The 72,089-nt window shown below is 39.5% G+C and overlaps 2 protein-coding genes across 6 annotated transcripts in view; both read left to right on the top strand.

Annotated features, from left to right (window-relative positions):
• LOC104590732 (putative LRR receptor-like serine/threonine-protein kinase At1g07650) overlaps positions 1 to 15,119 on the top strand; it is a 17,357-nt gene extending 2,238 nt beyond the window's left edge. The window contains exons 2-24 of the mRNA XM_088900413.1: positions 3,661 to 3,814; positions 4,442 to 4,513; positions 4,606 to 4,674; positions 4,758 to 4,829; positions 4,916 to 4,987; positions 5,145 to 5,216; positions 5,327 to 5,398; positions 5,493 to 5,564; positions 5,679 to 5,753; positions 5,873 to 5,944; positions 7,502 to 7,573; positions 7,704 to 7,769; positions 7,952 to 8,017; positions 8,125 to 8,160; positions 8,322 to 8,365; positions 9,320 to 9,720; positions 9,795 to 9,993; positions 12,709 to 12,852; positions 13,364 to 13,482; positions 13,604 to 13,814; positions 13,922 to 14,159; positions 14,461 to 14,611; positions 14,727 to 15,119. Coding sequence (XP_088756539.1) covers positions 3,661 to 3,814; positions 4,442 to 4,513; positions 4,606 to 4,674; positions 4,758 to 4,829; positions 4,916 to 4,987; positions 5,145 to 5,216; positions 5,327 to 5,398; positions 5,493 to 5,564; positions 5,679 to 5,753; positions 5,873 to 5,944; positions 7,502 to 7,573; positions 7,704 to 7,769; positions 7,952 to 8,017; positions 8,125 to 8,160; positions 8,322 to 8,365; positions 9,320 to 9,720; positions 9,795 to 9,993; positions 12,709 to 12,852; positions 13,364 to 13,482; positions 13,604 to 13,814; positions 13,922 to 14,159; positions 14,461 to 14,611; positions 14,727 to 15,119 — 2,942 coding nt within the window. The remainder of the gene's footprint in view (positions 1 to 3,660; positions 3,815 to 4,441; positions 4,514 to 4,605; positions 4,675 to 4,757; positions 4,830 to 4,915; positions 4,988 to 5,144; positions 5,217 to 5,326; positions 5,399 to 5,492; positions 5,565 to 5,678; positions 5,754 to 5,872; positions 5,945 to 7,501; positions 7,574 to 7,703; positions 7,770 to 7,951; positions 8,018 to 8,124; positions 8,161 to 8,321; positions 8,366 to 9,319; positions 9,721 to 9,794; positions 9,994 to 12,708; positions 12,853 to 13,363; positions 13,483 to 13,603; positions 13,815 to 13,921; positions 14,160 to 14,460; positions 14,612 to 14,726) is intronic.
• A 22,425-nt stretch (positions 15,120 to 37,544) lies between these two features.
• Positions 37,545 to 67,037, top strand: LOC109114230 (putative leucine-rich repeat receptor-like serine/threonine-protein kinase At3g14840). Of its 5 annotated transcripts, XM_088901904.1 has the most exons (26): positions 37,557 to 37,639; positions 37,725 to 38,164; positions 39,451 to 39,598; positions 46,688 to 46,759; positions 46,859 to 46,927; positions 47,011 to 47,082; positions 47,169 to 47,240; positions 47,386 to 47,457; positions 47,880 to 47,960; positions 48,055 to 48,126; positions 48,237 to 48,308; positions 48,425 to 48,496; positions 49,589 to 49,663; positions 49,798 to 49,866; positions 50,040 to 50,105; positions 50,205 to 50,243; positions 50,410 to 50,453; positions 62,804 to 62,965; positions 63,128 to 63,195; positions 63,274 to 63,472; positions 64,104 to 64,247; positions 64,697 to 64,815; positions 64,942 to 65,152; positions 65,275 to 65,512; positions 66,156 to 66,306; positions 66,421 to 67,036. In XM_088901904.1, the coding sequence occupies exons 2-26, from the start codon at positions 38,053 to 38,055 to the stop codon at positions 66,811 to 66,813; spliced, it is 2,892 nt and encodes a 963-aa protein (XP_088758030.1). In that variant the 5' UTR covers positions 37,557 to 37,639; positions 37,725 to 38,052; the 3' UTR covers positions 66,814 to 67,036. The 5 variants fall into 5 exon arrangements, 4 of the variants coding, with proteins under 4 accessions (XP_088758027.1, XP_088758029.1, XP_088758030.1 ...); XM_088901901.1 differs by having other exon boundaries at positions 37,556 to 37,639; positions 62,804 to 63,195; positions 66,421 to 67,037; XM_088901902.1 differs by having other exon boundaries at positions 47,889 to 47,960; positions 62,804 to 63,195; positions 66,421 to 67,035.
• Positions 67,038 to 72,089: the final 5,052 nt, after the last annotated feature.

The raw sequence follows: 72,089 nt of genomic DNA, 5'->3' as shown, positions 1-72,089 counted from the left end.
CTAGCCCTATGGTTTGACAAAAATGTTAGTATGTGCTGTGGACATTGGGGAAAAGGTGGCTGGTTTTGGTCCCCTTTGTGGGTTTGATGAAATAGTTACAAGTCTATACTTATAACCTGTATTATTATTACGTACTTATTTGCAAAATAAAAGATAAAAGAAGAAAGAAAATAACTGAACCAAGATTCAATTAAAGAATCTAATACCCACTACCTAGAACCAGCACTTGGAATCAGTTTGAACACTGCCTAGAAGAAAACCCCGAAATTGTGGAACCAGAGATTTGCACAGGTAACAACTCTGAAGAACCAGATTTTTTATTTTATTTTTTTGTTCTTATTCACTGTCCAAAATTGTCTTGGAAGATTGAGCATTGCCCAACAACCAATAGTGGTTAGAAGAATCAGATTCCAAGACTGTAGAATACTTGAATTGAATGAATTTGGTTGTTCGTTTATTTGAACAGTTGAAGTTGAACTTTTGATTTATTAAAGAGTTTGACTATGATGCTAGAAAGACATGAATGGGGGACCTATATAATGAAGAAAAGTCCCAAATGGGACCTTCACATAAGCACATACCATGACCTGCCTAGTGTATGCAAGCACTTGCACAACTTCGATCACTTGCACCTCTTACCCATTGCCTAGACCATTTGCTTGGGCCTTCCCAAAGCCCAGCCCACCCTGCTTGCACTCGGCTACCTTCCTTGTGCCCTTTACCGAACCACCCACCTGGCCAACTCCCTGCCCAATTCACCTGCCTTGGCCTAGCCACCCTTTGGTAATTAACAAGTCAAAAATCATGGATATCCAATTTTTTTTTTTTTTTAAAAAAAAGGGGAAATATCTAGATCATTAAAAACAATAGAAAACGCGCAATAAATAATGTATTTTACTTAATCAAGTAGTCAATAACAATAAAAACACTCAATGAAAAACGGAAAGCCACTTAACATTTTGGTGAGTGCATAAAACAATTTTATTATTTTCAAGAAATCATCTTGAAATCAACAAATCAAAAAATATAAAGAAAATAAATATATAAACATAATAAAAAGTTAGAATTTAATTAGAAAATTCAAATTACAACTATTGAACTAATTTAATAAGCAACAAAACCACAAAATTTTGAATTACAAGCTAAGAAGGTGTTGAAAGCACAAGAAAAAATCTTGTATATTAGCTTTAGAATTTTAGTATTTAGAATTGTGTATTAAATTTTATTTTAATTATTAGCTTTTCTATATCTATTCTATCTATAACCATTAATAAAAATGAGCATGCTTCTTCTGACTTCTAATCTTCAACACTTTCTTCATAAGCTTTCTATGCTTCCAATAAGATAACTAAGGCTCGAGCATTCGGAAATGGTTCAGCATCTTATGTACCGGAAACAATGTAGTCATGCCACCAAAACCAACCATAGGTTGTCAAAATGATCTTTTACTCTATTCATCTCATTGGACATCTCAGGACACTGTAGAACCTGAAAAATTAGTCAATTCGTTCTACTTCATGTAAGCTTATGCAATGATCTTTTATACTGCACAATAAATAAATAAAAAAATGTATTTACTATTGTTGGATTCTAACACTTTTCAACCTTTCATTTTGAACTTATAAAGATGATGAACTTTTAAATAATAACAATAAAAAATGGAGAGCTATCATCTTAACTATATTGTGCTATTATATTTGGAACTAACTCTAAATTTGAGAACCTATAGAACTATGTGGTATTGACCCTAGCTATATATCTTATAATTGACATCAGTTATTGATTTGCCATTATCTAAGATAGTCTTTATATTCATGCTATCGTGTCTTGTCTTGAGAGAAAATGTAGATCAAATCAAAAGTTGAATTACAATAACGAACAATCTATTATCTTGCAATGGTAAGGGCTCCGCCTCGATTCCTTCTATGTCATTGGAATTACATATGAATTAGAGTTATCAATAAATGTAATTAATAAAGATTTCTCTGTACATATATATACTTAAATGACTTGATGTCTCTCATGCAGCTCAAAGTTGATGTTTTTATTTTACTTTCGTGCTTATGGCTCAGTTTAGAAAGAATACAAATACAAATATGTACACTACAAATACATACAAAAATACAATGTTTTGTACTCTACATACTTGTATTTGAACTCCTTTCATAGGCTCCGTTTGGAATGATTACAAATACAAATACGTACATTACAAAATATATACAAAACAATACAAAATATAAGGGTTTGCACTCTACACATTTGTATTTGTACTCCTTCCAAACTGAGCCTATAGTGTAAATGCATTACAAATTCTTTGTTTAAGTCCAACTGGTTGTTTAAGCACATCCATTTTTAATAGGGAGATAAAGCGTAACTAATTATTAATAAAGAACAAAGGTAACTTATTATCAACTTTATCATTATAAAACAGGGTATGTTTCTTTGTGTCTTCACCAGATCATAAATCTTATTAATGAACTCTCCAAAATTTTATTTATGTCTTAAAACATTTTTTTGAAAGGTAAACCAACAAACTATATTATATAAAATTCCAGAAAATTAACAAATGTCTCAAAACATTTGTAGTGCCTTTATTCCCCTTCAAGATTGTATTATAGTGTGGTAACAAATGTCTCAGGTAAACCAACTGGTTCACTTGATTCAATCCTCTTGTTTGAATTAATTTCTATATTCACTAACATAAATGTTCTATGTCAAACTTGTACAATGTTCAATTTTGAAAACTTTGCTTCCATATACTTTGAAATGCTGAATTTAGACATTATATCTTTGCCTTGACTTTACTATTTTTTCATATTTAAAAATGGCCAACAGACCCTGACCTTTTTTTTTCAATTCTATCCCTTATTTAATTTGTTATTTCAATCAATAAGATTGAGAATCTAACATTTGATACACATATTATGGACTTAGATTGCATGAAATTAGACAAATGTAGCATAAACTCCCACTAGTTTACTGTAAAAGAACCCATCGATCCCCAAAAGGCCAAAACATCCTCATTCTGCCTTATTAAATCCGCTGCGAGTTCGGCTCCGCCCATTCTAACAGACTTTACAGTCTTGCATTGGGTTTGGGAATATCTCCGAACTGTGCTTTATTTCATGGGGAGATATTCCCGATGCTAGGTTGTATGAGAGCGGGATCTGTTAATCGGATGCAACATTCCTACGGCCAAATCCGGAATAATCACCTTATTAGTAGAATCGGGTATTTGAGTTTTTTGGACCACTAGTTATCTCATTTCTGCATGATCAAGAAGGAACAAAATTCAAATTCATATCTTCCCTACCATCTACACAAAATTGGATAGCAGTTTTATACAGGGAGATCTTTAGCTGCATGTCCATTTTACAGCAACCAAACGGAACCTTAGACGCAACACGCACGTGGTGGAGTACTGACCACCCTTTTCACTGTCGTGCCAGACTGCCAGTAGTCGAGTCCCTTCTCCGTTGGTTTCCTTTCGCCGGAGGTCCTATGGTTCTTCCATTTTCGCTTTCTGGAGCTTCCTTATTAAATTATATATTCGATCGCCAGTCCTCACTAATTTTCACTTTTGGTTGTTAACAACTTAAAATTATCAGAAAAACACATCCGTGTTTTGATCTACTTATTATTAATTTCTATTTGATGCAGTGAAAGCACTGAAACTGATAGCGGCGAAGTTGAATAAGAAAAACTGGGACTTCAGCGTGGATCCCTGCAGCGGCAAATGGAACACAAGTAACGAGAAGGAAACCATGAACGCCGTCACCTGTTACTGCAACACCACCTGCCACGTTATCGCCATGTACGGCTCCCATCTCATTCTGTCTCTCATGGCATTCTGTCCAGATTATTAGTTAGCTACAAACAAACAAAGGCGTGTATAACGGCCGGGTTACAGAATTCGGTTCCGGCCGATCGATTTCATCTTCACACCAACCTCACAGAGTCACAGCACTTGCAATCGTGCATTAGAAACATCTTCCATAAATAAAAACACATATCAAATACGGAAGATATTCCCCACTTTCGAGAGGTGAGTGTGTGGTATGAAATCCGAAGTCAAGATTTCATCTTCCACTTTCGAGTGCTGCAACATACCGGCCGGTCTGGATATATATATCCCATCTACAAGAATCCTATTCACATCTACGAGTAGGGTTGTATGCGGATTGGTTCGGTTCGATTTTACATATACTTGTCAAACAAACTGAAACTGTCGAATTGACCATTATGCAAATCCAAACTGAGTTTTAGGTTCTGAGGTGCTTCTGGTTCTCGGTGGGTTTTAGGTTTTGAGGTGCTCCTTCTCAGTGAGCCCGGTTTTTATAGCTCTACCTTTATTGTGTGTGCTTGGCTCTGTTACGTTGTATGTGTGCGTGAAGGAATAGAGCTGTAGAAAGTCTAAATCAAAACCACTTATGGAGTGTAGATACATCAAATCTGAAGGTCTACAAGGAGTTCTCCCGCCGGAGTTGGCCCAGCTTCCCTACCTCCAAATAATGTAAGAGCTTCATCAGATGTCGCTTCGTTTTTTTTTTTAAAACATCTACTTATAGCGAACGTAACTGCAAACCTATTAATTTGTACGTACAGTGATCTCAGCCGCAACTACCTAAGCGGTACAATACCTCCAGAATGGGGTGCAATGAAATTGACGAACATGTAAGTAGAAAGTAGTCCATTTTTAGCCCCATCTGAAGCTGCTATTTTTCTGGTCCGAAATCCCTTAGAATTGTTATATGCAGTTCTTTGATGGCGAACCGTTTGACGGGTCCAATCCCGAAGGAATTTGGAAACATCACCACTCTTGTTGACCTGTAAGTTCTGGATTTTTGCTCTTTGGACTTCAATTTTTTGAATTCTTTAAAAGTATTAATCCATTAAAGTTGAAATTAATTTTCAGGACCCTCGAAGTCAATAATCTCTCTGGAAATATTCCTAATGAGCTTGGAAAACTGATCAACCTACGGAAACTGTAAGGCCTTTTTGATAATGTCTTCTGTATTGGGTTTTAAACTTCTATGATTTTCTCCCATTTCTGTATGTGTAAAGGATTTTACCATATCAAAAGGCTTTTAATTATTTGACTCTCTCTCTCTCTCTCTCTATATATATATACATGTGTTTTAAAGGGTACTTTCCTCAAATAATTTCACGGGGCCGTTTCCGGAGAGCCTCTCTAAGCTGGTCAGCTTGATGGACTTGTAAGTTTCTGTGGAATGGGGTTTCTCTGTTATGTTGTTTAAATCTGTAATTTCTTTTCTGGTGGTTATTATTCTTGTTTTTATTATTAACAAAGCCTCTGTCAATGCAGTCGGATAAGCGATAACAAGTTTACTGGAAGGATACCCAGTCTTATACAGAATTGGAAAAACCTTACAAGACTGTGAGAAATATTGATTTTGAATTTCGAGTGCCTTTCAGAAATAGAAATCTAGAGGGTTCTTAATGTCTGGCTTATTGTTTCACTTTAATGACAGAAATATGCAGGCAAGTGGTTTTGAAGGGCCTATTCCATCGGAGATTTCTCTTTTGGAAAAATTAACTGACCTGTGAGTAAAAAGCTAAGGCTTTTCTTTCATTCATACTCGATCTTATGGTAGTAGTTTTCTAGTAATTGAAACAATTATCCTGTGGTTCACTCATGGTGGAACTTTCATATACAGAAGGATCAGTGATATAAATGGACCAGAAGCACCTTTTCCATTATTGAGTAACATGAAAGGCAACATGACATATTTGTGAGTTATTGATTTGAATGGTCATACGTATTCATACATCTCTCATAATTTATAGAAGGCTTTATGTATTATATTTGGTGATTTGAATTGACATTAATCCGGCCGGTTCCTTACTGTAGGGTGTTAAGAAGTTGCAACATCACTGGAAGTTTACCTGAGTATCTTGGTGAAATGAAAGGGATTAATACCCTGTATCTCTCTCTCTCTCTCTCTCTCTCTCTCTCTCTCTCAGTGGCCACAACCACTCAATCTCTCAGTTGCATTTAAGGCTGGTGTGGAACAAATTGATTGATCCCACAGCTAGTAAAAAGGTTATAAAAATCAGATAATCCGATCTCATTATTAAGAAAAGTTAAATGGAAAATAAAACCATATATGGGAGCAACAGTTAGAAATTTGGAATAGCACAATGGACATAAAAATAGATTGGGGAGTCAAGTGATGAGCATTTCTTAGGGAAGTAAAACCATTGGTAATTTAGGCACTTTGTAAATGGGTAATAAATAAAAAGATAAAAAGATTAGAACCAAGGAGCATAAAATAAGGATGGCAATGGATTGTGTTCCCTATGTCCTGATCTCAACATGCCTGAATTATTTACTATTTCTAGGGATTCAATTTTGGCCAGGTTAGCCCGAATCTATCCCAAAATAGTCGGGTTGGGTTGGGCCAGGTTGTTGAATACCAGATTAAGGTTAGGATTGAAACGTATATGAACCCAATTTAACTTTTGGTTGGATTAGGGCTGTGGTCTTGACCAACCTGATCCATTCCAAACCTGATTTAACTTCATATTTGTATGTATAAATATTATGTAAATATATATATTTATATGACATATATTAATGAATGTAAGTATTTTATATGTCAAAATTTTACATTTAAATTCAAATGTTTTCTAAAACATGATAACAATGTTATTTTACCCTTAATATATTGCTAAAATTGAATTAACCCGAATCCTTGAGTCTAGGAAATGATAACATTTGGGAAAAGAAGTCGAGAAGTCGCACCATCCCGATCCAAATTTGGGTCAAGGGTTCAGCAGCTTGGATCTGGTTAGGGTTGACCTCAACCCAACTACACACCCCTACTTATTACAATAAATTATGTCCACAAATTTTTTGGTAATTTACAAACACCCTCTATATTATTCTCTTGAACTTTCACTTTGGAACAAATACACCCAAGCTGTTGAATCAAATTATAGAATGAATTGAGTTACCAAAACACCCACCTGAGCTTTTTCTTAATTTTCTTTTTCTTTTCCTTTTCTTTTAAACCCTAATTGACCCAAAAATACCCCTATTTTCTCCACATTAAACCAGCTTAAATAACAAGAATCATTTCATTGGCATAGAAAAATAAGTTTCTTAAAGTTCTTGTTAAATTTCACTGACATGAATGTCTACAATATAAAAATTATCTACTCTTATCAATAAACCAAGAAAAACCAAATGAAACCTTAAACTTCTATCTATCAAAATGAAGCCTCTACCATTTTATCTATATATTGAATCCAGCCAGAAATTTTCAAGGATTTAATAGAGAAACTGAGAGGACTTCGTCTCAAATGATGAAGTTCAGGAGGTATTTGTGGCTGACTCCATGAAAACGGGGTCTTAATAATTTACCCTATATATATATTTATCACCAGTATAAAATAAATGCATAATAAATATTAAACATACATGATGCATGGTACAAAGAATCTCCTTCATAATACTCAAATTCATCCTTCTTTGCAGAGACCTCAGCTTTAATAAGTTGACTGGGCAAATTCCGGAGAGCTTTAAAAGCTTAATAAATGTAAATTATCTGTAAGTAATTTCTCATTTCATGAGTCCAGCTTTCTTAATTCTTACAGAAGATTCTTAGATGCCACTCATGATGCAAGGTGGTGCAATAAACTGCAAACCACATAATCTCATTAATTTGGCTTATGTTTAGATTTCTAACTGGAAACTTGCTAAATGGTCATGTTCCTTCCTGGATGCTGGATAAAGGAAAAAACATGTAAGTTTCTCTTTCCAATTTCTTAATAGTAATAGTATCATATATACTTGATGCCCGTAAAAAAATAAATAAAATAAAATATCAGTCTTATAAAACTAAAGGCTATTAATAACTTACATAACACCATCTTTTTTAATCTTTCTCTCATGAAAATAATTGTTCTTTTCCACTTTGAAATGCAGAGATCTCTCTTTCAATAATTTTACATTGGATAGTCAAGGGGAAAGTAGTTATTGCCAACCGGATAAGTAAGAACACTTAGCTTCTATGTTATTTTGACGTTCTCTTACTGGAATTTCCAACTTTATGTGCTTAATTTGTTGCTAAGGTTTAGCTTTTTATACTGCTTCCTCAGGAATTTGTTTCGGAGCTATTTTTTGGGGAAAAACTCGTAAGTTTGAGCTTTTCTTTACTAGAGAATTAAATCATGGGTTTTAGAAAAACTGAAGAAATACCTGTGGATTGTCTTCATCGTGTAGCTTTTTATTAGCTAAAAAGAGTTCATGTAGAATATCATGACACTGAGTTATTTTTAACCTCATAATGATATAGAAGCGCAACTGTTCTATGCCACCAGGAACTTCCCTGTAAACGAGGTAAGTATACGCTATTGAAATTAGAATATATATTGATGCTTGTTTTTATTGGATCACAAATTTGTTATTTGATTTTAGTAAGCCCGTTCCCCCCAAAACCACCACCTTCTATAATAATAGCCTAATTTGCATCATCCATAATTAGGGTTGTGTTGGGTATCTTTATTGTTTCTACGAAAAATGCTTTGGATTGATCAATACAAATTGGCATACAACTATTTTTTGAGGATTTTTATAGTTGAAACAACATACCCTAAAAATGCAAGTATCGGAGGTTGTTTATAGAAATGTTAAATTGACGTTTCTTGTTCCAAGAGTTGAATTCTAATCATTCTAATTAATACCTCACTAGCTTTCATATGTAAGTGAATGACACACATATCTCTTACTAGTTTGTATAATCAACCCAAAACGTTTTAGGTAGAAAGAGCAATGGTACCAAACACAACCTAGATGTGTGTAAAGGATGAATTTGGCTACAATGACAAGTTAGCTATATATTCATGTAAGAATTAGCCAAAGTAAAATTTTAAAATTAATATGATGTTCTAAATGTTCTCATATCATAAGAAATGAAAAATACTTAATAATATTAATAAACCTCTCATAAATATTCGAAATGAAATTCATAAAGTTCAGGTGGTTCAAATCATTCATATACTACTTCATTTTAGGATACCTATCAAGTAGGGAACATTTACAATTTGACCCATTGTGCATGTTTAATTGGTAAATAATAAATCGTGCTTAGGACACAAATTTATTTTTAAGGGTAGCTAGATTGGCTTAAAAGAATGCTCCTATAGTCACAATCTTGAACTGCAACTAATCCATGCCCATGTGGGGAGATCTGAAGTGCAGTAAAATACAAAGCTAGATGTGGTTTTAATTTTGTGTTAACCTTGATTTTGGTTATATCCTATGATTACTAAAGTGTTGTTGCTTTTGTTCTAGATGGATACCAACTCCATATAAATTGTGGTGGAGGAGAAGAAACCATAGGGCATATTACATATGCAGCTGAAGTTCCAAATAAAGATGGTCCTTCAATTTCTTATCCAATGACTTCGTCAAGTAAAGATGTATGGGCACTTAGCAACACTGGTTACTTCATAGATGGTACTGAAAACATTAAAAATACCTTTACAGCAACAGATACATATAGCCTCTTAAACAACTCACAAGACTCTCTTCTGTACAAGTCAGCTCGTATTTCTCCGATCTCTCTCACATATTATGGTTATTGTATGAAGAATGGAAGTTACAAAGTCAAACTCCACTTCGCAGAAATCATGTTTACCAATGAAAGAAATTACAGCAGCCTTGTTAGGCGTGTATTTGATGTTTATATTCAGGTAGATGTTAATTAATCATTCAGTATAGAGATATATCATATATGGTAGGTCTGACTGTAATTATTTTACTACAGGGACAATTGGTACTGGAAGATTTCAATATAGCAGATAAAGCAGGTGGAGCAGGCAAGCCAATCATAGAAACCCTTGACCAGGTTAATGTAACAGATGGAACTTTGGAAATTCACTTCTATTGGGCTGGAAAAGGGACAACTTCAATTCCTTACAGAGGAGTTTATGGTCCCTTGGTATCAGCTATCTCCGTGGAGCCTAGTAAGTTGAATGCTTTTCCATGGCTTCCTCTTTTAATAGTGGTTTGCCTGAGTACTTTGATCTAGAGAGGAGATAGGAGACACATTCTATGCACTAAAAGTATGCTACAATTACTGACTGCTTTGACTTAAATGGTACCTATTCATCATCTTTATTTTTTTAATATCTTGTAGGCAATTTCTATAATCTACAATTCAAGGCCAACTCAAACAATAAACTAAATTAATTGTCGTCAGGAAAATGCTAACATAACAAGGGCTTGGCCATCACAAAGCTAATAAAACAATGCATGCCAGGTTTCTCCTTTTTTGCATTTTTCTTATTTTCTTTTGCTTTAAAAATATTAAAAATAATCATTGCCAATTTTAATTAGACAATCATATCATGTCACCAATAAAGATGTACACTATTATCAATATATTATACTATTAAAGAGAGAGAGAGAAAGAGGGAGAGTGGAACAGAATAAAGAACAAAAACAAAAAAACCCAACCCTAATATTAATAAAATATAAAATATTATTAAAATATAATTCACTTTCCCTTAACAAATCCCATTTATTAGTATTAATTATTAAATACAATAATATATACAATAAAATATTAATAACTAAAATAATAATAATAATATATTAATAAAATTTTGATAATAAAAAATATTAAAAATAAGAAAATAAACCATCTGCATTCCATTTAAAAATTAATTAAAATAATCAAATTAATAATGGCCCAATTATAAATGTCATAAGACTCCTACTTAAGGATGATCATTAATAACTTATTTTGACCCAACTAGACCTATATGGATGATATTTTCCTCATCCTCGTCAGGTACCTGGCTCCCCCAACTTTTGATGGGGTTGAGGATGCTTGGCAGGGACAAGAGGATTTACAAATAAAATAATTTTTTATTTATTTAAAAAAAGAGGGCACGAACAAGGGTTGATAGTGATACTGACCAAAGACAAGGAAGAGGATGGGGAGTGAATTCCCTGTCCCACCCAACTCTGATTATAGGGATTCTTATACCCAATAGGGGTCGAGGTTGGGGATAGGGAGGATTTGTTTCAAAGTCGGGGTTGAAAACAAAGAGTATGGTCCCTACCTCGAACCTACCCCATTGCCATTCCTATAGACCTACCCAATTGTAAACGAATTAGATTCATATTGGATCTGATTACATCTGCATCTACATTAGCATTCGATTATGAAATCTCTAGATTCGCATTTGCATCCAATTATTATGTAAGATTTTGGATCAAATTTGGATTTTGTATATAACCATCTTATTGTATTTAAGTTGACAAAAAATTTTAAAAAGTTTTAGGAAACTAATTATTTTTAAAGTATATATGTATAATAAATGTATATAAAAATAAAATATCAAATTTATCACTTACAAACTTTATATAATTATACATAATATCTATATGTATACCTAATTATACTACATGTATACATAAAATAATAATTTTTTATTGAACTAGGGTTTTAGTTGGATCGGATGGGGTTAAATCCGCATCTAATCTGATTAATAATCAAATGCAAGTTCTAACATCCAAATTTAGGATAATTAAATAATTTAGAGTCGAATCGGGTATTAGACTTTTAGAGTCCATTGATAGACCTAATGGACAGAGCCCAAGCTAAGAAACCCAAAACCCCTAGAAATTAACATAGGGAAACTTGTCCATATCTTGATCCTTGACAAATATTATTACACTTGGGGTGTGGGCTGGGTTACCAAGCAACCTTAAAAATTGCTAATACACTATAAAAATCTGGCTTGAGGTATTTTATATATTTATTTTTGTCCATTAGGCTACACAATGGAGGTATCCCATCCATCATAGCTCCTTTGGCCTCAACATTAATGGTTTTCATCTTGAAATAGTTAAATATCTAAAATTAATGCATACATGGGTTGTACTTAGTTTGGTTCAGTCAAATTATGAATGATACATTGCTCTTAGTGGTGTAACTTAGGGAGTTGGATCAAGTTGAGGATCAACCAAAACTCAACCTGAAGTCTTAAACCTCAAGCTTAGGCATAGGCTTGGATTAATTTAATTATGACTACAACCTAATTTCATATATTTTACTAATATTTATGTATTTTAAATATTTAAGTAATATTTATAAAACAAATTGTAACATTTAACATTAATAAAGTAAAATAAATAAAATAAAGCACTAGCATACCAAATTACTAAATTATTTTTATAACAAATCACTAAAATAAAGATTTATTATTTTAAACAAATATAGATTCCTTTGTTATAATAGTTATCAGTTTCTATTGTCTCACTTTCTCTTGACAAATCTCGTGCATCGCATAAGTGCCCACTAATAATTCATAAAAGGAGAAGTAATTCCCATCTGCATTTATTTGTACAAAAGCCAAATCAGTTTGGGTTTTATCCTTTCAAGTCTCCATAACAATCAAGACAGCAATAAAGTGAAAATTAAAGAAATGAACACTGGTTATGAAGGGAAGGTGATCTGTATTGATAGACATGATGACTGCTTGCCTATGGTTTGGATTTTTATTTCAAGTTAGCCAATAATTATGGTTCTTCTGACAATTGATTTATCAATTCCTATCAACACAACATTTATCAATATCATGCAACTTTCAAAAATTTGGTGATACTTATGAAACATTCATCTCTCAACAATCCGGTATGCATGAATCTGATATTGTTTATTCTTGCAGACTTCCCAATCCCTTCAGAAGGTGAAAAGGTATCGGCAAGTGTTGTTGCTGGAATTGTGATTTCAGTGTTAGCCTTTATCTTCTTGGTTTTGGGTATCCTTTGGTGGACAGGCTATCTAGGATGCAAAAACACAATAGACAAAGGTATGATTTAACCAATAATGAAATCGTAGCAAAATGGATTGAAAAGGTAATTAGTACTTTATTAGAAAAAAAAAACAATTAAGAAAAAAGTAACAAATGCTATTGTCATAAAACAATTAATAATGATTGTAGCAGCCTAACAGGAACTATTCAACTTTAGCTTTTGATATCCTACTGAAATTTCCTTTATCCATTTTAAATATTGCTTTTGTGCTTTTCAGAAATCTAATTGATTATATGTTGTAAATCCAATTTCTCCTTCAATAAAATATTATAATTTGTATACTACATATAAGACTTAATAACAATTTCAAAATTCAAAAATGCAAGGTCATTACGACTTAATTACTTTCTATTTACATTCTTCTTTTCTTTCATGCCTCCGGTGACATAATCTTGGATATCATGATTATGGATAATGCAATTTAATAGGGTCCTTTTGTTTTCCTTGGTAATAGCACCTTTTTTGTATTTGAGACACATCTCACATATAGTTTTGCTTTCTTAACAGATCTGAGAGGCTTGGATCTACAAACCGGATCCTTTACACTAAGGCAAATTAAAGCTGCAACAAACAATTTTCATGTGGCAAATAAGATTGGAGAGGGTGGTTTTGGGTCAGTTTATAAGGTATTCTACATAAGATGATATTGTCATAATCTATTACTCTCAATTTCATAAAAATCTACATGTCTCCTGTAAATGTTATGTAGAAGGAACTATACATTATTAGTTTATTATTCAAATGTAGGGACTCTTATCAGATGGGACTATAATAGCAGTAAAGCAACTTTCTTCCAAATCAAAGCAAGGGAATCGTGAATTTGTCAATGAGATAGGCATGATTTCTGCACTGCAACACCCTCATCTTGTAAAGCTTTACGGATGTTGTATTGAAGGAAATCAATTATTGCTGGTATATGAATACATGGAAAATAATAGTCTTGCTCGTGCCTTGTTTGGTAAGTTCGGCATTGTTTGCTTGACTTCATTCTTCTATTTCTTCTTCTTCTTCTTCATGGCACATACAGTAGATAACTCTGAATTTTGTAAATTTGATGATGTGAAGGCCCAGAAGAATACCAACTGAAACTCGATTGGCCAACTAGGTATAAGATCTGTGTTGGGATTGCAAGAGGTTTGACTTATCTTCATGAAGAGTCAAGATTGAAGATTGTTCATAGGGACATCAAAGCTACTAATGTACTTCTTGATAAGGATCTTAACCCAAAGATATCTGATTTTGGCTTGGCCAAGCTTGATGATGAGGAGAACACTCACATAAGCACTCGAGTTGCTGGAACTTTGTGAGTTATAACACTACACATTTTGTCTTCATCATTTATAGTTGTGAGTTCTTTTCATTATGTCTTAGTGAGAAAGGCAAGAAAAAAGGAAATGGAATCTTCCATCTTTGGGGCCCAAAAGGGTCTCTAAAGTTCTACATTTAAGTCTATAAATAGGTTAAAGTTGATCGATCCTAAACCCATTGTTTAGCCCTTCAAAAATATATCAAAAAAAGAGAAGTAATAACTGCTATAACTTCATGGGTTTATCTCACATTCTCACGTATAGATAATATGTTATTTGATAATCTTCACTTTATAGTGGATACATGGCACCGGAGTATGCAATGAGGGGCTACTTGACAGACAAAGCAGATGTTTACAGTTTCGGAGTTGTTGCCTTGGAAATTGTTAGTGGGAGGTCGAACACTAGTTTCAGGCCAAAGGGGGAACGTATTTATCTTCTTGATTGGGTAATTCAGACTTTCTTAATTGATAAAAAATATTTATCCTTCATTATACAAGTTTTTAATCAGATTAGTTACAGGCTTATGCTTTCTTGTTGTTTTTTCTTCAAATATTTGCTAGGCCCTTATTCTGAAAGAGAAGGGAAATTTGATGGATCTAGTGGATCCATGGTTGGGACTAGATTTCAGTAAGGAAGAGGTTATGGCCATGATTAATGTGGCTCTCTTGTGCACCAATGCATGTTCTCAATTGAGGCCACCCATGTCTGTTGTGGTGAGGATGCTTGAAGGCCGAGTCCCTGTTCAGGAGTTTGTCTCAGACCCAAGTCTCTTCAATGATGAAGAGAAGTACAAGGATTTGATGAATTATTTTCAACAGAACCAAGATTGTAGCATCAATGAGAGCCAGACCCAAAGAATGTTGAATGATGCACCTTGGACTGGGCCTTCAACTTCTGCCCATGACCTCTACCCAATCAATCTGGACTCTGAATATTTGAATCATAGAGCATAGAGTTGTAAGTTATCTCCATTACTTTACTATGTTTTCTCATATCTTTTTGATGATCATATATAGACTTCTAAGTTTCCATTATAAGAGATACAAGTTTTGCAATTTTATTGCAAGCGAGTGTACACTTAGAAAATAATGTGTGAATTATCCTACATTCAGATGTTACAACTTGCATCCAAATAATAATTAGATTTGGTGCAGATTTAAGCAATAAATGAAATAATAGAAAGTTTGCATCCAATTATAGAAAGTTTATAACTAATAAATGAAATATTCTATTTATTACTATATCCAAAAAACAATTGAGCCATGCCATATGTATTGCTTTTGCTTCAAAATCCTCATTCAAATTTTCTTCTTTTTTTTTAATTTTTTCCTTTTTTAATTATTTATTTTAAATCCACATAATTTTGTAGACAATCAATCTATTCTTCTTATGTGTGTATTGGAGTTGCTGAACTTTTCTTGGTTCTAAAGCTTAAATATGAAGAATGTTATTCTAAAATTTGAATGTTGAGTTTTTAAAAATAATAATTGTCCATTTTAACCTTAGCTATTAGATAGTTTGTTTAACTACTTAAAATGACCTAAATGAATATAAACTAATCAATAAATAGTGAAAATAATAAAAATTATAAATTGGTAAATATTTTTAAGGAATTAAATATTAATTAATTCATATATTTAAAATAAATAATTACATAATTATTAATTAAGTAATAAATTCAAACCTCCCCTCTGTTAGTTATCCGTTAAAATCCAATTACATGTGTATGGCTACCCAACTTGGAGGGGGGCAGAATAGGGATTGAAATTTGGAGTCGTCACCTAAATTTTTGAAAATGGGAATTTAGGAAAACTTCGGATTTTTCAAGAAAAATATTTTTTTCTTGGTGACTCATTGTCAAATGGGGATGGGATTCTTTGGTGTGGGAAGGTGTTAGACACCCCACAAGTGCCTGGTTAAGCGGACCTTTTCACCAATTTCCAAGAAAATTTTCATAATTTTTGGGCTTAGAAATAAAACACACACTAAACTAAGCAATTGAAATCTAGAAAGAAAAGAGGAAGTTCTAAGCATTTAATCAATTAACTAAGCGATGCATTTGAACAATTAGAATAGTAATGATGGAGTGGGTTAATAAATTAACAAACTAATTATTTGCAAAAATAACTGAAATTTGTGACTAATGGATGAAACCTACTATATGCCATCAAGATATGAAATGTTAAATGCAAAATCTATAAACTAGCAAGAAACTGTACATAAATAATAATGCTGGGAATAAAGCAACTAAGAACAATTAATATCACTAAAAAATAATAATTGACAAATAACCCTATTTAAATCATAAGATGAGGAATGCTGAAAAAAGTATTGTCAAGTTCTAAGCTAATGCTAAAAAGACTAGCTAAATGGAAGAAAAAAAATAGTTGTATTATGATAACAGCTTGAGCAAAATCCTAAGTTTGCAAATGACATGTAATTAATTAAAATTAAAATGACCTAATTCTAATTCTAACACAAATAAATTAAATGTGAATATGAACTGAAAACTTAATGTGATATGATAGGTCAGGGCTATGCAAAATTGCAAAATATACAAAGGTAACAAAGTACGGATGGAACTACCTAAATATGCAATGCAAATGTAGGAAGCTAATTAGACAAATGGGATAATGATAATAAAATTTAAAATAAAAGGGGACCCACTTAGATGCTTGATTGAAAAAGAAAAAAAGACTGAATTGAATTCTCTAAGGAAAACATGAACAACATCTATTCTAATGCAATTTTCAAGAAAATGGTAGTAGACATTTCTTGGACAATTAATTTAGAAATGATTGACATGAAATTCTAACGATTCCAATATGGAAGGAATTTAGACTTAAAAGTGAAAACAATGCACTAAAATTAAATAACGATTCACAAAGTAAGAATCGCCTCTCCCATTTTATCATTACATAGCTTCCCTCAACAATTTCGACCTTGACAGGTGCCCTTGTTATGTCCTTCATGAGAGACTCCTTGGATTCAACATGAATTCTCAGTCACTGGAAATGTAAAACTTCAAAGACATTGGTTATGTAGCCAAAATGTTGGGAAAAATGCTGGATAATTCTAATTTTTTCTACATGATCTTTACTTCAAGAATGCTTATCTTTCTTTGCTTAGAAGTATACTTGATTTCAAGAGGTTTTTTGCTCTCAAACATGTATGGAGGGATTCTAAGGATGTTAGACTGTGAGTGGGGAGGCTTTGGGACATAAAGGGGTACTTTCTAGGGTAATGGGGGCAGAGCTCTCTCCTTAAGCTAGATTGTGTCTTTGAATGTGAAAAATGGGGGTATTTATAGATTTTTGAGAAGGGAATGAAGGGCTGAGATAGAGATCCAAGGAAGATCAATAGCAGAGGGTTAAAGGGATTTTGGAGGGAGATTGATTGAGAAAAGGGGCTATTTATACAGCTTTGAGAGAGATCCTCTCAATTAATTAAGACAATAAGTGGAAGACTTCACCAATTTACCTAAATTGGACATTCTAAGTTTAGGTGATTGGCTTGATTGATTGGAGGCTCTAGCTGATCAAATCTTGGGATTTAAGGTGGTTCTAGAGGCTGGGAGGAACTTCTGATCGTGGGATGCCTTAGGCTCAAAGTTGTAGTGAAGGGGATTCCAAACGGAAGGCTCGGATAAAGTCTAGCATTGGGCCTCAAGATAGAGGGGTTAACAGTGTCAGAATTGGACGTTCTTGGTACCGTTGGATTTGGATTTTTGAGATCTACGTACATATGATTTTTCATTTCTAATTTGATGTGAAATGACGTTCAGCATCAAAATGACTCAGATCGGATGATCAAAATTGGTTCTGACTTCGGGTTTTAGGATAAAGGGGTAAACGGTGTCGGATTTAGGTGATCTTGGTGTCGTTGAATTTTGATTTTTGGGTTTTGACGTACCTATGGTTTTGGATTTTTAATTTGGTGTGAAATGAGGATCAGGATCAAAATGATCCCAATCGGATGATCAAAATCAGTTTCAGCTTCGGGTGTTGAGATGAAGGGGTAAATGTTATCAAATTTAGGTGATGTTGGTGTCATTGGATTTGGATTTTTGTGACCTACGTGTTTATGGTTTTGGATTTTTGAATTGACATGAAATGAGGTTCAAGATCAAAATGACTTCAACCGGACGATCGAAATCAGTTCTAGATTCGGGTCTTATGATGAAGGGGTAAATAGTATCGGATTTGGGTGATCTTGTGTCGTTGGATTTGGATTTTTGGGCTCTATGTACCTATAGCTTTGAATTTCTGATTTGACATGAAACGAGGTTCAGGACCAAAATGACTCCGATCGGACAATTGGAATCAATTCTGGCTTCAAATCTTAGGATGAGGGGATAAACGGTGCTGAATTTGGGTGATTTTGGTCTCGTTAGATTTGGATTTTTGGGTTCTATGTACCTATGGTTTTGGATTTTTGATTTGATGTGAAATGAGGTTCAGGATCAAAATGACTCCAATCAGATGATCAAAATTAGTTTTGGCTTTCGGTCTTAGGATGAATGGGGTAAATGGTGTCAGATTTAGGTGATCTTGTGTCGTTGGATTTGGATTTTTGAACTCTATGTACCTATGATTTTGGATTTCTGATTTGACGTGAAATGAGGTTTAGGATCAAAATGGCTCTGATCAAACGATCAAAATTGATTTTATGTTCGGGTCTTAGGATGAAGGGGTAAACAGTTATGGATTCGGGTGATCTTAGTGCCATTCGATTTGGATTTTTGGGCTCTATGTACCTATGGTTCTGAATTTCGGGTTTGACGTTAAATGGGGTTCAAGATCAAAATGACTTTGATTGGACGATCAGAATCGATTTTGGCTTCGGCTCTTAGGATGAAGGCGTAAACTCTATTGGATTCGGGTGATCTTGGTGTCATTGGGTTTGGATTTTTTGACTCTATGTACCTATAGTTTTGGATTTTTTAGGCCTTAACTTTTGTAAAATTCCAAAAATGCTCCTAGGTCGGCTAAGAGATTAGTTGAAGCATATTTGAAGCTTAAAGTGTTGCAAAAGGTTTGAAGGGTGCAAAAATAGGGTGTCTATAATGTGACCTGTTGTGGTTAAATATTTTCATAGACCCAATATTATTCTTTTAATTGCTAGTACTTATATGTCTATAAGCTTCATTAGACAAATACCTCCCCTTACAAATATTTTTCCCATTATCTTGGCAATACTAGTGATGCCATTGAAAAGTGGTGAAGTCTCTGGAAGAGCTCAGATGTACCCTGTAAGGAAGAGATGAGGTCAAAGAGCCCAGGGTGATATCCCGGGCTTGTAGCTTCGACGATCAAGTTAGTAAACGAATTATCCACAGGGTGGTTTGAGAATTCAGTGAGTCATAAAATCATAAATTAAATGCTAACATGCCCTTTAAATAGAATTCGGGATACCTGTCAAAGTGTGTACGTGTCAAACAGACGTAGAACATTTGTCATATCTTGAGACACCTAGACCTTGGTTTGTCTTGGTGGAGCTCAAGTAAAACACCTGGGGCTCTATCAAGACCTGTGTTACTTGATCTCAACCACATAGTGCTTGGTCCAAACACCTGTGGTTATAGTGGAAGCTAGCACGACACATGTACTTCTTCTTCCCCTTCTAGTAATAGATTGTGAGCTTGAAAGTGATTTTTGTTTAGGTGGCAATAGTTTTGTTCAACTTATGTAGGCTACTTCAGCAGCTAACCATGCTCAAGCTATAGTAATGAGTTTGTTAGAGGAGTATGACAACATATCAGCCAATAATTTTTCTTTTTTTTTTCATGTTTTTTAATCACTTTATATGTGAATCAAATCTGAGGTCCAATTTGGTTCATAGGAATAGGGGTCTGGAATCGGAATTGGAATGGGTTATTCCGATTTCAGCTATTTGGTTGGGCAGAATTGGAATCCCATTTCCATTCCTACAGGAATGGCATTTTCCCATTTTCCCATTCCCATTTCTGTCTGAACCAAATAAATCATGGGAATAGGCCATTCCAATTCCGACTCGAAAGGATTTCGATTCCAATTCTAACTGCAAACCAAACAGACCCTCAAATTATGTATTTATCTCTTTATATGTTAATTGGATTGTGTTGGACTTGGATTTTTATTTTTTTATATGTTTTTTTTTTTTATAAATTTTTAATGAGGGACAAAATTGAAAATCATGGTTGATTCCAATTCCAACCTCTTGATGAACGAAACAGGCAAACAGCATAAATTGGAATTTGATTCTGATTTCTGTCAGAACCAATCAAATAGGGGGATGGGCAATTTCAATTCGGATTGTGAACCAAACGGACTCTTAATACTTGTAGTGGTCAATGAAATGACAAAATTGCCCTTAATGCTCGGGGTTACTCACCAAATTGTAAAATCCAATCAAATCAATCCGCCTAGATCTAATTTTGTTGATTCGATCCGTTCCGGCTTTGTTGATTGTAAAACTTGATTTATGGGTTCTGCGGGTTATGAAATTGTGAAGCGAGCTGAAACCAAACCGAATTGACTAGATATTAATTAACGTGTTGTGGTGGATAGACGTGAAAATAACGTCCGGAATTGACGGCTACTGTCTAGCTAATTGTGGTACTTATAAAACACGGTAAATTTAAATTATCAAATCCATTGTTGGTCCGTTGGATGGATGGTTCAAATTCATGAGTTTGGGTCCGTCATACCTTTATGGTGTGTCAAATTACATTGAATCGAATTTTCTAAAGAGAAAGGACGATGAAAAGATATGTCGCTAAACATCGGTGTCAAAAAGCTGAATTGTTCTTATAGAATTTAGTGCTTTGAAATTTGAATAATGCTTAATGCTTTTGTTTAATAAAAATTCTGATTTTTTTATATTTTATTTTTTCATAAATTTTGATGGGACGGCGGACCGCGTGCTGATGAACAAATCGCAAGAGCAAAATGATGAACAGTATTTTTAGTTTTTATTTTTAAAAAAATATTACTATTATTTATATTAAACCCCAAAATTAATATTTAACACTATCGCTCTCAAGAATTGAGATGATAAGTTCCCCCCTTACATCATTTTCAACCTTACGAATGCATAAAGATATTTTGAGAGGAATTGAATAATAAAATCACAATTTATTTTTTCTCTTAAGGTTGTATTTGGTGTCATTAGGCTATAATTATATCCTATTTTTTTATTTTAAATCAAAGAAAATACATTATTTCCTACGAGACCCAAATTATTTTTTTAAGAAGAATGATGTCAATTCACGGACAGATATAAAATGTGAATTTTTGATATTTTGAAAATTTATAAATTTACAATAGAGACCTGTACTTTTCAGCTCTCTATTAAATTTTGTGAACGACTCCAAAACATTATCCCTCTCAGTTATATTTTCTGAATTCATATGACTCACACTTTCCTTCTTCAAAACACTTCACAATCATGAACAAACAAGTGTGAAGAATTTGCAAACTAGGTTTCCTGCCCACATTCTACCAGCCTTGAATTGCATCCCTACATTGCCATCTTGTATTGTGGGATGTGCAACTACAATGTATTGTAGGTAAGGTGCGGGTAGAGAAAGTGAATAGGAAATCTGGGGTCGAAGGATTGGTACATTCATTGGTTTAGGGCTGTGTCATCACCAGGTTTGATGTGTAAGGCTTAAATTTTACGAGTTATCGCCATGGATAGGGGCGAACAAGAATTAAGCTTTTCATGAGCTATTCAAAATTTCAAATATTATTCACACACAAGTCTAATCAAGCTTATATATAAGATAAATTTTTATATGCATAATTTTTTATTTTTACTGAACATTTGGCTCATAATTGAGCTTGAACCAAGCTAATCTGGAATTTACAAGTTTTTTGAGTCGAGCTAATTTCAAATTCGAACCTCAATTCTATGATGAGCCAAACTCGAATAGCCAAATATTAAGCTTGGTTCTATTCGAATCCACTCCTTATCAACCGAGGGTGGGAATATGAGGAGATATTGGCTTTTATGAGTTAACAAGAAAAGTTAACACTCGTCCCATTAGCTCCGCACACATTAAGGGTGGACTCGTGTGGGATAACCAAGTGGTGGCTTTTTATTGTTTGAGGTGCCTGTGGGGCGTTGATGCGAACTCTTAGAAACATCCCCCAGGTGATATTCGGTTTCTTTCTTGGTGAATTTACCACTCAGGCCCGGGCAGAAAAAATAAACCCCAAAACCACTATACTCAAATACCCAAAATGCCCACATGCACATCAACCAAATACCCAAAATAAACCCAATTTGACACAGAGCAATAGCCCACTACAGCCAATCCCTCATATACCATTAAATGGCTGATATCTACTTCCACAGGCTCTTTAATGAGAGCAACCCTTCAGAGCTTTTTTCTATTCTATGTACTTGTCAACAAATGAACTTACCTTAGAGACCAAGTGTAAGACATCATATGCATAGACTTCACTTAAAATGAAAGAGTAAAAAGCCCAAATTGAAAAAACAAATTTAACATCTGAAAGTATAGTTATCAAAAGCCAGAATATAAACAGGAAAATCAATTATTTTAGGCAAAAAAAAACTTAAAATCTAATCAGTGATGATATTTTTTTGTTAGGTATGTTAAAAAACAAATTTATTGTTCATGGTCCAATCAGTGAAATGGGTTTTTCAATTACATATCCAACCTAATTTATTGTCCTAAAAGAAATAGAAAGCCTAACCCAAATGATCAAAACCTAGTAATCCCAAACAATAGTTAAATATATGCATAGGGTCAGATAACTATGAATACAGTTGGGCAAATGTTAAAAATATCACAATGTATCAGTGAACCCCTCTCAATGTAACTCTCAGTACATACTGAACTGAACAAGCAGAAAGAAAAAATAAATAAAATACATTTCCCTTTGGAAACTCCCATTTTTCATATCCTGAGTGTCTATACAATGAATCATGCATTTGGCTTTCTAAAACATAAAAAGAAAATAAAAGAAAAAATCTGAATAAATCTATCACTCTTTTAACTGAATCATGCATTTGGCTAGAATGACTCCCATAGGTACTCACAGTAGCACTGCCGACACGTTTAATGGTGTAGGCCTTGCCACCGCCCATCCATCGTGGAAGATTAATGGCTTCCGATAATCCTTTCTCAGCAAGGATGGGGCTTCTCCTCCACCGGAACAAAGTATACTTCTGGCAAGTGACAATGGCTCAAATGTAGGGGAGAGAGCGAGAGAAAGAGAGAGAGCACATGGCATCAGGCATGGTGAAATAACAAAATCAGGTGATCAAAAGAAATACCGCCGTCCACCGGTAAGACTGAGGATGGACCGACGGAGGCACAGAGGCGCTGAACCCTAGCCTTCAAAAGCTTCCACACTTGATGCTTCAAAGTTCAAACGAAAATGAACATTGAATGGACCATTCGAACTAGTGGCTTTGTCCATTTTCGGTCCATTCTATGAATGGACTATTCATGTTCGGACCGGTCTGCGTCCATATCATTTTTAGGACCGTCCAATTTGTCCATATCACTTTCGATTCGGATGATATCCAACCCGAAACCGGTCCATTGACACCCCTAATTGCAGGCATGGTTGTACGAGCAAAGTACAACATTTAAGCCATGGGACCCCACTATTAGGCCACAGTTATTGAAATGGGGCAACATGAGGGGATTTATACTATTTATATTTGATACACACAACCCCACAGATATTGATCTCATCCACCTCCATTCAGTGTTCATTAGCTAGGTATTTATAGTATTTATATTTGTAGGTGGTGTTAGACAGTTTTGTATGCCCTTAGCTTCAATCAGAATGATGTACTTTATGAGTTTATTGTAAATGAATAAAGATACATATTTGATTCATGTTCCCTTGGTATGTTTCTGTGTAATACCCCTTAAACTGGACACTTAATGAGACTCGTGTTAGTTTAGAATGTTCACAGCCAGTGGGTCGGTCTGGGGAGACCTATCTTGACAAGGCTGACACTGTGGTGCCACCAAGTCGGTTGGGGTGGTCTGTCTCAGCTGCCAGGGTGAGACCCTAGGCACATATAGTGTAGGATTAATTGAATCTTTGAACTGGACTAGATTTCCAGTATTGCCCTGGACCTTGGAGATTGATGGGCAAAACTGGAAAGTTACACCCGACCCCTAGACTCGATTATGATACTGCACTAGGTGTCGGATTGGGCTATCTTTGATGTACCAATCAGTGAGATCCTTAGCGGGGGTCAAAACCTGGGTATGTTGGGACAGTCCAAGAATTCATCTGAGTAGGTGATCATAGTGACAGGATCAGCCCCTTTGTCGGACAAAGGTAATTATCGGGGATGCACTCTCACTGATGGAAACCAAGACTGCCGGCAGCCGATTTCAACCGTTGAGATTTGTTTTGCAAAATATATTTTATATAAGATATAAAAGTATATATATTATGGTTTCTAAAATGTTTGCAAGAAGGTTTTAATTCCCGGGATCCATATGAGTGGAGAGTGCAACACTGTTCCTTGCAGCCGAGGGAGAGGTCCTCTCTTGTCGGGCAGTGTATGATCATTATGGGCTGAGAGGTTAAGTGTAAGACCATTGAGGATAACACCTGATGGGCTAATCTTGCATCTGCCCACAGTCCCTGGGTGTTACAAGGTGGCTTGGCCCAGGGACCACTTAGTGTAACTGTTGGGCCCATAGAGCCCATTTGATGGGTTTCAGGGGGTACACTGTCTTCAGCAGTGCATTCGGCCAGGCCTTGTAACAAAGGCTGGGCTGAACCCATGTGGCTGATGTGTAGATCAATGCTTGGGTCCCATGCCATACAAGGAAGCCCAACTGGGCAGCAGTTTGGAAGGCTTTTTGAGTACATAACCTTAAATGGGCCTTAAGCCCATTTCGAACTGGGCTGATTTGATCAGTCATTTAAAGGGGGCGAATTCTGAAGTGGGTCAGCTAAAAGCTAAAAGGATTGGGCTTAGACCCTATCCACTCAGAGAGTCCAAGATCTAAATGAGATTTAGATCTGGAAACCTCCTAATTATATTAGGAGATAGCTGATCTGATCTGCAGATAAGATAAGGATTATTCCTTATCACTAAGGGACTTCTAACCCAAATATGATTTGGATTAGCAACTCATAATCTGATTAGGAGTTGATCCCTTTGAGATTATAAAAGGGGAAGGGGGCGGCAGCCTTTTAATATAATCAACAGCATTATTCTCTTAAAGAAAGAGAGATTGAGAGATTTCCTACATACTGCGAATTCTCTCCTGCCGCCACCTTCCTGCCATTGCCATTCCTTCAGTTCGATCTCCAGTTCTTGGGAGCAATCAAGATTTGATCTTGATCTCAATCTTTTGGGAAAAGATTGGTTGGAGCTGTACTCACAAGCCGTCCAGTTGATTCTTGCGAAGGGTCAAGTTCTTTTGAAGAACGTTGTTGATTCTGCTCCATCCTTCACTGCGCCATCTTCAGTGGGAGCAGATTTTGGATCCTTCCTTGGGCGTGAACACCTCCATTGGGAGATAGTATTTCTCCGTATCAGGTATAATTCTCTCCCACTCCTTTTGGTTCAGATCTGGTTCAGTTTATGGTTCAAGATTGATCCTTGAAAATATGATTTTCTAAATAGGGAATGCGATTCCCAGTTGAAGGGAGAGATAAATTTTTTGAAATTCGCCCCTTATTCCGCAATCTTTGGGCGTCCATAGGATGGATCTCTCATCCCTTCAGGTGGTTGATACCCTCACCCCAAGTGATTCTAAATTGGGGTTACTCGGTGTTGCCTCATCATTATCCGCTTGAGACAGGGGGGAGAAGAAAACTCCGAGTCCATACAAGGATGTAAGGATCATTCATTTCGATTATCCAATTGATTATCTTTATACGGGGGAGGGCTTAACAATTTTATTCAAGTTAATGCTTATTAAATCCATTATTATGTAGGCCCCCCTATCTATTGCCCTTGTACTGGCAAAAGTTGGACCCAACGCAGGGCACCGTGTCAGTGCTATTTCACTTCGGAGTAGAATAATGGTCTGCAAGAGTTATGAGGAATTTTTTAATTATGTTTATTTGTTTACATGTCTGGTAGTACGATTCTCATGATGATGTAGGTTGTGTGTCCACGCTGTGTCGAATCCATTGAGTTTGAGCAACTAAGTAGGAAGGCATCCCAGGCAAATTCGTATGCCACTGAGGTTGGTCAACTAAGGAACAAGGTTGATCGATTATGCAGGATATTGGTAGTGAATGGCATCAATCCTGATGTCTACCTGGGCGCATAGATCCCATTGTCCTTGTGAACGAGCCATAGGTGGAAGAGGCATCAAGAATGGAGGAGGACTCATTGACCTCGCCGGTTCTTGGGGCTAGCATTCCTAGTTCATGTGAGATAGTTTTGCCCTGGGCGTGAGTGATGAATGTGTATTGATGGTATGCGATCTGGCTATTCCTAGCTGGAGGGCGATCCAAACTCAAATGTGCGGCGAGCTAGATCGATATGCAAAATAGTGTATTAGAGAACCCGGGGTAGCTAACCCGGCGAGGTCGCTCCGATTAAGTCAATACATATGCTGTGACTGCGAGCTGAATGATTGAGAGCTTGAGTGCTCGCGTACCTTTGCCTTGAGATTTCAAGGCTTTGTATACTGGAGTAGTCATGGGCCTTACGGAAGAGCTCCAGGATCTCCGGGCTGTGGAGATAAGGTTGGTTCCATTTTTGAAAGAGAGCAGTATGTTGATAAGGTTTATTGTCTACCTCCGATTCGGGCAGAACCAGGATGAGTTCTTATCGTCATCTCGGGAAATTCGGGATCTGTTGGCTCATCGTGACCTCAAGAGATTCAAGATCAGATGGAAAGGCCTTTGGAGTCGGTTATGCAGTGCTTCGGCTCATTAGCTCCGATCTGGAACATCGATTCTTTATCCCGAACTGGATTGGGTGTCGAGGTGCCTCTACACTGAGGCAGATTTTGGGCCGAGGTGGCGGAATACCCGAATTGCGAATGTTGCGAACTGGGCTTGCCTGGCTGAGTTGTCATCCTTTGATCAGATCGCGCCTATGTGTCCCCTTCTTGCTAGGTCGTGCCAAATCACCCTTCATCAATTGCACCCCACTCCTCATGACAGGGGTCCTAACTCGGTGCGGGGAATTCATGAAGAGTCCTGGTGGATTTGGCGTGAGGTCTAGTCAATTTGGAGGGCGAACCGTTGGTCGAGCCTGTTCAACCATTTGGCTCAACCACGAAGTGACCCAAGTCGCATTTCGGGCACACGGACATCACGCTATTTATAGATTTCGCGGACGCCAAAGAGTGCGCTCAATCGATTTTGTCCCCGGGTAGCATGCAACCGGTTTTCATGGGAGCCATCGGATCGTACAGGTATCAGCCATTGATCGCCGGATGCAGAGGACTATAAACAGGGGGCCGAAGGGCCCATTACCTTTGCCATAAATCTTGTGATTGAGCTCTCTTGAGGTCGCGTCGGAGTCTTTCTGTGTCCAAGGTCGTTGTCGTCCTTTTGGTGAGTTTGTCTTCTTTCATTTGTTGTTCCCCTTTCATTTTCCTGTCCAGTATGTCTAGTGCTAGCATAGATAGGTTACTTAGCGATTCTAGTGAGCCCGAGGGTGCCGAGGTGCGGTCCTCGGCTCTCACTGGTGAGGTCAGCTCTTCGCTAGAGAGCTCCTCTTTACACCTCTTAGGAGAAACACCATTACTCGACGTCGGGCCATCTCGGCCTAAGGAACCTAAAGCTCGGGTAGAGGGACCGACCTCCAAAGAGGGGGTCCCATCTTCTTCTCGGGGTCGGGATCTGGATGACTTCGGCCCTTCCACGATAACCCCAGACAGATTATTGTCCTTGGTAGCCCGTTGCCATCTTCCCAACACCCTTATCTTTAGTATTCCTTTGGGACAGTACCCTTGGGTTCATGGTCACCACGAGCTCGCAGTTTTTGAGGAGCAGCTCGTAGCTGGGTTGCGCTTCCCGCTCCACCCTTTCATCATAGAAATTATTAAGTTCTTCAACATTACCATTGACCAGTTACATCCGAACTCCATCTGAACCATTGTTGGCACGATCTCTTTGTTCCACGAGTATAACCAACCTCATTCCCTAGACACCTTTAGTTCGATATGCTCCATCAAGAAGAACTCCGCTTGCTTGCATGGGGACACCCGGCAGAGTTACTACATTCCCCCCGCCCCGGGTTCAAAGTCTTGTTCAGTAGCCCAAACAAAGTATCGGCATGGAAGAGAAGGTACTTTTTTGTTCGGAACCTTAAGGGATGGCCATTCCCGACTCACTAGTGAGTGGCCATCAAGGACCCCGGGGTGAGGCTAGATGTTGAGACTAGGGCGGTCGTTAATTCCTGGAGGGACCTTGGCCTTGAAATGAACGATTTCTTGGCTAAGGAGAATCTTGTACGAGCTAGGCTGAGTCCTCCTGGTAGGCCTCCACCTCGACACACACATTGCTTTTTCTTTCTTATTTTGCACTTACTTCAGTTCGTGACTAACTTCTTCCTTTTTCTCTTGTAGAAGCTATGACAGATATTGACGCAGAAAACCTTCTTCGGAGTGTTCAGAGGGGGAAGAAGAGGAAGGCCTCAAAGAGGTCTTGTTGGGAGGAGGTCGGTCCATCGGCTCCTACCCAACCCGAGGTCACTACTCCGGAGCTGATCTCGGTCGAGCTCCCGGAGGAGGAGGTCCATCCCCAACCTCCAGTCGTTGACCTGGACAAGGGAGCCCCACCTCATAAGCCCGAGGGTACTTCGGTGCCCGAGCCTCAACTCCCAAAGGAGAGCATAATGACCCCACAGCTCGGGCTCCTCAAGAGCAAGGATGTTGTGTTTCCTACGGAGGTCGCAGAATGGGCTGACATGCCAACAAGTCAGCTCGGGGGAAGAGTGGCTAGTTACTGCATGGTGGTGTGTAGCTCGCCCTTTTTCTTATTTTCTTACTCTTCTGTTAATAGTACTAACGTCTGCTTTCTATTTGCCAAGTGAACTCCACTATTCATTCACTCGTCTACCAGTTCGAAATCCATTTGAAGCGAGCCTGGGAGGCCGAAGAGAACGCTCGGAAGCTTTACCGCGAGCTGGATTTAGCTCAGGGTGAGGTTCTTTGGGCCAAGAAGGGAGCTCGGAGCCACCGAGATCTTTAACATCGAGGCGATGATCAAGGGGGAGAAGGAGGCTCTCTTGTGGGAGAACGAGAACCTCGAGGTGATGATCAAGGAGCGCACCGAGAATGGATCGTGCCATCAAGGATTTCAAGGAGTTCTTGGAGTTTCGCGAACTCCAGGTCGAGAATGGGTCTAGCTCATAGCAGTCAGGCTTTAAGCTTTGCAAGTGGCTGATGCGGCGGAAGTTTCTCGAGCTCGACTTCGGATCTGTTTCCATGTCGGCCATCACTCCTGAGATGGCAAAGGAGGCTGACGAGGAACCTGACTCCTATGAAGGAGAAAGCGATGATGAAGTTCTTGAGGCGGGGCCATCAGGAGAGGCAAGCTGGGAGGACGTGGAGGAGGACTACATGGAAACCGACCTACCCGACAGATCGGATGGATAGTTATGCCTCTTTTCTTGGACCTCCTTACATACAATGTACATCCTGGGCCTCCGAGCTCGGCTGTAGTAGTTTTTTTTTGTACTCAAAGTTCTACATCAATGAAAATATAAGTGTTTCGGCAATCTTTGTGTGCAAAATTTTTTCTAAGTGAAGATTACTCTCGAGCTGGCGAACTAAACCAAATAGGAGTGAACTTTTCCTAAGTATAGGTTGTTGTCGAGCTGGTGAGCTCGACACTATTAGGAATGATATAATTGCCATTGCAAGCCAGGATGATCAGACACTGTAGGGTACATACCCGACCTGTCTATGCCTGGGTCACTTGTTTGCCTAAGTGTCAGTTATCCCTAAGTGTCAACCTAACGAGCTTGGCTCCACGTGGGATTAACCTTACGCTGTTGTACACTGAGGTGAATTAGACACGGTAAGTTTTGCACCCGAGCTATCTATGCCTCATAGGCGACTAAGACACGTCTGCCTATGTCGAAGAGGCGAGTAGGGATTGTCTGCCTATGCCGAAGAGGCAACTAGGACTTGTCTGCCTATGCCAAAAGGCGATTAGGACTTGTCTCCCTATGCCGAAGAGGCGACTAGGACTTGCCGTAGTGCCGAGGTCTTCTATCAGCTCGACGCCATAGCCCTTAGGCTTTTGGGAGTGACTCGCAGTCCTCTCTCCAGTCCGTCATCTTTTTCGACCAGTTTGGTGGTCACTTAAACTTGAGAAAAATTTTCCTTTGAGTTGCAAGATCATGAGTAGTACCTTCTTAGGTTATCGATATTCCATGCTCATGGTACCTTCTTCCCTTCTAGAATTTCGAGCTCATACGTGCCTTCCTCAAATACCCATTTTACTCGGTATGGACCTTCCCAATTCAGTTCGAGCTTTCCAACGCCGGACTCAAGCACCATAACCTTCCGAAGAACCAGGTCACCGACGTGGAAATGTCATTTTCGGACCTGAGCATTATAGTACCGAGCTACTCTTTGTTGGTAAGCTGTAGTCCGAATGTAAGCCAAGTCTCGTACCTCCTCTATCAGGTCTAGGTTAGTACGGATCTCGTCATTGTTTGCCTCCTTATCGTAAGCCTCCAATTGTAGTGTGGGTACCTCGATTTCCGCTGGGATCACCGCTTCTGTGCCATACAGAAGGTTGAAAGGGGTTTTACTTGTGAAAGTCTTAATAGTAGTTCGGTAGGCCCAAAGAACATTGGGTAGTTCATCCACCCACAACCCCTTGGCTTGAGCTAAGCAAGCTTTCAATCCGCGAAGTATTGCTCTGTTAGTTACTTCTTCCTGCCCGTTCACCTAGGGGTGTACCACTGAAGTAAAATTTTGTTGAATCCCCATTTTAGCACACCAGTTTTGAAACTTAATATCTTCGAAATGTTTCCCATTGTCAGATATCAGCACCCGAGGTAGTTCAAAGCGACATACTATGCTTTTCCAGAAGAAATTCTGTATGTTGTGGGCTGTGATCGTTACCAAGGGTTCGACTTCCACCCACTTCGTAAAGTAATCTACTGCTACAACCAAGAACCTCCTTTGCGCTGTTGCTGGGGGGAAAGGGCCAAGGATGTCGATTCCCCACTACGCGAAGGGCCACGAGCTAGTGAGGTATTTCAAATCAGTAGCAGGTCAATGGTGAATGTTGGCATGCCTCTAACACCTATCACATTTTTTGACGAGCTCGAGTGCATCCGCTTTCATCGTGGGTGAATAATAGCCTTGCCTTAACACTTTTTGTGCAAGAGCCCTGCCCCCCAAGTGTCTACTGCACAAGTCTTCATGGGTGTCGCAAAGTACATGTTCAGCTTCTCAGAGTTGCAAGCAGCGTAGGTAAGGGAGTGTGAAAGACCTTTTGTACAGCTGTCCATCTATGAGGATGTATTTAGCTGACTGGCGCTCTACCCTTTGGGCTGCGTTACGTTCTACAGGTAGGGTCCCGTGGAGTAGATAACTCACGAGCGGTTCAATCCAGCTCGGTTCCACTTGTGATACGGGAGTGACCACTTCTGCCCCCCCCCCGGAGAATGCTAGGCCGAGGTAGGTCCTCTATGTACACAGTTCGCATAGTGTTGCTGCTCATGCTAGATAGTCGTGACAAGGAGTCGGCCTCAGCGTTCTCGGACCTCAAAATCTGTCTGATGAAGTAAGAGACAAAACTGCATAGGATTTCTCTGACTTCGGCCAAGTAAGATGCCATAGTGGGGTCACGGGCTTCGTACTCACCAGTGACTTGGTTAACCTCTAGTTGTGAGTCGCTGCATACAATGAGGTGCTTTGCTTTCATTTCCCTTGCTAAGGTTAACCCAACGATCAATGCTACGTATTCTGCCTCGTTTGATGAATCAAATCCGAACCGGAGAGTATATTCCAGCTTCACCTCACTTGGGTCGTACAGTATCAGTCATGCACTGCTTCCCTACTGGTTGGATGAGCCGTCGTGTGATTGAGCTCGGTCCCAGTTCAGTTCCACTCTGACCAGGACTGGTGCCGCATTGGTTGAAGCTCCCATCGTGTGATCGAGCTTGGTCAGATAGGGGGTCGCTGTGCTGAACGTGCATTCTACTACAAAATCGGCCAAGACTTGAGCTTTGATTGCTGACCGAGGCTCATACCGAATATCGTATTCGCTCAGTTCGATGGACCACTTCGTCAATCTCCCAGACACCTTGGATTTGAGCAGAATCTGCCTCAAGGGTTTGTTGGTGAGAACGACGATAGTGTGGGCCTAGAAGTACGGGTGAAGCTTTTGGGCTGCTATGATTAGTGCGTATGCTAATTTCTCAATCTTCGGATACCTAGTTTCTACATCCTGCAAAATTTTGCTAACACAGTAGATGGGTCGTTAGACCCGATCTACTTCTTTGATCAGTACCGAATTAACCACCTCATCACTCGCAGAGAGGTATAGATTTAACACATCCCCTTCTTCGGGTCGAGTTAAAACTAGGGCAGTACCTAAGTATCTTTTCAGCTCGTCAAAGGCGAGCTAGCATTCTTCAGTTCATTCGAAATCCTTACTTTTTAAAAAAGGGTAAGCACCGATCTTCCGACTTGGACATGAAGCGGCTCAGGGCGGCTATCTGACTAGTCAGCCTCTGAACCTCTTTTATTTTCTTGGGTGATCTTATATCTAGAATGACTTTTATTTTATCTGGGTTGGCCTCGACGCCACATCGGTTGACTAGATAGCCTAGAAATTTACCCGAAGTGACTCCGAAGACACACTTATTAGGATTTAGCTTCATGTTATATCTTCGTAAAATTTGAAAAACATTTTTTAAATCATTCAACAAAAAATCCGAAAACTGTGTCTTCACGACCATGTCATCAACATAACATTCTATTTTATTGCCAATTAACGGCTAAAAAATCTTATTTACAAGGCGCTGGAAGGTAGCCCCAGCATTTTTTAATCCGAAGGGCATGACCTTGTAACAGTATAACCCGAGCTTAGTTATGAAGGCAGTCTTCTCTTCGTCAGTAGGATCCATCTTAATCTGGTTGTAACCGAAATAGGCATCTAGGAAGCTCAGCAACTCATGCCCTGAGGTCGCATCCACTAGCCGGTCGATCTTGGGTAGCAGGAAGCAATCTTTTGGGCAGGCTCTGTTCAGGTCAGTGTAATTGACGCACATGCGCCACTTGCCATTGGCTTTTTTCACTAGAATCGGGTTTGCAACCCAGCTTGGGTAATGGACTTTACTGATGAAGTCTGTCGCGAGGAGCTACCCAACCTCTTCATCGACTACCTTCCAACGTTCCGAGGTGAGGTTGCGCTTCTTCTGCCTTACTGGCCTGACTAAAGGGTCGGTATTCAGTTTGCGAGTTATAATTTTTCAATCAATTCCGGGCATTTTTGCTGCGGACTAAGCAAAAACATCTAAGTTTTCAAGTAAGAAACTTACTAGCTGGGAGCGAAGTGGTTCGTTGATCGAGGCACCGATCTGAAGAGTCTTGACCAGTTCATCAACAGAGACCGGTATGTGGACCGTCTCCTCTGTCAGGGCAGCTCGCTTGTTGATATACTCCGCTGGTCACTCGAGCTCGACATCCTCTACTAGCTTTGGTTTTCCTTTAAGAGAAACCATGTAGCACTTGCGCGATTCGAGCTAGTCACCTCGCACGACTCCCACTCCGTAATCAGTTGGGAACTTCATCGCCAAATAGTAAGTGGATACTACTGCGCGTAGGACATGCATGATGGGCCGACCTACTATGATGTTGTAGGGGGAGAGAGTCGCGACTACCAGGAAGGTGTGCTCAAATTTCACGATGTTTGGCCACGTGCTGGCTTCCATAGGTACTGTGATTCGATCAAGAGGTTTGACCTCCTCGCTGCTGAACCCTACCAAAGGAGTATTTGCCGGTCTCAGGTTGCTCTGTTGTAACTGTAATTTATCGAAAGTCTCCTTGAAGAGTATATCTGCCGAGCTGCCTGAGTCTACCAAGATGCGCTTTACCTCGAAGTCGTTAATTCATAGCTTCACCACTAGGGCATCGTCGTGAGGGTATTGGATCTTGCGTGCATCGTCCTTCGTGAAGTATATCGGTTCTTCAAGCCAAGGTCGCTTTGGCGGGTTTTCCTCTTCGTTCTCTAGCTCATGGACCGAGGTCCTCTCGGCTGCTGATGTACACTTGGCGATGATGGACCCGCCAGTAATCATGTTAATTACCCCGCAGATCGGTCTTTCCTTCGGCAACTGTCGCAGTGGTTGCTCGTTTTGCCTGTTGGCCTCGGGGGCATTCCTCCTCTAGTCCCCTATCGATCTGCATGTCGATCTGTTTGTCCCCTCTCTTCTCGCAAGATGAAGTTCTTTAGGTATCCGCATCGGATAAGTTCCTCGATCTTGTCGCGGAGATTCCTGCAATTCTCTGTGTTGTGTCTGTGATCTCAGTGAAAATGGCAGTAAACGTTTAGGTTTCTTGTTGTTGGGTCTCCCCTTAGCCTGGGAGGCCATTTGTTGAAGGAGGAGTCCTTAATGGCCATTAGGATTTCTCATCTCTTAGCGTTCAAAGGCGCGTAGCTTGTTCTCTCCACAGGTGGGGTCCTAGAGCGTCGACCTGATTTGCGAGTTCGCGAGGGGGACCGGCTTCTGGAGTTGTTTCTTCCCCTACTCGAGGACTTGCTTTTCTTCCTCTTCTGTCAACCATTGCTCGTTCCTTCATTCTCTCTCTTCCTCTTTTTCGGCTGGGTTGTCGATCTTTTGATTGATCTCCTCCTTGGTACCGATGAACTAATCTGCTAACTTAAGTAATTCGGTGATGTCCTTTGGTTTGTTAGCTACCACATGCCACTTAAACTCCTTATGGGTGATTCCTTTCTTTGCTGCAGTGAGTCGTACCGCCGGGTCAAGGTCGGGTATCTGCAAGCAAGTGTCGTTGAAGCGCTTGATATAGCTTTTGATCGATTCTCCTTCCCTCTGAACCACGTTTAGAAGGCTTTCCTGCGACTTCGGACACTTCTTTCTAGTAATGAAGTGCGCAGTAAACAAGTCGGCAAACTGGGACTGTATTTTGATGGAGCCCGGCACGAGATTTCGGTACCAAGTTTGAACTACTCCCTAAACGTAGTAGAGAAGGCCACGCACATGCGACACTCATCAGCCCCAGCTAGGTGCATCTGAGACTAGAAAGAGTCCACATGGTCATTGGGGTCGAACGACCCGCCATACTTGTCTAATGGGGGCATCTTAAAATCTTTTGGCATTGGAGTTGCCAAGAGCTCGGGAGACAAAGGGGATGACCGGTAAAGTAGTGGGGGCGCGGTCTTTGTAGCCACCAAGCTCAATTCTTCCTTTCCTTTGGTTTGATCTTCTCGTTGGCCTGGCTTCGCTGGTGGGCTGTTCTTGACCGAAGGGCGGCGTGTTTTGCGATGTCGCTGCTACTGCTTCTTCACTAGCTCGGCGTTGGTCCTGTTGACTTCAGTCTGGTCTAGCATTTCAGCCTTGTCGCGAGGTAGGTTCTGGTTCCTTGTGGGATTCTATAGGTTGTGGGGCTCAAACTGGCTATCACGAGGGACGGAGATGCCTTGTCTCGAGTTCGCACATCGAACCCCAAATTGGTTATCTACTCGTGAGCCGTCATTTTCTTGCTGTGAGTACCGAGGTGGATTGGGCTGACTATCACCAGACCTATTTTTGAGATTTCCTTGCGAGATCGGAGGAGTGTGTTGACTGTCTCTCCTCCCACGGGGCGAAACCTGACTCCTGAGAGGAATCGGTACTTGTGAGGTCTCTTCGCCCCGATGGGGAGAACGGATGATGTTCTGGTTAGTTCCAAGCCGATTTGGGTTCTGACCCTAATGGGGCCTTAGGTGCCAAGGTAGAAGCAGCTATTGGTTTGGCTGTAGTGGAGGGAATTGGTGTTGATACTGCTGGTAGAAATAATACTGCTGGTACTGCTGGAACTATTGGACCTGCTACATCTGAATCTGAATAGCCCGAACGCACTGAACGAGGTCATGAAACTGGGAATGCTGGATTCCGGAGGGAACCACAGATGGGTCAGAGAAAGTTGTGCCTACCACTAGGGGAAGTGGAACACTCAATTGCGTGGTGCTTGGTGGTGCGGACAATGATGGGACTCCAGACGCTGTGAGTGGAATAGTGAACTGGCCGATGCACACCATAGGAGCTTGGGAGATGGTTGATTGTTGGGCTTGCCCCCCGGTGACATTCATCTCAACACTTTTTTCGGTGTTGTTGGAGGATGCCATTGAGGTTGAGATTAAACTTGAAACTGCAAAGAGATAGGGATGACCTTTCGATCGTTCCCATAGACGGCGCCAATTGATGGTGCACGATCTGACTACTCCTAGTTGGAGGGTGATCCGAACTCCAAATGGGGAGTGAGTTAGATCGATCTGCAAAATAGTGTATCGGAGAACCCAGTGTAGCTAACCCGACGAGGTCGCTCCGATGCTTAAGTCAGTACTTATGCTATGAATGCGAGGTCAATGCTTGAGAGCTTGAGTGCTAGTGAGTAGAATAATCACACGTACCTTTGCCTTGAGATTTCAAGTCTTTATATACTGGAGTAGTCGTGGGCCTTACAGAAGAGCTCTGGGATCTCCGGGCTATGGAGATAAGGTTGGTTCTGTTTTCAAAGGAGAGTAGTACGTTGATAAGGTTTATCGTCTACCTCCGATTTAGGCGGAACCGGGATGAGTTCTTATCGTGATCTCGGGAAATTCGGGATCTGTTGGCTCATCGTGACCTCAAGAGATTCGGGATCTGTTGGGGAGGTCTTTGGAGTCGGTTATGCGAAGCTTTGGCTCATTAGCTCCTTTCTGGAACTTCGATTCTTTAGTCCCGAACTGGATTGAATGTCGAGGTGCCTCTACATCGAGGTGGATTTTGGGCCGAGGTGGCAGAATACTCGAAGTGCGAATGTTGCGAACTAGATTTTCCTAGCTGAATTGTTATCCTTCGGTCAGATCACGCCTACGTGTCCCCTTCTTGCTAGGTCGTGTCAAATCACCCTTCATTAAATATAGACAGGGGCATACAGAGGGAAAGCATGAGCGTTTTCTTAACAATATTGTTGTTTCCCCGTTCGACCTCTCGATGATACTGGGACAATGACTAAGGAATTTGCCATCGCGGCTCACACTAACCGGTGATACTGGGACAATGGCTAAGGAATTTGCCATCGCGACTCACACTAATCAAGTGGTATGGCTAAGGAATTTGCCATCGCGACTCACACTAATCAAGTGGTATGGACGATGATGAAATGGAATGTATGTTGGATTCAATTAATTAATAGTTTATTGCTTATTGATACCTTTTATTTAATGCGAAAGGTAGTAGAAAGTAGTCCGTCGTGAATTTGGGCAGCATTTGCTCAAAAAGACCGATTAGCGGCAGAAGATTTGGAGTTGGTGCATAAGGAGATTTGAAGGTAATAATGCACTACGATTCACTTAACACCAATAGTCGTGGACCAATTCCATGTATGCACTGAATCTTCTTTGTATGTTTGGTAGGGCGCATATGTCTGGAAGACCGATTGCAACTACACGATTGACTTGTGACTTTGTGAGTCAAGACATGAAAGGCTGATTGCAATAGCTCTGTACGTGTGTGTCTCCGAGCAACTAACTGGTTTATTTACTACCATAATTCCTCATCTTCTCAATAATCCATGCGAACAAACTCGGTTACTCTATTTGCACCCGACGCTTCAGAGGTTCATATATAGTCTGCAGATTACTCTGACATGTTCAAGGGAGAAGAAATAATGGAAATCTGACGTTCAATAGTCCGAAACTTTTCTTTATTTCTATCATTTCTCTTGCATCTGAGTGTTTGAAGATGGCCTTGGGACGTTTCTTGGTGATTTGCTGGGTTATTTGGTTCAGTTGCTTTGTGGGATTCGAATTCGGAGCTAGTCAGACTCAGACGCCCACTCTTGCACCTGAAGAATGTAAGACCCTACTTGATTAGCTTCCTAACAATATTTTCAGAAGTGAATAACAGAAAGGTTTTTCCATTTTTTTTCCGTCGGCAGATATATAGTGTATTGTTTGGCTCTCTTTTTGATTTTCAAACTTCAAAACCTTAAAATAGAATGAGAAGCTTCTTCTAGGAAAACAAATGAGTTGTTTTCTCTTTCAGAATTATCATCTTCATCATCATTATCGTACAAATAATTGTTGCAGCAAGATTTGATCTCAGGTATCTATCCGAAAATGTTTCAGAGATCCTACACAAATTGGCTCCCAAATCATAAACCCCTGTCCTTTTTAATCTATCCTCAATTCTTATGAATTATTCAAGTTAGGCGGATTTGTAAATCCAAGATTCCCTAATTTGGGAACTCCGTTTGGAAAACCACTAGTTATCTCATTTCTGCGTGATCACGAAGGATTAAATTCAAATTCGTTATTTTTCCTTTCCATCTGCACAAAACTGGATGGCGTTTTTATACAGTGGATCTTTAGCTGTCTATTTTACGAGCAACCAAACGAAACCTTGGACGCAAGCCGTGGAGTACTGATCACCCTTTTCACTGTTTGGGCCAGTAGTCGAGTCTGTTCTCCGTTGGTTCTTCCATTTCTGCTGGAGCTCCCTTGTTAAATATTTATATACTCAATTCCCCAGTCTGTCACTGTTTGGCTATTAACAATTTAGGGTGGGCTGTGGCTGTTTTTCAAAAAAAATGGTGCCACATCAGATTCATATAGGTGTTTCAACAAACTCCAATATATGTGACTGTTTGCTTCAGGCATTTATTAAAAAATCGGGCATGCCTTGTAAATCAGGACTCCACCCATGCATGCCTTGCTCCCAATGATTGACTGATGTGTATCCTATGGTGGTTACCTGTCAATACATAGAAAACTGAGATGGAAATCACCTTATCAAACAGCATAATGTTGTTCACTGCTTGTGGAAGAAGCGTTTTTTTATGAAAAACAGGTCTTGGAAACATGAACATTTTTTCTTGAAAATCAGTCCTCAAAAACGCCCACGCTTCCAAACACCATCTTAAAAATAAAATAAATAAATATATAAGGGTGTTTTGATTCATTGACACCGTTTCAACAGCCTCTTATAACCTTGCATTGAAAATATCTACGCATGAAGTAAAGTACATAAGTAAGGAGATATTCCCAATGCAAAGCTGTAAAGGTTGTTCAAACAGGGTTTGCTCTCACTGAAGCCCGACTCATTTTAATGATATTATGTATTTATTTGTATGTGATACAGGGGAAGCTCTGAAACTAATAGCCGCGAAATTGAAGAAAAACTGGGATTTCAGCGTGAATCCCTGCACCAAATGGAACACAAGTATGGAACACGACACCATGAACGCGGTTGCGTGCAACTGCACCAACACCTGCCACGTCACCGCCATGTATGACTCCCTCTCCCATCATATTAGTTAGCTACCAACATTTATGTGGGCGACTGGACTATAAAAATCCCCTTCTTTTCAAAATCAAAATCAAAATCAAATTAGATGCAGTCCAAATCAAAATCTAATTGGATGAACCAATATTATTGAATTTGACCAGTTCAGACTTGATGGTCCAAACTCCAAAATATTTATTAGATTAGATTGGACCTGATTCATCGGTAGATTTGTATTGAATTGCATCAAATTGAACCAATGTCTGGTCCATTGGTAGAAGATAAGAATACAAATGTCAATGGACCAGGTTTGGGTTTAATCCAATTTGAATAGATTGGACAACTCAGACATTGAATTGGATTAATCCAAAATGATTCAAAAATATTCATGGAATTAAATTGGACCTGGTCCATCTATAATGAATTCATATTGAACCAAATTGGATTGAACCAAATCCAATCCAATCAACACCCCTACCTGCAAAAGGCTGTGAGCTAAGTGGGTTTGTGGATAGAATCCGAATTCACCAAACTCGTGGCCCAGCTGTTGCACACGCCTGTCTTTTGTACCTCGTTCATTGCTTCTAACAAATACACACTAAATAAGGAATAGGGAAAAGACAGGCCCCATCATTCTAATAGGTCTTGAAGACGAGTCTGGATCTCTTATCCACACAAATTCTGCCCACGTCTACGTATAGTAGCCACACAGAAAATATCCCATCCTCCTACATATCATGCATTTAATGTAGGAGGAAATGTTCCCAATTCACATGAGTGGTGTATTGTGGGTAAACGTGGGCAGGATCCGGGGTCCTCAAACACAGTGAAAAGTAGAACAGCTAGGTTAGGATGAGATACAAAGAATGATGAGGCCTGTCTTTTCCCTATTTCCACATCTACCCCACAGTAGGGCTGTCGGTTCGATTTGTTTTTATTTAAGCGTCACGCAAATTGAAACCAACCCATTAGAATTCAAAACTGAATTTAATTTACAGTCAGTTTTGAATGAACCCTTTTTTCCTTTGAGGAGGTGTGGATAGGCGATCCGATATCTTGTTATTCAGTGTTTGGATTGCATAAAAATTTGTGTATACATCGAGAGCAAAGAATCCAGCCGTACCTAGGGAATATCTCCTCATGATGTGTGGCCGGATGCCCTACTCTAATTGGCTGTGTGGCTTTGATCCGGCTGTGTGGCTTTGATGCGAGAGTTCGAGTGGTTGTGTGGCTTTGATCCGGACTGTAGTACCGCTTGGCCCGAGAACTGTTCAAGCAATCAGTTTCATTTTATTCTAAACTCAGTTTTTGGCTAGGGGTGGATTCGAATCAAGATAAGTCGAATAGCTAGTTATTCGAGCTCAATTCGTCAAGGTAGTATGAGGTTCGAGTTCGGTTTGAGCTAAAATCTTCAGTTTGATCTCTCGTAAATTTGAGCTCGGCTTGGCTTGAGCTTGACTTGAGAAAAATGTTTTATAAAAATAAAAAATTATATATATAAATATTTTTTATTTGATATTTAAAAAATTAAGAATTATAATAATTAATTATTATATATATAATAAAAATATTATATCTATAATATTTTACTATATATATTTTTTCTATAATTTATTATTATTATTATTATTATTATTATTATTATTATTATTATTTACGTATGTATGTATATATGTATGTATGTAGCTATTCGAGCTCAGCTCGTAAGCCTCACAAGCCGAGCTTTACTAGGCTCATGCTCGACTCAATTAATAAATGAGCCTATAAATTGGGCTCGAGCTCGGATCAAAGTTCGGTTGAAACCAAGCCGAGCTGAGTTGGATAGCTCGTGAAGAGCTCAGGTTGTGGTCACTCCTATTATTGGCCAAAAACCATTGAATTTGTCAAAAATCTATTGACATGAGCAGTTGAACCATCAACTCTTTTGAACCTTTCATCGGTTTTTTACCATTTTTTTTATTTTTAAATTAGAACAGGCCATCTATTCGAACTGGATGGTCAAATTGTCAACCAGGAAACTGGTGGCCAGAACGCTTTAGATTCTAGGTTAGTTTTTAAAATCTTGGGTGTAATGCTCGCTTGGAGTCCAACTTCTCCCTAATAGTCAAATTTGAGACTATCTGTTTGGAAGGACTTTTAGGTAATGACTTCTAGCTTTGTAAGGTGGGCCCCACAAAGAAAGCATAGAAAATATGTTAGGTGAAAAACTTGAGAAGTTGAAATATGCTTTATTCAACTAATAAATTGATTTTCCAATAAAACTACTTCTAAAGTTTTTCCAATGCTACTCACTTGAGAGTATCGGTATCAGGTATCATATCGGACAACTTGGATACGGATATGTTTTGGAAATGTATGGATGGATACGAATAAAAAATATGAAAATGCATGGATACACTAGCAAAATGCTTACAAATTCCATAATACAACAATATCATTAAATTTAAGATCAAAATAATCACAAATAGTATACAAATACATAAGAAATGTATATTTTAGTATATATATATATATATATATGAAGAAATATATTATAATTAATATATCCGAATGCATAGATATCATATAGTTTTATTTATAATGCAACAATCGAGAGTCCAAGGCACTAAACATATGCACCTATTATATTTTAATTATTATATAAATTATTTTTATTTTACTATTTTAATTTTTTATATTAACGAAAAGTCAACCAAATATTAAATTCTCAAATACAAATTAAAATATTAATTAATAATTTATAAAAATATAATCTTAACTTAAAGTATATCAAATTTGTTAAAATTTATAATATACATATCATATAAAAATTCATAATTTTTAATTACTAAAATAATTATTCATTTTTTAATATTTTATTTATATAATTTTTCTAATATGAAAAATAATTTTTTGAAATAAATGTAGATTAATGGATTTTATAAATTCAACTTAATGTTATATTCTTAAATATTTTTCTTTTTATAAATAATAAATATGGTGTTATTACTTAATATTAATTAAGAATTTGTAAAAATATATAATAATTTTAATGTGCATATCATTTGCAAATTTATAAATTTTAAGTATTAAAATAATTATTCTATTCTTAATATTTTATTTGTATAATTTTCTTGATATTAAAAATCATCTTTTTATATAAACATGGATTTGATAGATTATTTATTGTATTAGATTATATAATACTATTTTTGAATATTAGTTTCTTTTATTCATTTTGAAAATTTAGTTAGAGTTTTTTTTTGGTAATAGAGATTGAAAAATCGCATGTAGAGACAGAAGTTAATAATTTTATTTTATTTTATTTATTATCAGAGAGATAAACGTGGTTTAGTGGCTTAGAATTGCACTTTTATATAAAGAAACACTGCGTAGCAGCCTATATAGGTGTGTATCAGTCGATACAATGCGATACAAGGTAATACAGATCTGTATGGCTACGATACATACGACTTGAGATAAAAACAATTTATAAATGTACGTTTATAAAAGCACTTTAATAAAAGCAATTTTCTGAATACACTTTTATAAAAGTACTTTTGTAAAATTCAACTAGGGATAATTTTATAAGTGGTATTGTAAACTTCAACTAGGGATAATTTTGGAAGAAAAAATTGAATTAAAAAAAGTTAGATACTTTGGTTTAAAAAAAATAAGCCCTTATTTTTAAAATAAGCACTTATTTGGGCTTATTTCCCAAACACCAATAAGTATTTAATGGTGTGGTCCCAGCCCAAATAAGCACTTATTTGTAAGCACTCTCAAACATGAGCTAAGTCAACATTGTCTTTTTTCCTGCCATTATAATCAATAGGGTGGGTAAGGCAAGTCTTTCAAAGTATATCTTTCAGTGTCCAACAAACCAAAAGATAAACTAAGCTTTTTGGAGGTGGTCTTTGAAGACTAAGACTGTTTAGTAAACATCTTATCTCCTACTAGAAATGGAAAAGTGTATTTTAGGCGCAAAAAGATCAAAAGCTTTATATAAAGTTTCTTGATTTTCAGCTTTTTTAGGCTTTTGCAAGCATTTTTAGAAGTAAGCTTTTTGTCTTTTAGGCTCGGTTTGAAAGGAATACAAATACAAATATGTACAGTACAAATACATACAAATTAATATGAAATACATAGTTTTGTACTCTACATATTTCTATTTATACTCTTTCCAAACTGAGCCTTAATTGTAAAAGGAGAAAAAGACTACATTTTGATATTTCAACTTTCAAGCTTTGAAAAGTCTAAAAAGACCCTACAGGAAGACTAGCCAAATGCCCAATTTATATTTTATAAGAAACTTCACAAGAGGCTTAAGTATTTCTTTTCCAAAAACAAAAGAAAAAAAGGCAAAATGTTTTTTTTTTTATATAAAAAGGGCTGCAAATCCAAATCTAGATAAATCATTTCTGATATGGAATCTTGAATATTTCCTTTTCCACATGCATTTTGAGGAAGGTAACAACAACCTCATCAAAATATTTTCCACAATTTTTTTTCTCATTTATTTTCCATAGAAACCAAATGCAGCCTCAAAAAGGCTTGATTTGTAACTTGACAAGGGTAATTTTGTCAAAGGAATAGACTTGTTCAAACTCAATCATTTAGGCTGTATTTGATTTGAAAGGAAAGGTAATAATGGCCTTTAGGTATGCTTGAGCGTGGTCTCAGGCTGGACATATATGGGCTTGGCATTATAAATTAATAAAATTATATTTTTAAAAATTAAGAAAATTTTTGCTGGTATTTTACATTAATAAAATAATTAATGTAATTTTATAGTCAAAATTATAGAAGATAATTAATTTGTTATTGAATGTAATATTTGCCAGGCCGAGCTGTTTGGGCCTAGGACTTGCTTGGCCTGGGTTCAGCCATTGTGGTCCCGGGAAAATAGGTTTAAGTGCTCACAAGATCGTGTTCATCATTCACCCAGTCCCTTGCAGTTTTACATTGGAAATGTCTCCCTACTTGTATATCATTTTTCATGGGAAGATATTTCCAATGCAAGACTGCAAGGGACTATGCGAATGGAACGGTTTCTTACACCTTTTAAATGAATTGGGGTCTCCTCTTACAACAAAAAAAACCGTTCCAATACATTCCAACATCATCTGTATCCATACATTTTAACCCATCATATACAAGACATGTGAATGCAGATCAAGTTGGAACGGTTTTTTGTGCGCATATATATATATATATATATATATATATATATATATATATATATATATTATTTATAATAATCTGTTTATATTTTTAAAATATTTATAATATATTATATATCGTTTATTATTTATAATATAATCTATATTATAAATATAAAAAATCAAAAAACCGAACCAATCAAAAACCAAAACCGGCAGTCCGACCCAGCAATTGGGTTAGTGGTTTGACCCGTGACCCAACATGATTTTCACAGGTTGGGTTGTGTTGGGTCATCCTCAAATTCGGGGGTGGCTAGTTATGAGACCCAACCCCTGTTTTTCTAGTTCAGGTCCAGTTGTGAACTGACAAAGCCTTTTGATGGGTGCTGTTTATTGTTTGTTTGTTGGGTTTCATCGGGCTGTTAGACCTGTTGGGCCCAGGCATAGCTGTTTTTGGTAACCTGGGCCTTTTTCAGGTTTCTTTTGTTTTCTGTTTTGGGTTGATGCTTCTAGTTCGGGGTTACTTCTTAGGTGCTGGTAGACGTGTTCATGGGCTGGGTGGCCCGACGGGCCGGCCTGACCCGGCCCCCGGACGGGCTTGGACATTCTTATAGACCCACAGACTTAAATTCGGGCCAAAAAGCCCGGCTCGCAATAAATTCGAGTCGGGCTCGGGTTTTGTCAAAATAGCCCGGGCCGGCTCGAGCCCGGCCCGGCCCGACTTAATATTAAACTTAAAATTAGTCATGTGATTATGTCCATTTGAATAAATTTTTTGATTTAAGAATGTAAAATTGTGTTTTAAAATATAAAAGAAAGGGAAAAATACCATCTTGTAGGCCCATTGTTCATTTAAATAGAAAAAAAATATTATATGAATTTTTAATTCTAATTTGAATAGGGAAAATTATTTTTTTTTCAATTAGGTCGGGCTTCGGACTCGGGCTCGGGCTTCGGGCTTTTTACCAGGGCCGGGCTCGGGCCCAAGTTATAGGCCCGTTGGTCGGGCTGGGCTCGGGCTCGGGCCTAGTATATTTTCATTAGTGACAAGTGAAAGCCCGGCCCGACCCGGCTCATGAACAGGTCTAGGTGTTGGTCATGCACTGAGCCCGGTTTTTATAGCTCTTCTTCTGTTGCTGTCTTTTGGGCCTCTTCTCTGGTGAACTAGCCCCGCCTTGTACTACTTTTTTATCTTTAGTTTTTTACCTCTTCTAAAAACTTGTCTAGATTGTAAAAATGTTAAATAAAATAAAAGAACCGGTCCCGGTTCTGGTCAGTTTGGTTTCACAGGGCATAAACGTAATAAAGTGGTTATTGGCCCCTGCAAAACTTGAACTAAAATGCAAAGAATCACTCTCTAACGCTCCTTCAAAATATCTTTAATAAACCCAAACCTTTTCAAGCCATTTTCACCAAACCCTACTTCTTCTACTCCTTATCTCAAATTTTTTGCTCCACAGCCTCCGCCACTGCTACCTTATGGGTGTCAATTGGACTGGATTTGGTCCAATCCAGTCCAGTCCAATGTGAATCTATTATAAATGGACTTGGTTCAATCCAGTCCAATGAATATTTTGGACTAGTCCAGAGACTGTCCAATCTGTTCAAATTCCTGTTAACTTAGATTGGTTTCAAATCAAACCTGGTTCATTGACACTTGTGTTCTTATCTTCTATTAATGGATCAAATATTGGCCCAATCCAATATAAATTCATTATAGATGGATCAGGTCTAATCCAATATATCATATTGGTCCATCCAATTTGTCCAAATTCAATATGTCATATTGGTCCGTCCAATCCATCCAATGGATTTCAATTTGGATGGAGTCTAACCCAAAACCAGTCCATTGACACCCCTACTCTACCTCTATCTGTGTATTTGACTCTATGGTGTGTGAAAGATGAGAGCCGTAGAAAGTCTAAATCAAAGCACTTATGGAATTAATGCAGATACATCAAATCTGAAGGTCTACAAGGAGTTCTCCCGCCGGAGTTGGCCCAGCTTCCCTACCTCCAAATAATGTAAGAGCTTCATCAGATGTCGCTTCGTTTTTTTTTAAAACATCTACTTATAGCATACTTAAGGAACGCAACTCCAAACCTATTAATTTGTACGTACAGTGATCTCAGCCGCAACTACCTAAGCGGTACAATACCTCCAGAATGGGGTGCAATGAAATTGACGAACATGTAAGTAGAAAGTAGTCCATTTTTAGCCCCATCTGAAGCTGCTATTTTTCTGGTCTGAAATCCCTTAGAATTGTTATATGCAGTTCTTTGATGGCGAACCGTTTGACGGGTCCAATCCCGAAGGAATTTGGAAACATCACCACTCTTGTTGACCTGTATGTTCTGGATTTTTGCTCTTTGAACTTCAATTTTTTGAATTATTTAAAAGTATTAATCCATTAAAGTTGAAATTAATTTTCAGGACCCTCGAAGTCAATAATCTCTCTGGAAATATTCCTAATGAGCTTGGAAAACTGATCAACCTACGGAAACTGTAAGGCCTTTTTGATAATGTCTTCTGTATTGGGTTTTAAACTTCTATGATTTTCTCCTATTTCTGTATGTGTAAAGGATTTTACCATATCAAAAGGCTTTTAATTATTTGTCTCTCTCTATATATATATACATGTGTTTTAAAGGGTACTTTCCTCAAATAATTTCACGGGGCCGTTTCCGGAGAGCCTCTCTAAGCTGGTCAGCTTGATGGACCTGTAAGTTTTTGTGCAATATAGTTTATCTGTTATGTTGTTTAAATCAGTATCCTATATTTTGGGACTAGTCTCAGTTCCCGAACTATAAAATGTGTCACTTTAGTACTTAAACTTTCAAAATATGTTAATTTAATACACTTAACCAGTTGTTAAGTGTAATGTGAAAAAACACAAATGCCCTTTAGATGTAATGATGAATAGTATTTTATTTTGAAAGATAATTTTGACATTTTCAAAAATTTTAAGTCACACATGGTGGCATATAATATGCATAACTGGGGAGTGATTAAGTACTAAATTGTCACGTTTTAGAAGTTTGGATACTGGATTGGCACATTTTAAAAATTTGGGGACCAAAGTGAAACTAGGCCGAAATACAGGATACTGATCTATAATTTTCCCTATTATTAACAAAGCCTCAGTCGATGCAGTCGGATAAGCGATAACAAGTTCACTGGAAGGATACCTAGTCTTATACAGAATTGGAAAAACCTTACAAGACTGTGAGAGATATTGATTTTGAATTTCGACTGCCTTTCAGAAGTAGAAATCTAGAGGCTTCTTAATGTCTGGCTTATTGTTTCACTTTAATGGCAGAAATATGCAGGCAAGTGGTTTTGAAGGGCCCATTCCATCGGAGATTTTTCTTTTGGAAAAGTTAACTGACCTGTGAGTAAAAAGCTAAGGCTTTTCTTTATTCATACTCGATCTTATGGTAGTTTTCTAGTAATTGAAACAATTTTCCTGTGGTTCACTCATGGTGGAATTTTCATATACAGAAGGATCAGTGATATAAATGGACCCGAAGCACCTTTTCCATTATTGAGTAACATGAGAAGCATGAAATATTTGTGAGTTGATTTGAATGGTCATACGTATTCATACATCTCTCAAAATTTATAGAAGTTAGGCTGTATTTATCATATTTGGTGGTTTGAATTGACATTAATCTGATTTCTCACTGTAGGATGTTAAGGAGTTGCAACATCAATGGAACTTTACCTGAGTATCTTGGTCAAATGACACAGATGAAAACCTTGTATCTCTCTCATGGCCACAACCACTCAATCTGCATATTTATTATGACTGGTGTGGAATAAAATGATTGATCCGTTAATAAAACAGTTATCAAATTCAGTTAATTCGATCTCAATGAGAGCAACACTTAGAAATTAATTTGGAATAATACAATGGAGATAGAAATAGAAATAGATTGGGAATTCAGGTGATGGGGATTTCTTAGGGAAGTGAAACCATTGGAAGTCTCATTTCACTGTCATGAATGTCTCTCTTCATCTTAAAATATAAATTCATTATTAAAAGGGGCATTTTTTTCCTGTCAAAGTATTAACAACTTTTCCCATGTGGAAAAGTTATTTATCCACCTGGGAGATGGGTATCACTTATTCTACTTAGGAAATAAATTTTCCTTAATCCCCACATAAATTTAAAAAATGAACATGGGTTTTTTGGTCAATGGAACTCACAATTCCATTGACCAAATGCCATAATCAATATTAAATATGGCATTTGAATTTAACTTTTATGGCCTTATCAGAACCCATAAGGCAAGTATCCGACTGCATTATACAGTACATACATTTAGGCCCTGTTCGCTTTTTAGTAAGTTATTTACCCAAGTAAATGCAGTTACTTGGGTAAGTGCAATTAGCCATATTCTTTTGTTTCTCATGTAAATAAAGCAATGACCATTTTAGCCATAAAAATCCATTATTAAAAGATGCATTTTTATCCCATTTAAGTGTTGACAACTTTTCCCCTAAGTGGGAAAGTTATTTACCCACCTAGGAGATGGGTATCACTTACCCGAATAAATGATACCTAGGAAAATAAACTTTCCTGGGTCCCCACATAAATCCGATAAAAGAGCATGAGGTTCTTGGTCAATGGGAACTTGACCAAACTTTTCCCCTCTCAAAATCCAAAAAAAAATAAAACGAACGGCCCCTTAAGATTATATTATATAATATAACTAAGAAATATAACAATATTTTTAGTAATAACAATTGTTGAGTGATGAAAACCTTTAGACATTAGGTTGTTTCAGGAAAAAATTCATTTTGGACTAAATCATTTCCTTCATTATACTCAAATTCATTGTTGTTTGCAGAGACCTTAGCTTTAACAAGTTGATTGGGGAAATTCCGAAGAACTTTACAAACTTATTAAAAAAAGTGGATTGCATGTAAGTAATCATATTTTGTGGGTTTAACTTTCTTCTAGAAGATTATCGCCTGCCTCTCCCATGAATCATGATGCTAAGGTACTGCTGGTGCAAGGCGCAAACCACATAATCTCATTAGTTTGGCTTATGTCTAGATTTCTAACTGGAAACCTGCTAAGTGGTCTTGTTCCTTCCTGGATGCTGGAAAAAGGAGATGCTAACATGTAAGGTTCTCTTCCCAATTTCTTGATAGTAATAGTATCATATATACTTGTTGCCTGTAAAAAATATAATTGAAATAAAATTGAATTACAAGTTATTAATAACTTACATAACACCATTTTTTGTAGTGTTTACCTCATAAAAAATGTTTGTTCTTTTCCACTTTAAAATACAGCGATCTCTCTTTCAACAATTTTACAACAAATAGTCAAGGGCAAGGTAGTTATTGCTCACAGAAAAAGTAAGAGAACTTTTGTGTGTAATTTAGTTACATCAATTTCTAGCTTGATGTGGTTATTATTTTGTTGCTAAGTTTAGCTTTTTTCTACTATTTCCTTAGGAGGAATTTGTTTCGGAGCTACTTTTTGGGAAAAAATTCGTAAGTTTAAGCTTTTATTTACTAGAGAATTAAATCATGGGTTTTAGAAATAGTGAAGAAATACTTGTGGATTGTCTATTTCATGTAGCTTAGCTTTTTATTAGCTAAAAAGAATTCATGTAGAATATCATGACACTGAGTTGTTTTTAACCTCATGATGATATAGAAGCGCAGCTGTTCTATGCCAGCAGGAACTTCCCTGTAAACGATGTAAGTATATGTTATTGAAATTAAAAAAAGTATTGATGCTTGCATTTATTGGCTCACAAATTTGTTATGTGATTTTAGTAAAACCTCCCTACCTTCTACCTGAAATGTTTTTGTATGATCAACAATTCAAAACAAGTTGGCATATAACTATATTTTCAGGTTGTTTATAGTTGAAACAAAAGGCCTATTTATAGAAACATTAAATTTACATTTCTTGCTCTTAACGGGGTGAAGACTAATCATTCTAGCTAAAGTGACTCTTATATATATTTATGTGACAAGACATATCTCTCACCAATTTTTATTGATCAACCCAAAAGGTTTCAAGTAAAAACAACAATAGTGCCTGATGGAGGGTGATTTGGCCCGACCCCATAGCACGGGTACACGTGGACGTGACCTTGTTCAAGCAGTGATTCAGCGTGACAGTGCAACAGATGCAGCCGCAACTCGGAGGGAAGGTCCCACCGAGTTCAGCTCGGCAACTGGGCAGATAAACTACTTGTCGGGAGCCACCTTACCTGCACCTCCTCCCCGGGGCTAAGGCACTTCGGGGTGCCCCGGAGCTCGGGGTACCCTGAACTTTCTTGATACCCGAGCTCCTCCTAATGGACCTCGGGCCACTCCCAAACAGGAACACACTGGCCCATCTCTAGACACCCAAAGGTGAAGACACCTCGGGCCAGACAGCTCGGCATAGCTTGCTACAGACAGCTCGCCGCTCACGGGACAGCCCGGCACAAGGTAACTCGTGGAAGGGTAGTTCGGCATATCACAGGAAGGCCTCCTGCCTGACCACCGTACCCGGCAGGTCTAGGACCACCGCCATGTCCCTTGCCCGAGAGCGTCGTGCCTGCCACCTTTAGAGAGCGTCGTACACCTGACAGGTACGAACCCAGCAGTGACGGCCCTGCGTGCGCCACCTCAACCCTGCCTATAACGGCTGTGGCAGGCTGACAGTGGCAGTTGTACCTACCCTATTAGAGGCCAGTGGGCCTGATGCAACGGAATTCTAGTATAAGGAGCCTATTCTCAGAAAACAGGTATCGTCTGGATTACTTGCGCGATCTCACTCTTAGCCTGTATCCTCTCCTTGCTTCCTACACAAAATACTAACTTAATCGTCGGAGTGTCCCCGCCGGGCAAACCCCCCGGGGATTCTTCTTCTTCTTCCTCATCTCATGTACCTTTCGGGAGCCACGCGAGTGCCAGCTAGGAGTGACCGAATTGCGCACCATCATTTGGCGCCGTCTGTGGGAACGCTTCTAAAATCCTTCCTCTAAACCATCTCAGTTCTTTCTTCTCTAAAAGACTCATCACTCATGGCTTCTTCGAGCAATATCGGATGCAACATGGAGATGGATAACGCCAGGGAACAACCCCAGGTTCCCACTGTCTGCATTGGGCAATTCACCATTCCTCTCTCGGTGGACGGGGTCCCTAGCCTGAACGTGCCACGAGCAACAACGCCTGTGGGTGTTCCCATTCCTTTCCCTGTTGAAACGACCTTTGCGGAACTGACTGTCGTCCCCCCGGCGGCCAGTCAGAACCAACTTGACGACCTGATGCAGTGCATGCGAACCATGCAAGCACAGGTGCAGCAGCTCCAGCAATACCAACTTTACCAGCACCAAGTGTTGCACCACGTCTCCCAGTTCCACTACCAGCAGCAATTCCCTCAACTGCCTCAATCTTAGCTCCAGCAGCCGCAGCTCCCTCCGCGGCACCCGGCCTCACAGCGAGGTAGGCCTCGCCACCAGGACGAACATCCTTCTCACCAAGGAGAAGCCTCCCAAAACCTCCCTAAGAGCCAGGCCTCCTCCCGCGGCAGACAAGAAAGGCCGGCCACCCCGGTCTCACCGCGGGCGTCCAGTTCGGGCAGACCTCAGCTCGCCAGGTCTACAACACCCCAGTAGTCGCAGTTCGAAGCCCCGCTCCTGGAGAACCGGTTCGAGGCCTTGGCCACGGACTCTAAGCAGAACCCCTCTGTCCGCAGCCATCACCAGCAACCAGAGCCGCTTCCTGCGCAGACGATCCCCGACAGTACGGAGGCGAGCAACACCAACGCGGAGCCGACCAAGAGAGAAAGACGCCACCACTGAGCTTGCCGAACTACGTCCTACAGTCTGCCCGAGCTCAAAGGCCGAGAAGAGGTAAACTCGGGTGAAGTTAAAGTTCCCCTCCTTTCAATTCCCTCTCCCCTATCTCCCGAGCTCCTGGCAGTTCCAATGCCCAGAGACTTCAAACTCCCCCCTCTCGACAAATATGATGGGTCGTTCGACCCAAATGATCACGTGGATGCTTTCTAGTCACAGATGCACCTAGCAAGGGCCAGTGAGTCCTGCATGTGCGTGGCCTTCTCCACCACCTTCAGAGGAGTGGCGTGCACATGGTACCAGAACCTTGCACCCGGCTCGATAAGAAGCTGGGCACAGTTCGCACAAGCCTTCACGTCCCATTTCATCATGAGCAAGTGATGCCCGTGAACTAAGGAAAGCCTCCTCGGAATAGTTCAGAAAGAGGGTGAATCCATCCAAAGCTACATCAAGTGATTCAATGACGCGTGCATGCAGATACTGCGTCTAGACCCCGCGGTACAGCTCGCCATGGCCAAGAAGGGTGTGACCCATAAGGAGTTCAAGTGGCATATGGGTTTTGACCAGCCGGAGACCATTACTGCCTTCCTCAAGCTCGTGGACAAGTTCATAGTGACAGAGGAGGAAGTCAACCAGAAGGGCGAGGGCACGCCCGAAAAAAGAAAGAGAGAAGGGGAACCCTCCACCCAAGGGGATAGCCGAAAGAAGAAGGACTCAGCATGGGGGGCAAAGCCAACCCAGCCGTTTCGAGCTCCTACGGCGGACCGAGCCGATTACACCCCGCTGAATGCAAAGCGGGCCGAGATTCTAATGGCGATCAAGGATGCTCCGTACGTGAAGTGGCCACCTCACCTGAGGTGGAATCCCAATGAGAGAAATAAGAAACTTGTATTGTAGTTTTCACAGAGATCACGGTCATATTACCGAAAGTTGTAAAAACCTCCGCGATGTGATAGAGGAGCTCATCCGTCGCGGATATTTAAGGAACTTTGTACAAAGTAATAATAATAATAATAGGGCAGGTCGGCAAGGGGAGCACGGTAAGGATGCTCCCGAGTCCAGCAGCAGGCCGGTCGAACAGTCACAGAGGCAGCCTCCAGAAGAGAGGCCAGTGCAAGGCACCATCCATGTGATAGTGGGAGGTTCGGTCATCGCAGGTTGTACTTCAGTAGCGGGTCCAGACTTCAGTTCGTGAAGTTGCCCGAGAAGAACAGACTCCTCCAAAACGACTGAAGACTGAGGAACCAATTTTCTTCACAGAGGATGATGCGCGAGGGGTCCACTACCCCCACGATGACGCGCTTGTGATAAAGCTAAGGATCAACGACTTCGAAGTCAGGCGCGTACTTGTTGACTCAGGTAGCTCGGCGGATATTCTCTTCAAATCCACGTTCGACCAGCTTCAGTTGCAGGGAAGTGACTTGAAGCCTGCGAACACCCCTTTGGTGGGCTTTAGTGGAGAAGAAGTCAATCCCCTTGGGAAAGTGACAGTACCTGTGGAAGTCGGCACATTGCCCTATGCAGTCAGACTCAACCACGACTTCCCGGTAGTCGCGACCCCCTCCCCATACAATACCATAATAGGTTGGCCAATCACCCATGTCCTACGGGCAGTGGTATCCACTTATTATTTGGCAATGAAGTTCCCTACAGACTTCGGTGTGGGGGTAGCGCGGGGCAACCAGCTCGAGTCCCGCAAGTGCTATGTTGCCGCCCTGAAGGGAAAGACCAAGGTGGCCGATGACCTCGAATTAGACTGGCCTGTGGAGCAAGGCGAAGAACGAGCTGCACCCACGGAAGAAACAGTCGCAGTCTCGACTTCAGTAGCAAACCCAGCTCGGACGCTACAGATCGGTGCTTCCGTCCAAGAACCTCTACGATCCGAACTGGTAAGTTTCTTACTTCAAAATTTAGATATTTTTGCATGGTCTACGGCCGAGATGCCCGGTATTGACCCTAGCCTTATTACAAACTCAATACTGATCCTGTAGTTAGGCCCGTTAGACAGAAGAAACGCAACCTAGCCCCAGAGCGATGAAAAGCAGTCGACGAGGAGGTCGCAAAGCTCCCCGCAGCCGACTTCATAAGAGAAGTCCACTACCCGAGCTGGGTAGCCAACCCGGTTCTGGTGAAGAAGGCCAATGGCAAGTGGCGCATGTGTGTCGACTACACCGACCTAAACCGAGCCTGCCCAAAAGACTGCTTCCCCCTCCCCAGAATCAACTGCTTGGTGGACGCGACCTCGGGGCACGAGTTGCTAAGCTTCTTAGACGCCTATTCGGGCTACAACCAAATCAGGATGGACCCGGTCGATGAGGAAAAGACTGCCTTCATCACGGAATTCGGCCTATATTGTTACAAGGTTATGCCCTTCGGATTGAAAAATGCCGGGGCAACCTTTCAAAGGCTTGTAAATAAATTGTTTAAGCCATTGATTGGCAGAAAAGTAGAATGCTATATAGATGACATGGTTGCCAAAACCCAGTTCTCACATGAATTAATACAAGACATGCATTCTGTATTTCAAATTCTGAGACAATTTAACATGAAACTGAATCCAAACAAGTGTGTTTTTGGTGTTACCTCGGGCAAATTCCTAGGATACATCATTAACCGGCGTAGCATTGAGGCCAACCCGAATAAGATTAAGGCCATCTTAGATATGAGACCGCCCCGGAAGTTGAAGGAGGCCCAAAGACTGAATGGCCGCATAGCCGCCCTGAGCCGCTTTATGTCCAAGTCAGTGGACCACTGCCTGCCTTTCTTTAAAGCAATTAAAAGCAAGGGGTTCGAATGGACCCAAGACTACCAGCTCGCATTTGACGAGCTCAAGAAATACCTCGCTAGTATGCCGATCTTAACCCGGCCCGAGGAGGGCGATGTTTTAGAACTGTACCTCTCAACGAGCGACGAGGTGGTCTGTTCGGTACTAATAAAGGAAGTAGATCGGGTCCATCGGCCTATCTATTCTGTTAGTAAAGTTTTATAGGGAGTAGAGACGAGATACCCGCAGATAGAAAAGTTAGCATACGCATTGGTAATTGCAGCTTGGAAGCTCTGCCCGTATTTCCAGGCTCACATTGTTACTGTCCTGACCGACAAACCTCTGAGGCAAGTCTTACTCAAGCCCGAGGTCTCCGGTCGGTTGACGAAGTGGGCCATCGAGCTCAGCGAGTATGACCTCCAGTACAAGCCGCGAACTACTATCAAGGCCCAAGCCTTAGCAGATTTCATCGCCGAGTGCATGTTTAGATCCGAAGTTCCCAGGCCGGTTAAGCCCGAGATCCCCAGTTCGGGTGAGCCCGGAGCTCCCAGGCCGGTTGAGCCTGAGTCCCGTGAGGTAGTAGCTAGTGTAGCACCTCTCCTGGTTAGGCCAAGCGCAAACTGGGATGAGGAGCCCTGGATCCTTCACGTAGATGGCTCCTCGAACCAACAGGGCAGCGGAGCCGGAATAGTCCTGCACGGCCCAAGTGGCACGAAATTGGAGTACGCGCTACGCTTCGTGTTTGTGGCATCCAACAATGAAGCGGAATACGAGGCGTTGATAGCTAGACTAGCCTTAGCCAGAGAGGTAAGAGCCAAGTACATCATTATCTGCAGCGACTCCCAGCTCGTGGTCAACCAAGTCACTGGCGAGTACGAAGCTCGCGAGCCAACCATGGTCACCTACTTAGCCAAAGTCAAAGATGCCCTGCTCAACTTCCAGTTACACTTCATCAGACAAATCCCTAGGTCGGAGAACGCTGAGGCCGACGCCCTGTCCAGATTAGCCAGCACCAGTGACATCACCATGAGAATTGTGTACATAGAGGACCTGCCTCGGCCTAGCATTTTTGGGGGGGCAAAGGAGGTTGCTCCCGTCGTTCAAGCAGAGTCGAGCTGGATTGACCCACTCGTGAGCTTCCTGCTACACGGGACCCTCCCTGCAGATCGCAATGTAGCCAGAAGGGTGCAGCGCCAGGTAGTCAAATACGTCATGATAGACAAACGGCTCTACCAGATATCCTACACGCTCCCTTACCTGCGTTTCTTGCGACCTACCGAAGCCGAGCTCGTACTCCACGACACTCATGAGGGTCTGTGCGGCAGACACCTGGGGGGCAGGGCCCTCGCCCAAAAGGCACTTCGATAGGGGTATTATTGGCCAACAATGAAGGCAGATGCCATTGAGCTCGTTAGAAAATGTGACAAATGCCAGAAGCACGCCAATATTCACCACCAACCCGCTGCCGACCTCAAGTATCTCACCAGCCCGTGGCCTTTTGCACAATGGGGCATCAATCTACTCGGGCCATTCCCGCCTGCAACGGGTGGGAGGAAGTTCTTAGTAGTAGTAGTGGATTACTTCACCAAGTGGGTAGAGGCTGAACCCCTTGTAACGATCACAGCCCGGAACGTCCAAAACTTCTTTTGGAAGAACATCGTGTGTCGCTTCAGGCTACCGCGGGTATTGATTTCTGACAATGGCAAGTAGTTCGAGGACATCAAATTCCAAGACTGGTGCCAAGACATGGGAATCCGATAGAATTTTACTTCAGTTGCACACCCTCAAGCAAACAGTCAGGCAAAAGTCACAAACAGAGCCATCATCCGCGGACTGAAGGCACGATTGGACCGAGCTAAAGGATTGTGGGCAGATGAGCTACCCAGTGTTCTATGGGCCTACCGGACCACGGAGAAGACCGGCACGGGAGAAACCCCCTTTAACCTCACCTACGGCACCGAAGCAGTTATCCCTGCAGAGATCGAAGTGCCTACACTGCGACTAGAAGCATACAGTGACCAGACAAATGAAGATGAGCTACATACCAACCTTGACCTACTCGATGAAGTAAGGGACCTCACGTACATCAGGACCACAACTTACCAGCAGAGAGTAGCTCGGTACTATAACGCCAGGGTCAAGAGGCGGAACCTCCGCGTCGGCAACCTGGTCCTTCGTAAAGTTATGGTACCTGAGCCCGGTGTTGGTAAGCTCGGGTCTAACTAGGAAGGACCATACCGAGTGAAACGGGTACTCGGAGAAGGAACGTATGAGCTTGAGACCCTCGAAGGGAAACAAGTACCTCGAGCATGGAATATTGTCAACCCAAGGCAATATTATTTGTAAACTGCCAAAATCACTGAGTGGACTACGAGTCACTCCCGAAGCCTAAGGGCCAAAATGCCGAGCTGACATGGTCTCGGCGCTATAAAACCCTGTTGCCTCTTCGGCACAGAGGATTCTAAGAGAGCGGATCATAAGCCACTCCTCCAGCCTAAGGGCTAAAACACCGAGCTAATGAAAGATCTCGGCACCACATAAGGCCTAGTCACCTCGCCGGCATAAGCTAAGTACTTGCAATGCCTAAGATGCAGGCAGTCCGGGCACGAACCTTGTGACGTACGACCCACCCCGGCATGCAACGAGTTGAACCCGCTCAGGATAACTGATGTCAACTTAACCCAGGTGTAGACAGGTCGGGTATGCACCCTACTATGTCACTCACCTCGGTGTGCATAAGGCTGCCCCTACTGAGTATCCAAACATAGTTTGGGGTCATGACAACTAAGGAACCCTCACTTCGGGTAATTAACCTGATGGCCTAAAAGCTCAGAACAAAGCAACCACTTCGGCAAGCAAGAAAAAAATTGCACAAGTGTTTGACAAAGTGAACTTTTTATTACAAAAATTCCATTACAAAATTCTTGTTACAAGAAAAAGAAAAAGAGAAGACTAAGTTTGTAAAACAGGGACCAAGCTATCTCGGAAGCTCATTGTCTTTGTTACGGACCTCCTCGGGGGCAGTAACTGGGCCAACATCCTCTGCTTCATCGTCAGCACCCTCATCCTCAGAGTTCGGATCATCTTTTGACTAACACACAATGTCATCAGTGATCCGCGAAGTGGTGATGGCACTCGTATCGAGCTCGGGGTAGAGGTGCCTGATCAACCACCAACTGAGCTTGAAGCCCCTATGGTAGGCATCGATCATCATGTCGTCAAATCTCGAGGATTTGACATAATCGATGACGGCTTGAACTTTGGTCTCCTTGAGGGCATCTACGAAGATCGCCGTCTTCTCCTTAATGTCCTCCTGGAGGTCCTCCACCTCGTGCTCCAGCTTCCCCTTGGCTTCTTTAAGGCCCTGCACCTCGAGCTTCAGAGCATCCCGTTCTGCCTTGAGGGTGTCCACCTCGAGCCTCAAGACCTCTTGGCCGACCTTGTATCCGCTCACTTCGGCCCTCAATCTATCCTTATCTCGGGCCAGCTCGCTCTTCTCCGCCAAAAGCACCTCGATGAAGTTCTTCTAAGTCGAGGCGTCACTTTCTAAGCGGTGGATCTGCCCGTGAATGGCCCTTAGCTCGGTATGGGCTGCACGGGATGACTTCTCAGCCTCTAGATCCCGCCTCAGGTGCCGATCTGATTGAAGGGTGAAGACACGAATGGCTGAATTCACCTGCAAAAGGGGGACCGGTCAAAAGGGGAACCAAAAAAAAAAAACTCAAAAACTCACCACCATGGTATGAGTGGCAGCTCGGCCACCGAGCTAACCAGGAGTGAAATCAGCCCACTCGGAGACTTCCTCCGAATATGCAGCCAGCTTGCTCTTCTCCAGGCCGCACTGAGGGTTCAAGACAGTTCGGCTCCCTTGACCCTCCGAGCTAGACACAGTCATCTCCACGTCACGGGTGGACTCCTCAGAAGCATTGGCGGCAGTGTCAGCAGAACGGGCCCCAGTGGCAGCCTCTGAGGGATGAGCCTCAGTAGTAGCCTCCGTAGCACTCCCGGCGGCTGGCTCGGTGGACTTAGCAGAAGGCCCCGTCACCATTTCGGGCCCCTGAGGCACCGCGTCTCCCTCCAGGTCGATGACGGGTGGAGTACCTCGGAGCTCGGGTTCCGAAGCTGGGGCTTGTGAAGGTTGAGTCTCGGCAAAGGCCTGGGGAGACTCGACGCGCGCCTTCTTGGCTACGCGCTTCTTTCTCTTCATCTGGCGGAAGAGTCTCTACGTGTCAATCTTCTCCGCCTCCATGGGACTTGCAGTGAAGCTCGGCGTTAGAAAATACCGAAGTAAACATACAAACAAAAAGCCGAAGTAAAACAAAACCTACCCAAGCTCAAGCCGGCCTGGATGAGCTTCTCCTCGGATGTGAACTCCTTATAATTTAACCCGAGCTGAGCCAGCGACTGGAGCTCCTTCTTGGTCTTCCCATCTAGGCTGACACCGGGGTCTTGAACAGCCACCCTCCAGTCAGTAGGGAAGGGTCACCCCGTGCTGCTCCGAACTACGAAGTAGTTCTGCTTCCAGGCCGGGACTTTACTCAGGAGTCTATGCATGAGCTTGAAACCTGGACGGGGAGACAGGTAATAAGACCATCTGTGCCTGGGGAGAGTGCCCGAAGCACTCTTCTTTATGGCCAAAATGGTGCTAAGAACGTCTAGGTCGATAGGAAGAGATCGGTCAAATCAAAGAGAAATGGTCCCAACTATATTCCGTATGGAATTCGGGTGAAGTTGGTCCAAACTGATGTTGAAGTGCACCAACACCTCGGCAATCAAGCGGTGAAGAGGGAGTCGGAGTTCGGCTACTAAGTGCTCCCTGAAGACCACGATCTCATCAGGACCGTTCTCTCATGGGAAGTTGCCGATAGGGAGACTGTATGAGTACTCCCCGGGAAGGTGGAACCTCTGTATGAGGTCCTAGAGCCTCTCCGAGGTCATGGTAGAAGGGCCGAACTGGTCTGGCACCCGACCTCGGTTAGAGGTGGATAACAGGTTACCCGAAGCCACCCGTACATCGGGTGGCTGGGCAGCCGAAGAGCAACCCTGAGCCGAGGTACCCACCTTGGGCTCATTAGCCAGGCTACCTACGCTAGACGACAGAACGAGCTGAAGGGAAAGAAACAAACATGAAGGGAAAAGGAAGCTCGAGAGAACTCACCAAAGGAACGCGACTGGACTGGGAAGACGGGACGAACTGAAAGACCCGAGCTAAGAGACCTCTGGCACGAGCTCAAACACTAACGCTGAAAGCTTTGTGGCGAAGAAATGGCCAAGGGTCCCCCAATTTATAACCACAACTGCGGACTCCTCGAGGCGAAAACGGTTTAGCGCTTTTTTGATGTCCGCAAAGTTCAAATCGCGTGAGGTCCGCACGTAAATTGAACGTGACTCGGGCCTCTTTTGATCGAACCGGGCACTGGACCGGTCCAGCTGGATGGAGCGTGTGATGGCGTGGCATGAGCACCGAAGCCAAATCCACCCGGCGTGTCACAACCTCCCCGCGCTGGGCCAACCCCGCCAACGCAGGGAGTGGGGGGCAATTGATGGAGGGTGATTTGGCCCAACCTCATAGCACGGGTACACGTGGGCGTGACCTTGCTTAAGCAGTGACTCAGCATGACAACGCAACAGATGCAGCCGCAACTCAGAGGGAAGGTCCCACTGAGTTCAGCTCGGTAATTGGGCGGATAAACTACTCGCCGGGAGCCGCCTTACCTACACCTCCTCCCCGGGGCTAAGGCACTTCGAGGTGCCCGGGAGCTCGGGGTACCCTGACCTTTTTGATACCCGACATCCTCCCAATGGACCTCGGGCCACTCCCAGATAGGAACACACCGGCCCATCTCTAGACACCCCGAGGTGAAGACACCTCGGGCCAGACAGCTCGGCATAGCTTGCTACAGACAACTCGCCGCTCACGGGACAACCCGACACAAGGTAACTCGCGAAAGGGTAGTTCGGCATACCACAGGAAGGCCTCCTGCCCAACCACCGTACCCGGTAGGTCTGGAACCACCGCCATGTCCCTTGCCCGAGAGCGTCATGCCTGCCACCTTTAGAGAGCGTCGTACACCTGACAGGTACGAACCCAGCAGTGACGGCCCCGCGTGCGCCACCTCAGCCCTACCTGTAACGGCTATGGCAGGCTGACAGTGGCGGTTGTACCTACCCTGTCAGAGGCCAGTGGGCCTGATGCAACGGAATTCTGGTATAAGGAGTCTATTCTCAGAAAACGGGTATCGTCTGGATTACTTGCGCGATCTCACTCTTAGCCTGTATCCTCTCCTTGCTTCCTACACAGAATACTAACTTAATCGTCGGAGTGTTCCCGCCGGGCAAACCCCCCAGGGATTCTTCTTCTTCTTCTTCCTCATCTCAGGTACCTTTCGGGAGCCACGCGAGTGCTAGCTAGGAGTGACCGAATTTTGCACCATCAGTACCAAACATAACCTAGATGTGTAAACAATGTGTAAGAAATATCAAATGTGATGTTCTAAAAACTGTGTTCTTGTAAGAAATGAAGAAAAAAAGAAATACTTAATAATTTTCTTAAATCTCAAAAATATTTGAAATGAAATTCATCAATTGGTTCATATGATTCAATATATTTGGCTTCATTTCAGGAAATCTCTTAGGTAGGGAGCATTTAGTATTACATTTTCTAACCCTTTATGCATGTTAGAGTGGTAATAATCTTATGGATTATGACTAAAATTTTGTTTTAAAGGTACATTTGCTAAAACGATGTTTCTATATACCATACCCATGTGGGAAGGCCTAATTAAGGGGATGCTCCACAAAAAGAATGTTTTTGTTTTCATTTGTTTTTGAAATCACTACAATAGGAATAAAAGAGAAAACATGTTTTGAACACTGTTTTTATTTTCAAAGGCAAACACAAGTTGGCTTTGTTTAAAAAATACAATACATGTTTTTTAAACCATCCAAATAATGTTTTTTAAAACAAAAACAAATTTTGTAGCAAAGAAATTCTCTGATTTATGGAATGTGATATTAAATAACTAAATGAAAACATAATTTTGAAACTTGGAATTCAAGAACATGTTTTTTGTTTCAGTTTTGAAAACAAAAAAAAACATACACATATACATGTTTGGGGAAACATGTTTTCTGCATTTTTGTTTTGAAAAACAATTTATTTTTAAACCAAATGGTTTTCACTTATTTTTTGAGCCAAGGCAACACAAAAAGCAAATCACATGGTAAAAAGCCCCCTTAAAGTGTAGTTGTTTTTATCTTTTTTCTACATTAATAAGGATGATGAAAAAGACATCATTAAGAGATGTTGTTATCAAAAGTTGATAGAATGAACAATATAAAGCAATTCAAAGATGTCACAAAGTAACAAGATACAACAACTGACCAAGTCCATTAAACAATAAAATACAAAGCTAAGATATTGTTTTTGCATTGACCTTTGGTGTGGCTATTGTCATATGATCACTAAAATGTTATTGCTTTTGTTCTAGATGGATACAAACTCCATATAAATTGTGGTGGAGGAGAAGAAACTATAGGCAACTATATATATGCAGCTGATCAAAATCATATTGACCCTTCAACATCTTCTGCAATGACGTCGCAGAGTAAAGATGTATGGGCACTTAGCAACACTGGTTACTTTACAGATGGTAATGACAAAAATAACTTTATAGTAACAAATACACATAGCCTGTTGAACAACTCACCAGAGTCTACGTTATATAAGACAGCACGTACTTCTCCAATCTCTCTCACATATTATGGGTATTGTATGAGGAAAGGAAGTTACAAAGTCAAACTCCACTTTGCAGAAATCATGTTTACAAATGAAAGAAATTACAGTAGCCTTGGAAGGCGTATATTTGATGTTTATATTCAGGTAGATGTTAATTAATCATTGTATAGAGATATACGTATATCATATATGATAGATTTAACTATAATTGTTTTGCTACAGGGACAATGGGTACTGAAAGATTTCAATATAGTAGATAAAGCAGGTGGAGCAGGCAAGCCATTCATTAAAACAATCGACCAAGTTAATGTAACAGATGGAACTTTGGAAATTCGCTTCTATTGGGCTGGAAAAGGAACAACTGCAATTCCTGAAAGAGGAGTTTATGGTCCCTTGGTGTCAGCTATCTCTGTGGAGCCTAGTAAGTTGAATGCTTTTCCATGACCTCCTCTTCTAATAGTAGTTTGTTTGAGTACTGATCTAATCTAGAGTAGAGATAGGAGACAATTTGTATGCATTGATAGTATGCTATAATTATTGACTAATTTGACTTAAATGGTACCTATTCATCATTATGTTTTTTTCATATCCTATAGGCAATTTCTGTAATCTACAATTAAAGGTTAAATCAAACAATAAACTCAAATGAATTGTCATAAGGCAAATGCTAACACCACAAGGGTTTGGCCATCACAGAGCTCTTAATTGGGAAAAGGAAAAGTAACTCTAATATGCATTTATTGCACAAACACCATATCAATGTTCTTGTTTTATCCTCTCAAGTCTCCATAACAATCATGGGAGCAATAAAGAGAAAAGTAAGGAAATGAACACTGGTTATGAATGAAAGGTGATCTTACTAATAACAATATAGACAAGATGACTTCTTGCTCCTGGTTTGGATATTTCTTTACAAGTCATACAATTATAATGTTCTTGTTAACCTAGCATTTCACAATATCATGCAACTTTTAATAAATTGGTGATACTTATGAAACATTCATCTTTCAACAATTTGGTATGCAAGAATTTGATATTGTTTATTCTTGCAGACTTCCCAATTCCTTCAGAAGGTAGAAAGGTATCAACAGGTGTTGTTGCTGGAATTGTGGTTTCAGTGTTGGCCTTTATCTTCCTGGTTCTGGGTATCCTTTGGTGGAAAGGCTATTTAGGATGCAAAAATACAATGGACAAAGGTACAAGCTAACCAATTCTGAAGTCTTAGAAAAATCTATTGAAAAGGTAATTAGTACTTTATGAGAAAAAAAAGTAGCAGATGCTCCTCTATTATAAAACAATTAATAATGACTATAGCAGCTTAGCAGAAACTAATCAACTTTAGTTTTTTATATCCTACTGAAATTTCATTAATCCATTTAGATATTATTATTGTGATTTTTAGGAATCTAATTGATTATTTGTAAATAAATTTCTCCTTCAATAAAATATTATAATTTTTATACTACATTTAAGTCTTAACAAAAATTTCAAAATTCAAAAATGCAAGTTCGTTATGTCTTAATTACTTTCTATTTACATAATCCTAGACATCATGAAAGTTAATAGGCTCCTTTTGTATTCCTTGGTAAGAGCATTTTTTTTGTATTTAAGACACATCTCACATATAGCTTTGCTCCCTTAATAGATTTGAGAGGCTTGGACCTACAAACTGGATCCTTTACACTAAGGCAAATTAAAGCTGCAACAAACAACTTTGATGCGGCAAACAAGATTGGAGAAGGCGGTTTTGGGTCTGTTTACAAGGTATTGTACATAAGATGACACTATCTTAATGTATCACTCTCAACTTTCATCAAAGTCTACATGTTTCTTTCTTATAAATGTTAAGTAGAAGGAACTGTACATTATTAGTTTATTATTCAAATGTAGGGACTTTTATCAGATGGGACTATAATAGCAGTTAAACAACTTTCTTCCAAATCGAAGCAAGGAAATCGTGAATTCGTGAATGAGATAGGCATGATTTCTGCTCTACAACACCCTCACCTTGTAAAGCTTTATGGATGTTGTATTGAAGGAAATCAGTTATTGCTAGTATATGAGTACATGGAAAATAATAGCCTTGCTCGTGCCTTGTTTGGTAAGTTCAACATTGTTTGCTTGACTTCATTCTTGTTCTTCTTCTACTTCATTTCTTTCTAGCACTACTATATTTCAAATACAATAGTTAACTTTGAATTTTGTAAAATTGATGGTGTAAAGGCCCGGAAGAATACCAATTGAAACTAGATTGGCCAACTAGGCACAAGATCTGTGTTGGAATTGCAAGAGGTTTGGCTTATCTTCATGAAGAGTCAAGATTGAAGATTGTTCATAGGGACATCAAGGCTACTAACATACTTCTTGACAAAAATCTTAACCCAAAGATATCTGATTTTGGATTGGCCAAGCTTGACGATGAGGAGGACACTCACATAAGCACTCGAATTGCTGGAACTTTGTGAGTTTTAATGCTACATGTTTTGTCTTCACTATTTATCGTTGTGAGTTCTTTTCATGATGTCTTAGTGAGAAAGGCAAGAGAAAAGGAAATAGAATCTTCTATCTTTGGAGACCAAAAGGGCCTTTGGAGTTTCTTCATGTTAGTTTATAAATAGGCCAAAGTTAAGCCTTAACCCCTTGGCACATGATGAAAATAACCCTTGCTTTTTAGATAAGTTTTATATTAAAACATCACCTGTTGGTATTTCAATACTCAATTTCGCAAGTGAATAGATGGCCAATCCCAAATGGTTCTTTCGTACCTGGTGTAGGTGGATGAGATGCATCTTCCATCTATGTGGTAGAAACAGGACAATTTTTGTAGAAATTAAGGATCCCCACTTAACTTGATTAGAAGACCTTTTTTTATGGACTAATTCAAGAAGTTGTCAAGTTTTCTTGAAATTTTTATTGATCATTCAGTTATAGAAATCAAAGCAGGCTAAATTACTAATTTGAGCTACATTTGAATCTCATACCTAGAAAATATTAGGGTTTTAATGAGACCCATTGCTATGACAAAAGTAATAACTACTTAGCTTCATGGGTTTATCACACATTCAACTGTAATAGTATGTTATTTACTAATCTTGACTTTTCAGTGGATACATGGCACCAGAGTATGCAATGAGGGGTTACTTGACAGACAAAGCAGATGTTTATAGTTTTGGAGTTGTTACCTTGGAAATTGTCAGTGGGAGGTCTAACACTAGTTTCAGGCCAAAGGAGGAACGCATTTATCTTCTTGATTGGGTAATTCAAAATTTCTTAATTGATAAAAAACATTTGGCCTTCATTGTACAACCTTTTAATCAGATCAGTTAGGCTTATGGTTTTTTTCTTGTTTCTTCTTCAAATAATTTCTAGGCCCTTATTCTGAAAGAGAAAGGAAATTTGATGGATCTAAAGGATCCAAGGTTGGGATCAGATTTCAACAGGGAAGAGGTTATGGCCATGATTAATGTGGCTCTCATGTGCACCAACCCATGTGCTCAACTAAGGCCCCCCATGTCTGCTGTGGTGAGCATGATTGAAGGCCGACTCCCTATTCATGAGTTTGTCTCAGAGCCAAGTCGCTTCAGTGATAAGGAGAAGGACAAGGAATTGATGAATTATTATCAACAGAACCAAGACCATAGTATCAGTGAGAGCCAGACCCAGCGTATGTTAAATGATGGGCCTTGGACTGGGTCTTCTACTTCTGCCCATGATCTTTACCCAATCAATTTGGACTCTGAATATTTGAATCATAGAGTATAGAGTAGTTACATGTTATTTCTATTACTTTACTATTTTTCCTCATTTCTTTTTGATGATCATATATAGACTTTTTAGTTTCCATCATAAGAGGTACAAGTTTTGTAATTTTCTTGTAAATGAGTGTACACTTGAAAATAATGTGTGAATATCTAGGCTTCCCTAATTTGTCATAGACAATTACTCCAAAAGTCTGATACCCAATTTGACATTGTTGGAAAAGTGGGGTCATAGAAACTTGGAGGAGAAGCTCTGAGACATTTCTAAAGATATTATCCTTAAAACATTATTTGCCCCCCACTCAGTTTTACTGAGTTTGATATTGGGTTATAAGCAAATCCGTTCCTAAGATACAACAGAGTCTTGGGCGAGAATCTGCAACCAGCCAAGTTGAAGAGTCTCCAAAGAACCTTCTGTAAGATGGTAGTAGATCAAACTAAGAGAAACAAAAGTGATTTTCGAAAAGCTTGTGTTCATTTACTTAATTTACACTTTTTAAATAATTTCTAAAGAGTCATGGAGTAGCGGAAGGTGCTAGTTTAGAAAAGGTCCATTGAACAGTCACAATTTCAAACATTATGACTATTAAAAGGTAGTTAACAGTTAATGACTGTTAACTTTGGATAGTGCCTCTTGATCACACCTGATCAAATCATTGTTTCAATGGTCAGCCTCGCACCAAAAGTCAAAGTCACTCTTTGCAAATCATGCAATTGTGAAGCCTCTAAAGCACCTCATTGCGCAACACACGCGCGTACGTGCATGTTGTGCAATAGCAAGCCTCCATACTCTCCTCTTATATTTTTAAGGAGTGTAAATAAACTCCTATTTTAAAACCAAAACAAATTTAGGCTGCGTTTGGAAACGATTTAAATAAATGTGAATGCAAATATGTAGAGTGTAAAACGATCCACATAAATTGCAAAGTTGGGTTTGTTTTGCACAAACAAATTTACCTTCTTACCAAATAGACTTTTAGCTATAATGGATGCAAACATGAATTTCAATAAAGCATATGTCTTTTTTTTTAATGATTCTAACATATAAGGACAACATTTTGCTCTAAATATCAATAAAAATTAATACTTTTACATATAATCAAAATGGGACAACTTTTATTAGAAAAATATCATAAAAGGGCAGTCACTCGTCTTCCTCCTCTGCCTCTGTATTCACCCGCTTCGATAGTGTAGGAGGGAGCAGAGGAGGCATTCCTATGGACTACTTTGCCTTTGTATCTAGCTTTGAAGAACTGCACATCTCAACTTCCATTAACGTTCAAATGGAAATATCCATCCATCGAGGCTATACCCCACTCTATCTTGTGCACCTAAAGAAGAAACCCACTCTATCTTGTGCAACTAAAGAAGAAACCCAGAATACATCAATTGATGTGAACCTAGCAGAACTACCAATGCTGGAGGAAGTACCGACGTACACCGTCTTCCTAATTTGATTCGCTACAATTCCCACAGCGACAAGTACCGATGTACCACGTTGTCTGCATTTGAAGCACAGATCTGTAAACTGTAGGCCTTTGCCTTGACGAGGTTTGTGAACCTGAAGTTTACGATCGTCTTTCTCTACATCTAGTACACGGTTGTCGAGGAAGAGGATTTACACAGTTTTAGTTGATAGGGTGGTAGGCCATCGTTGGAGGACTTATAGGCAGAGGAAGATGATGAACAATGACACTACCTTTATTTGATATTTCCCCCAAAAAATACCCCTTTTTGGTTATTATATAAAAGTAGTATTTTTTATTGATATTAAGGGCAAAAAGTTGCCCTTATATTCTATTATCCCTTTTTTTTTATCAAAAGCCCACTTGAATGCAAATTTAGGTCTTTTTTATTGAAGTATTTTTACATCTTATTATCAATATAAATATGCATTGAAAAATGTGTTTTTTGTCATTTGTCAATGCATAAATATAATGTTGACAAACACAGGCAAAAGTGAACTAGAGTGCAAATTTACCCTGAACTGGGATTTACACTCCATTTTGCGTTGTTTCCAAATACAGTCCTAGTAATTTTCCAATGTGGGACAAATTGAAAACTGGTTTTAGTAAGAAAAAAAACAATTTTCCAAAATATGTGTGCATGTATGTTTTTCATGTAACTTATCAATTAAACCCTATTAGATTTAATCTCTAATAAGATTAAAATCCAGCAGACATCTTGTCCAATTATCTCATATTTAGATGTTAGAGTTTGCATCCAAATAACAATTAGATTGGATGTGGATTTAACCCGACTCAATCTAATTTTATTATTATTATTATTATTATTATTATTATTATTATTATTATTATTATTATTATTATTATTATTATTATTATTATTATTATTATTATTATTATTATTATTATATAATCCTATATATATGTAGATATTGCTTGCATCAAATAAAGGGTAACATATAAGCTCACATTATGTTATCATATTTAATTTTTATCAACTACACTAAATTGAAGGTAAATATCTCTAATAAAGATATTAGTGGACCCCTTGCGATGCATGGAAAAATCAAAAAATTGATTAACTATTATTTGAAAGATGTCAGGGGAGTTTTTATTTTATTATTTTCAAAGGTCGACATAGCTTAAAAAACAATAATTACTATAGCCGATGATATCTGGATCTAATGAATATTGTTTTATTAATAAACAATAGTATTTCCATTGTTCTTTTGAAAAATTACAAAAGCAGGTATCATATCAAAAACTTGACCGAATAAACAAAAACAAAATAAATTATGCAAACAATCTAGATTAATTATACATTTATGAGTAAATAATTGATTTCTTGAAAATTAAATTACAAAAACTAAATAGTTATAATTAGTTACTAACAAATAATTAATTAAATTCTTGATTAGAAGAACTATCTAAAATTAATTTCGGTAAAACAGATTATTATAACTACTATAGAAATATAATTAATGATAATTACTGAAATTTATTTTCTAGAAATAACTGTCATTAATAAAAATAATTATTTTCAATAATATAGTAATTATTAAATTTTTTAAAAAAATTAGTGAAAAATAATTAGTTGCCAATTTATTAATTATTTACTGAAAAACAGGTAGTCCACAACAGGGCTTCTCAGAAAAACGGGACTGTGTTCATTGAGCAGTCTATAATTCAAAAAAGAATATAATATTTGCGCTCTCAAAGCAGGGGAAGGACATACCTGATTCATTGTTTGCAGTTGGTGAGAGGCATTTGAGCAGAAAATTGAGAAGAGTGAATGAGAGAGTTACAAGGGAAAAATGGAGAAGGATAATCTTCTGAGATTCTTAAACAGGAATGATACTTATCGATTCTTTCCCAACTATAATATGTTTTCAATTAGAATGCAATGCTTGGCTTTCGGGATGGAAAATTTTCCCATTTCTCTGATCCGTGTGGGGATCCACTCCGAATGAGGTAGGGATGCGATGATTTATCTCCTATGGGGATGGAAATGGAGAAATTTTCATCCTGGTTGGTGGGGACGGGATGGAGAGAGCATTCCCCATTTGTGGGGACCCCTTTATCTGCCCCATGGGATCCCCACTAAAATAATGTATATATGTGTGTGTATATATATATATTAATATTTTAAAAAATATGATTGAATATTTTTTAATAAGATTGTAAAACTTATTAAATTCGAACCCTACATGCGAACCCATAATTGTTTTGAAATCATTCTGATGCTCATGATAGAATATTCTCCTCAATTCAAAATCAACTTTTTGATTTTTTTCTTTAAAATCAGAAAATAAACAACTAATCAATATCACTCTCTTCCTCATAAAAAGTACGGACCCATTTGCGAAAATGAAATTTGATTTAACAATTTTTCTGACTTCTGAGAATCATTCAAATATTAGGTCCATTTGGTTCACATCTGGAATTGGAATCCTTTGGAATCAGAATTGGAATAGTCTATTTCCATAGTATGTTTGGTTCAGACAAGAATGAGAATGGGAATTTGAATCAATAGGAACAGTATTTCATTCCCAAGAGAGGGAAAGGGAACGATCATTTTCCATTCCAGCAAGAATGAGAATGGGATTTCGATTCCGTTCGACCAAATAATTAGAATAGGAATGGGCTATTCTAATTCTGATTCCAGACCCCAATTCCCACAAATCAAACGGGCCTTAATTGAGTAATTAAATTACTTAGGCTCAGTTTGGAAGCAGTACAAATGCAAATATGTACAGCGTAAATACATACAAAATAATACAAAATATAAGGTTTTACACTACATATTTACATTTGTACTCCTTCCAAACTCAACCTTAGGGTCCATTTGGTTTGCAGTTAGACTCAGAATCAGAATGATCTATTCCAATAATCTACTTATTTCAGATAAAAATGAGAATAAGCATTGGAATCAGCAGCAATAAGATTTCATTCTCAAAGTAGAGATAGGAAATGGACATTTCTTTAAATTGGGAAATGCCATTCTAACAAGAAGGAAAATGGAATTCTAATTATGTCCAACCAAACAATTGGAATCTAAATATTTCATTCCAATTCTAATTCTAGACCCTATTCCCACGAACCAAATGGAACCTTATTAATGGAAAAATGCTACAAGTAATGAATGTGCATGACATGACTTAAGCCTCATCGTTCAGACCGTCTCGTTTGAAGCCCAAGTTGACTCAACCAAACAAGGGTCCCTCTAGATTTCTTAGGCAGCCAAAATTGAATACCTACGTAGAATTGATTGAGGAAGACGGTTATGCTATGCATTGATATATCATCTTTTTTTTGACAAGTGGGGTGGGGACACCCTTAATTATTTAATCTAATCTAATCACAAAGCTAACTTTCACCAACTTCAACTTTTCAGAGTTGGGCCCCATTTCTTTAAAAGAGTGGGCCCCCAATTTTTTGCCAATGCAAATAACCTCCAACAGCCATTAGTTAAAGAAAAGGGGGTTTCTATCATTCAGAATTCAGAATTCATAATTCAATCGCACAGTTAAGGTGAATATTTAGGCATAGGTGGATTAAATACTAAAAATTCCGAATTTAAAAGGGTAATTACAAACAACCTCTGTGTTAAAGTTAAAGGAGTAGTGATATATAGCCTCCTGGATTTTGTTCGGAGATAAGGACCCATCTGAACTTCTAAATTCTTGCAAGTTAGCCCTTTTTCGTTAGCATTCCGTCAATTAAGGCTGAGTTTTGTTTAAAAGAAAAGGGTAAGGGTAAGAACGGGATTTCAAACCAAATACAGCTTAAACACCATGAAATATTTCTAAAATCC

Source organism: Nelumbo nucifera, chromosome 3 (assembly GCF_055504915.1).
Source record: "Nelumbo nucifera cultivar China Antique chromosome 3, China Antique-T2T, whole genome shotgun sequence".
NCBI lineage: Eukaryota > Viridiplantae > Streptophyta > Magnoliopsida > Proteales > Nelumbonaceae > Nelumbo > Nelumbo nucifera.
Note: the sequence above shows the minus strand (reverse complement) of the source record. Positions and strands in the feature narration are given on the sequence as shown.

Excerpts from the sequence above, each read along its gene's own strand:
- LOC109114230 (XM_088901901.1), top strand. The coding sequence starts at position 38,053 with ATGGCCTTGGGACGTTTCTTGGTGATTTGCTGGGTTATTTGGTTCAGT. Across the intron at positions 49,867-50,039 it reads GAAAAAGGAGATGCTAACAT|CGATCTCTCTTTCAACAATT; the intron begins GTAAGGTTCTCT and ends TTTAAAATACAG. Across the intron at positions 50,106-50,204 it reads AGTTATTGCTCACAGAAAAA|GAGGAATTTGTTTCGGAGCT; the intron begins GTAAGAGAACTT and ends CTATTTCCTTAG.